A 72,089-nucleotide genomic window follows, 5' to 3' on the forward strand; every position below is an offset into this window, starting at 1 on the left:
TAAAAGTGGGTCGGGGTGGGTTAGTCTGTCTTGACAACTCTACATACATCTCATGCAAATATTTAGATCTACTAACATGCATCTCATACATCATATAAAAATTCAGATATGAAAATCTGATTAATATATTATCAAATAACGTTCAACGATCATTCTAGAACAAACTTCTATCGGAACGACCTGGAACCTTAATAAAAAAATTTTAGATCTATAAATTAGATTATCAGATCTTAAAAATATATGTGAAACGACAACCTATGGCTCTGATACCACTTGAAGGATGTCGCACACCCAGGATATGCATGCAGAAAATCAGAGTATGTAGATTTTTAACTTTTAAAAATCATCAATACAATGAAATAAAAATTTTGATCTAGATTAAATGATTTAACCTATCTAACATGTATGATATAGATCTAATCTACATGCAACAAGATCGATCATATACTTTTAAGATGCTAAAAATTATATTTAAATAAAATAAAAAATCAAAGATTTGATCTCCATACTTTCGTGCGGATTAATGATCTCTATGGCTGATGATCATGGTAATCTGATGAGGTCCTCGACGAGCAGCATATGTGTCCGACCTCTATGGATATCCATATGAAGTCTTCGATCCGATCAAAGATCCGTTGCTTTATCGGGGTGCTAGCGTTCTTGTAGAAGCTACCTCTTGATGGTTGATGATGTTGATCTCCATCATGTTTCTAGACTCTCTTAAAGAAAATGGAGTAGAGAAGGAAGAGGAAGAAAATAAGAAATCTTTCTTTATTTTTCTCTCTTCCTAAAACCCACGATTGGAACTGCAGCCCCATCCCATGGAACCCACGCCATAACATGACAAAACCTAGAGATATATCTCCTAGAGGAGATGCCTCTCCTCTATCTCATGCCACAAAAGATCAACACCCCATATAATTTTTTCCATCCGATTTCATGTTGAAATCTGATTTTTTATCCCTTATCACATGCACAAAACCCTCCTTAAGATGGCGTTTAAATAGGGCTAAGGATAAGAGCTTGGATGGCATTGAAAGTTTCCTTTTTAGATAGAGTCTTGGGGGCATCCAACTCTTGGATGCCTCCCTCCTCTTTTTATGTGTGTAATGGAGATAGGGTGGCCTATTTTGTGGGAACTCCTTCACACAAATAAGAGGAGCACGTGTGAGAAGGGTTGGCGTGCATATGGGTGGCGGTTAGGGAGAAAAGGGGTTGTTAATCCAATCTTAACTAATTCTTGGTCTCAATCGTAACTAACTTAGGAATTGATTATAACCAATTAACTAAGTAGATCTAAATCTAATTAGACTCTAATCTATTTAGGAAATTAATTGAATCAAATTTTCATCAAATTAAGGATTGATTTCTTGGATATAAGATTATCTCATAATCAATAGGACTTGATCCAATCAAACTCAAATTAAATCTAATTAAATCTAATTTAATTAGATTTAATTTTAATCCCATTGCTCAATCAAATTGAGATAAATTGTAATCCTATTGTAAATTAATCTCTCTCTTAATTAGGTTATCTCATAACCCAATTTGGGTTTGATCAAATCGAACCCAAACCAGTCCTAATTGAATCCAATTCAACTAAACTTGATCCTAGCCTCAATGCTCAATCAAATTAAGCCAATTAGCAATCCAATTGCTAATTAATCCTCCTACAACCCACTAATTCTTAGTAAATTACTTTATTATAATTCTTACACTAGATTAATCATCCATCACATCGATGATTAGATCCAATAGCAATTCATAATCGCTAATCAACCATCTGATCGGACAAAGATCTCTTTTATATGTGACATAATAGGTTCTATTCTGTCTGATAGTGAAATATATTATGATCTTCATCAGAATATCATCGAAACTTCTTTTAATGGATTGAAATGATTTCAATTCTGTCCATTAAGCATCATTGATCATCAAGATGACGCACGATGAGTCTCACAATCCACTAGTGATATCTAGCAGTATGTAGTGATAATTTAGCAAAATAAAATATTGATCCTCTAGGTACAGTTACTGTGTGATTCAGTTCTTTTATCGTGAGTTTCAATAAAATGAAGATCACAGATAACTCGTCAAATCTCATTGCTTGTCATATGTAATATTCAATCAACTCGAGTTCATAAGTGAAATTCTATGAAAATTTTTTTCCATCATTCACTCTGCCATGACCATGATCTTCTGAACTCAGTCTCATGAATAACATAGGACTGCTCCTTATTTATCAAGATCGATAAATTCTATCTAAGTGCACACCCTACTCCTACAGTGAATCTACTGCAGTCAATGTCCACTATAAAGATCCATATGACTAGGAATCATATTTATATGTTGTCAAACTATAGCAACTCCACTATGAGTAGCCGAGACACCGCAGGTCTGAAGACTACCCACACCACTGCATCATCGAGTATGTCACTGATGAGTGGATAGATATCTATATGACTATTCATGTTGGTCACGCTTGGTACCATTATTCTCTAACAATCATCTATACTGTCACTCCAATATCCCACCACTATAGATTCGAGACTCGTCTATCTAGAGAAAAGCGATCCATGCACCAATCTAATCGGATCAATTACTGTCCTCATGATGATCCATCGATCGAAAGTATTTAGAAATTAATCATCAATGACACATGTCCTAAATTCTCAACTCTTGAGAATATGTGTCATCATCGTATCAATTCTTTGGACAATTTATAGACACATGACTCAATATGAATGAAAATTAATCCGATTTATTTTATTCAATTATAAAACTATACTACTAGAAAGATTACATGTGTTGGCCAACTTGACTTCTAGGACATGCATCTAACAGCATGGCACATGGACCAATTGCATGGTATCTCAACCATCTGTATTTTCATGTAATCACAAGTGATGCGATCTTCTTTAATTCATCTACCATTCTATTCTTTCACCAATTTTTCTTGTTATCAAGATTTTCCAAAACTGCTCACCTATCGATATTTTCCCTCCTCGCATTACTTAGTTTTCCTTTCCATTTATCATTTCTTTATAATTTTTTTATTCAATTCCTTTATCTGAAGTTTATTATTATAGATACTTACAATATCTATCTAGAGACATGTCTCTACCCCAAATACCCCACAAAATTTGCTCTCCTTTTCACTCAAGCTTGTTGTATTACTCGTTTCTCCCTTTGAATTAGCCTTCTAAATTATGCCATATGACAAAGCCAGTGAACAGTGCAAGGATACTTCCGTTAGTTTGCAATTTATTCTTCTTCTAGTTTTGAGTCTGCACGTTGCACGTGGATTTTAGATCATATAATATATTATTTAAAAAAAATATTGATAAATAGAACAATAATATCTATCCAAATTTATGATGTCTATTCATATTCTCAATTACTGAATTTTTATTGTAAGAGGATAATAATATCATGCTTTAAAAATCTCATTTATGTCATATAAGTGGGCTTTAATTCAGTCCTTTAATAACATCATGCTTGAATTCAATGCTTTAAGAATTGTTGGATAGGAGAGTTTAGATAAGTGATATATTGCAGATTGATTTTGATCCAAATGGTATTTATAGATGATAAGGTGCTGCTTATGTGGACAATCTAAATGACTAATCCATTTTCTCTCAGTTTCAGCTTTCATGTATATATATATATATATATTAGATTACATATCCATTTTCACCTCCCACTTGATGGACATTTCATTCAGTTATTCGTTCTTACTCGCACTAGAGGTGACCACAAGCCGTCCGAAACCTTCAGAGACCCGGACAGATATCTTCCTAACTACCCTCATAAAAATATTATACAAATTTCTATCTTCTATGATATTTGCCCATCAGACACATCCTGATCGTTCCTACCACAAAAAAAAAAAAAAACCACATCCTTGTCGCTTCTAAATGATGTCATATATAGGCTCGAACAGGCTGGGTGGGGCTCGAGCAGGCTTTCCAAAATGTCAATTCAATTTTTTTTAGGCCCGACCCATCACGACCTTCAAGCTTGCCTTTTAGACTCAAGCCTAAATTTTACTCGAGGGCTTCGTGACCATTCAATCTATTTACAAAAAAAATACTAAATATAAATAAATTTAAATATTATCAACAATCTATAATATGTCAATTACTCTATTAAATTCATATATCAATAATAACTATTGGTTAAATCTACATATACATTAAATATAAATAAATAATATAAAAAAATAAAATAATCAGTTCAGATGAGATTTTATGTCTAAGTTCAAGTCTAGGCCGATTATTGAATGAGCTTATTTAGCAGACTAGGCCGGTGAGTCTAAGACATTTGGTCGAGTTCCGTTCACTTGACTTCGGCCCGGATCCATCCATGAACTGTGTCCATCCATGGACGAGAATTTTTTTGATAGACTTTGTCTATTATATATATATATATATATATATATATATATATATATATATATATATATATATAAAATTAATAAAAAAATATCATATTAATAGTTTGAGTTTAAAAATTTTAATCTTTACACATGACTGTCTAATCTTGTAACTATCTCAATATAGCATTGTTTAACCATTCAATAGATCGTATATTGTTGTGGCATCCTCTCATTGATTTTGTCCGTATCCAAGAATTTTCTCCCGCGAACAGGTATAGCATCCTTGGAGAATGATTCAAACCTGGAGCCCCGCTTAATTTGCCATGCGCGCGCTATTATCCAGCAGTCTCAAAAAGATATGCCGGCGCCGGATCCAAGCGGACCGGCGCTGTCCGGGAACCGACTTTCCACCCTCGAACCCCACTTGGCTACTCCTATTCGATTCTCCGCGGCTTCAAATTTCAAATCGCCCTTCGTTCCATCCTCTCTCTCTTCGTTCCGCCATGGGCGGTGCTCACAGCCGCGAGGGTTTGGAGCTCTCTGACTCCGAGACCGAGGCTGAGGAGGAAGAAGAAGACGAGCAAGAAGAACAACACCCACCTTCATCGGTGGAGCGGAGCCGCGCAAAACCCTAACACCGACCTCTCTCGACAAGGTTGCCGAGAAGCTCTAATCCCTCGAGCTCAAGTACTCCCAGACCTCTCCCGCTTCTGCCCGGAACCCTGTCTCCGAGCAAGCTGTCAAGTTGTACCTCCACATCGGCGGCAACTCCCCCAACGACCGGTGGATCGCCTCCGAGAAGCTCGCCTCCTTCTCCTTCTTCAAACCCTCCGTCCCCGACGCCGCGGACGACGATATCACGTCGTGCCCCTGGTTCTTGAAGATTGGATCCAAGGTCCGAGCCAAGGTGGGTCCGGAGCTACAGCTCAAGTCGTTCCCCGAACAACGGCGCGTCGATTTCGTTGCCGATGGTGTCTGGGCTCTCAAGTTCTCCACGCCGGAGGGCTACCGGGAATTCCAGAACGAGTACTAGAATTGCCTCTTTGAGAACGCCTATGGCTTTGAGGCGACCGATGAAAACAAGATTAGGGTTTTCGGGAGCGACTTCATGGCGTGGGCACGGCCGGAAGCGGCCGATGACACCATCTGGGAGAATGCGGGGGAGAGCCTCGAGAAGAGCCCGGGCCTGGGCATGCTGGCCCAGGCGAGGCAGAACCTGTTGGAAGAGTTTGAGGAGGAGGCCGGTGATGGTGGGATACAGAGCCTTGCGCTCGGGGGCTCTCGACAACAGCTTCCTGGTCAGCAACTCCGAGATTCAGGTTGTTAGGAATTTTAGCCATGGAGTTCATGGGAAGGGGGTCTCGGTGAAGCTTTTCAATGAGGGGAGCAGGGATGGTGGATATTCTACTCCCAAGAAGGGAGTTTTAATGAGGGTGGAGACCAGTATGCTGTTGATGAGCCCGGGACAGCAAGGGAAGCCCCAAGCTACTGGCGTTCATCAGCTAGATATTGAAACCGGGAAGGTGGTGACAGAGTGGAGATTTGAGAAGGATGGGACTGACATTACCATGAGAGACATTACAAATGATAGCAAGGGATCACAGCTGGACCCTTCAGAGTCGACATTCTAGGGGTTGGATGATAACGGGCTTTGCAGGTGGGATATGAGGGATCAAAGAGGGATGGTCCAGAATCTAGCCAATTCGATGGAGTCGCCGATGCTGCAGTGGACACAGGGGCGCCAGTTCTCTAGGGGTACTAATTTCCGGTGTTTTGCGACGACTGGAGATGGGTCTATTGTGGTGGGGTCTCTTGATGGGAAGATAAGATTGTTCGCAAAGAGGTCAATGAGGATGGCAAAGACTGCATTCCCAGGGCTTGGGTCACCGATCACTCATGTGGATGTTACTTATGATGGGAAGTGGATGCTGGGCACAACTGACACGTATTTGATCCTCATATGCACTTTTTTCAAGGACAAAGATGGGAAGGAGAAGACTGGTTCTAGCGGAAGAATGGGGAACAGGATTGCAGCTCCATGGTTGTGGAAGCTCACTCCATTGGATTTGCATTTGGCTGGCAAGAACAATAAGTTCCATGGGGGACAGATCTCCTGGGTAAGTTTGGACTTCCTTTTCTTCACAAACATAAGGCATATCTAGAAAGCCATTTTTAGTTTTGCTGCTAATTAGCTCTAGTTTTGTTTTTCTTTCTTTCTAAATTAGTACTTCTGTTAGTCAGAATCCCATGCTACTAAAGTACCACATCAGGATGGCTTTCTGCAGGTTGTAGTTTACTTCATTTACTGTTACATTATGGTCATTTGCTGCATGCCTTTACCACATGGTGCAACAGTTTACATTTCAATCTTGACTCTAAAATCATAAATATTGTTGCAGACTCTCAATAGGGAAACTGAATCTGTGTTCGCATGATTATTTAACGAGAGAGAGAGAGATGCATATGTGACTTGACAAAAGTGGATCCAGCTTGGCAGGCTCTGAAATTTATTTCTATAGACAAATAAAAACATTTTGACATTTTGCAGTGATGCCTTGAGGATCTACAAATATAGTTTGACAGAGATCTATAATTTAATATTCTATCTCATAATTATGACATCTACTTTTAAGCCATTTATTACTCATGGTGTGAATGACACATTTGGAAACTACAAAAAAGCTACATTTTCTTTTCATTATGGAGTTTGTTCAATTGTGGAACCAAAGATCTATTTTCGGTCTAGTGTAGTTCAAATTAATACAAGGAGCAGAGTTTTTTCCCTGTTCATGTCAATACTTTTTCTTTCTTTCTTTCTTTCTTTTCCTCTTTTTCTTTTTTTTTTAATTTGTCCTTTTCTTTTCTTTTTTTGTTGACTTCCTAGCTTTTAAGACATTATCTTGCTTAGGAGATTGAAGTTTGTATAGTTTTTGCTGCATCTTATTTTGGAAATATAATTAAATCTAGGTCGCTCCAACTTTTGTATTTTGTTGACATGGTCTTTCCAGGAGATAGATATGGTGCTGTAGTACATGCTTGGTGATTCTGTCTGCATCTTCATCTACATATGTAATTCTGTTTAGAAGTTCTTTTGGTTACTTGTAATATATATATATATTTTAATATATTTTTGGTGACACAGCAAGCATCTCTAGTAAAAAATAGTTATTATTTCAAGCCTATACCAATGCTTGGAACCTGTTAACCAATTTCAAGCCAGTACAGAACAATGCATACTGTCATTATTCCAACCCCATATCCATGTATTGAATGCATCTTTAAACTGCTATTACATATTTTTAAACACATTGTTTGTAATAATCTGCTTGAAATAGTTATTTTGAACTGTGAAATTGTCATTGAATGATTTAACTAGAAAGTTTCTCCTTCATTTTTACTCATACACTGTAAAAGCAACAATCTTCGCTGCATCTGTGCCTACTATTTTTTTGTCATCTTCTTCAAGTTGTGTCTTTGTGTATTTGTGCCCAATTAAACAAGTCCTGGGGAAAATTGGAGGGAGAAATCCTTGAGAATCTGAATATGCTGGACAGAAGGAAAACTGTGTTTTTCAAATTTTCAGATTGGATTTCTCCTAAATGAACTTTATATGAACAAGATCATGGAATAGCTTTTTCCCTTTTTTCATCATTACTTGAAGGGGAAGATGAATATGTGATAAGCATCAAAGGTCATATTAGAAGCAATGCTGGGGAAAAGCAACCGATGACCTAATTTCAATTTATTTTTTCTTGTTTTACATCATTATACATAATGAACTTTATATGAACAAGATCATGGATCATGGAATAGCTTTTTCCCTTTTTTTATCATTACTTGAAGGGGAAGATGAATATGTGATAAGCATCAAAAGTCATTTTAGAAACGATGCTGGGGAAAAGCAACTGATGACCTAATTTCAATTTATTTTTTCTTGTTTTACATCATTATACATATACATCTGTCTATATGTTGATCTATCATCATTTTGATTTCACCAATGTTGTTGTAGGCAATCATTTTTATGAAATTTATTATTGTTATTATTGTTGTTGTTGTTGTTGTTATTGTTTGCAAAGAAATGAAGTTTGGCTAAGGAAAGAAAAAAACAACTCACTAGCAATTAAGGTAGTTGTGATAAATGACCCTGGCTGTTTTAACAGGAAGGTGCTCTTGTACAACATAGCAGACTAGTTGGTTTTCTAGTAGCTTCTCAAACTAAAAAGTTAGTATCTGAGTGATTGCTATTCATATCAAGGCATGAAGCCAAGTAAATACATTTGGAAAGGATCTTTATCCTACTAGCAGGAAGTTTAGTTAATGGTTGCGTATATAGAAGTTCCATGAATAAGGTTACAGACAGAAACCAATGCAGCATACTTAACATATTTGTACAATAAAAGGTATATAACAGTACAAGTTTCTGCATCACCATTTATCACCTCCACCTTTTCCAATTTCATGTGGATCATAAACCAGGACTTTCCATGTAGATGATTGGATTAAAAAGCAAAAGAGATTCTAAAGTGATGAGCTGATATGATGTTTAAGGACATGTTTCATGAATGAGGGGTCATAAAAGCTAAGAAGCATAAAAAAGGGTTGATGAGTAAATATTCTCAAGGTGCAAACTTGATAAAATTATTTAGGAACTGCTGCATGAAGTATGATTGGCTACCTTGTAGGTGACACAGGGTTTCAAAGTCACGTTACTCTAGGTTTGAAGGCAATTGAGATTATCATGAATGACTAAGTGAAGGTATGTAATGGTCGTTTGGATATTATTAATATTAGGGTGCAAATTAATATTATGCAATAAAGGTTTTGATATTGCAAGTTGATGAGGTTGATGAAGTAGGTTGGCTACAAATTGAACTGTATTGAATAAGAGGTGATTTTGCAATAAAAATGGAGCAACAATGCAAAGACATGGACAAAAGGTACAAACTCTCCATAAAGACACAACAAAGATAAGATATGAACACTGAAAGAGGCTAAACATGGTGAAATGAGTACCTTAGTTAAGGATCTCAAAACAATGTTGGAAGAAGTAATATGTCTGAAAGTTGATGCAAAACTGCCAGCCAAGGTTTCCCGTATAGTACTGAACCAAGTGGTATGGAATGTACCATACCATACTATTTGGTACTGGAATGTGACACGGGGGGCATCCTGACACTCAACACGCAGAATTGGCACTGTACCAACACAATAATAGGTTGGGCCTGGTACCAAGACGGCGAATCTTGTAGCCAGCAAATTATGTGTGGTAGTCTTGAAGTTGCATGGAGCAGAAAATTTAAGCTAGAGATTGATGGGTTTATCTAACACCCACAGCAAGTACATTGTGAATGATAAGTACTTCTGGCTACTGAATTTATCAGCCAAACCTAGGTTTGTGAGGATAGCCTGACTGAAGTAGGTTAAGTTGGTATGAAGACCACAAGATCGTCATGCAACTTGGAAAACGACCGATGTATCAAGCAATGAAGAATGGTCTTGATTATTGAACTAGTCAATTGATGAGTGAATTTGACATCTCAAAGACTGCAAATTAGCTGAAAAATTATATCTTCAAGTTTAATATGGCCTAGGATTGTATTCAGCCCAAAAATGTTCTAAAAGTTTTTCTTTGGCCTATCCTGCATGTGTTAGCTTTACTTTCTTGAGTTATCATATGAAATTCTAAGTTTGTTGGTATCATTGGTCTTTCTTAATATTTAATAATTCATTGACACTGTGCTTAGGGTGAGAGTTTGATGATTTAAATTGTATTTATGATAATATAAATGTGCATGCAGAATTTTTTGGCTTTTCAGTAGCAAAAGGCAAAAAGCTGGAGCACTCCTTGTATTATGTTATGGACATAAAAATGCTCAATGATATTCAGGTATGACCTGTAATTTGGCAGTTCGTAGCTGCACTAAGAATGGTAGTGCACGGTCAGATGTCACAGAGTTAGGATTTGGTGTTTTTTTTTTTCTCTCTTAGTGTACTAATATAAGGAACAAAAGTTGACAGTCTAGATGTCTTTCACATTGCCATTGTTTCTAGGGAGCTAGACACTGAAGATATAGATAATTTGAAAGGCAGTATTCATGATCATGTCGAATCTAGACTTTAGAAATGTGTATCTTGAAGCTGGTAAATCATAATAATGGTTCGATATTAAGAAGATGCTAAAGATATTCCAAGGAATTCTATGATGAAGAGGTTATACATGACTATGATCAAGAAATTTTGTAGTTTTCAGTCCCTACTAAAGCGACATGAGAAACAATTAGTGCTATCACTGCTATAAATGACTTTGACTTGAGTTATGGTTTGTAGCAGTTTTAGAAGAATGCTTCACGTGTCATGTGTTTGAGAGACTTGACTTTTATATTCTCCAGATTTTATCACATTATTGTTGAATAGTGGAAAATAGCAGTTTCCAGAATGATAATTTATATTTGTTGGTGGTAGGTCATGATTGAGAAACCTGGACGAGCTTAGAATTATTTGCAGAACTTAGAACTATTTGGTAGTTTGTTTCCTTTCTTGTTGATCTTCTTTGCATTATTGGAGTTAAGAAGGGGTAGTAGATGTAGTAATTAACTTTAGAGGGCTCAGAAAGACTGGAAGAAGCATGTGCCATTCACTTTTCTGTTTGTTGTAATTTACATTGAATTTAATGGATACAATTGTTAAAAGAATTTTTCTTGTGAAAAAAAAAAGAGGGATTTCCATGAGATGAATATTGTTGTTTGGTTGGTTCTTCAGATTTTGAGTTGTTAAGCACTTTTTTGCATGGTGGCGTGATGCATCTTTTGTTATTTTTAACTACTTGATGCATGGAAGTTAACATTAACTTTTATAGTGAGTGTAACCAATTTGTTGGATTTGTTGATTATAATACTTGGAAGGTAGATGAATTGATTCTAGTAGTGCTACAAACCAGTGTGTGCAGCTGGGATGTGCTTTGAAGTTACATGTGATTGTTACATTTCTTTATTTATTTGTGCAGATAGGAAATCTAAAAGGACTACAGGGAGTACTTATAGAGCCCTTACTCCCACATTCTGCAACCACTTAACAGTGGTCCTAAAGACAAGCAACCTTTAATGGCAAAATTATCTAGTTTTACGCTCCATTTGGGACATCTGGCCAACTACACCATTTAGTTCCCCAGGAGCATAATGAAGCAGAAGCTTGGTTGTTGGCTGTGACATGTCGCATCCGATTTATGGGAGGATGCTTGTATGAAAGACTCAAATCAGGTTGCATCCATTAAAACTTAGAGCACATAACTGAATGTACTGCATTCTGAATTAGTTGGCTATTAGAATAGCTCAGTGGAGATTGTTAGCCTCCAGAGCCACCACTATGTAGGACTACTCCTGTATTCAAAATTATCAAAAATTAAATTGCTTCTTCTAGCTAGTGCTGCTATCTAGCTATGAAACACTATTTGGGAAGAAATATAACCCAGTAGAGTGGGTGTTCACAGATGCTAGAATCTTGTTTTCTGGTTCCCTTATGACCAAGTCATTAATTCTGTTCTTAAAAACAAAGTAGTTACAGCTATCGTAGGTGCTGGTTTTAAGCATTCCAATTGTCCTTTTAAAGCCCAATAATTTAGGTGGGCGCTTTATGTGGGCCAACTGCCTAGCAGCTATACCGTACAAGCCCACAGAGGCCAGTGGCCCAGGACTATGTGGTTGGACTATACGTAGGTCAGTGTGCTAGGCATGTTAGGGGTTTGATATATGATCACTCCCCCCTCTTGGTGCCCAAAAAGCTTATACAGAACTTATAAGTTTCCCTAAGTCTTGATTAGTTATTTATTTTTAACTATGTGTTATTAAATGCTCTATTAAATTATCAATTAATAATATTTCATAACTTTAAAATGTTTTTTAGATTTTCTAGTTGACATGTCTTGCTACAATGAAGATTGTTCCTAAAATAAATGTGAAATTGTTTCATTAATTTAGATTTTTCGTCTGTAATTTCTTCTCACTTGTTCTTTAGTTTCGAGTTAAGTATATATATTAATGGTTTATTATTTTTTATGTTACAACCTGCATAGGCAGACACTCATCTTCCTTGTGAGTTTTGTCTGGTCCTCTGGTTGGTCATGTATCATACAAACCTACTGAGAATATTAAAATACTTGCACATTTCCTAATGATTGGGTGTTGTTCCTTTTCTGAACCATTTCATATGCTATGCAGTCCATCATATTTTCTAGATTATTTGTTACTCCAAGCTCTGATCCCAAATTCAGCCAGCACTTGTTTGGTGAATAGATAGTGGAGAAGGATGCATTCATCTTCAGATGACTTCACGTGATTGTAGAGAACAACTCTATGTTAGGCAATCTGCCCAATGTGTCTTTTTAAAGGTGACAGTTTTCTACCAATATGACATTGCAATTTGCGATTATGATCCAGTTTCATTGGCTTACAATATTATACCAACAGGCTTGAAAAGTTTATAGGCTGCTTTGACAGTGAGTTGACAACCTATTATATTCATCCAGCAGCAAAGAGGATATGTACATTCTGAAATGACTACAATGTTGAATCAGTTGTTGTTTGGATTGGAGTTTTTAGCAATAAAGAGGGTGAGACCATGTAAAGTGAGTGTAGTTAAAATGACAATATTAAGATAGATATATGGTAAATTTAGTAGAGGTAGTTCATTACATGTATATATCTTAGGAAGCTTAAGTAGTTGAGTTGAAAGAGGGCAAAACAGTGGAAAACTGTATTAGATCATATTTTTGTTACCAGATTAGATTCCAAAGTGAGGGACTTCTATATGCTTGGAAGGTTTAAGCACTTCCGACCTTACTCCCTAGGAACCCCGAATGTCAGTTTTTGATGAGGTACAATATAAGAGGCTTTGGAGAGAGGGGGGCCTGCATTTGAAGGGAAGTCATGAAAGAGCAACTGAATCCTGAATGGAAATTTTGATTAACGATTTGATCTAAGTTAATCATGATTTAGCATGTGACATATGTCAATGGAAAATAAAGATTTCTAAAGCTGTGCCAAATAGATGGTATATGCTTTGTTGGTTATGATATGAATGTGACTTGTTGAGATTCATAAGCCAATTGTTAGAAAATTTTCAACCTGTTGCTATAATCGTGGTTAATGCCTTGATTGAATATGTAATATCCCGGTCATTTTAGCAGCGGGCCTGGTCCGTTTGACTGGCCCAACAACTTGGATGAAGCTTCAAAGGGAACAACACGATGTTTAAAGCAGCCAAAAAAAATAACTATGAAGAAGACTCCCAACGAGGGTCTTCTTCCTTTGATTTCACTGGAGGGAAGCCGATTCCAGAAAGGATTCAGCCTCCCTTCTGCTCTATTTAAGAACCCCGATCTCTCCTTCCACTCTGTGTTGGAGAATCTGAGGTTCGCCCAAAAAAAACTCTTTCTCTCCTTCTCTCAGGAAGCCCTCACCAAGTTCTTTGAAAATTGGGGCCCAACTACTGTTGAAAAGATATATATGATGTCAAAATCCTTTGATTTACCCTCTTCTCCCTCTTCTTTAGCCATTGGATCGTGCTTTCCGGCCACCCATAATTGGATTTTTTGGACAAGAATATAAGCCCTTTCCCTTATGATTTTCACTATGTTGTTCGATTTTTTGATGCCAATTTTCACAACCGATTGCGTTTGAGATGACCTTCCATTGTGTTGTTGTGACCCGCTTTGCCGCTACTGGCCTTGAGTGCCTCTATTTTGGGGAAAGAAAGGGGAAATGAGTCCTCTATTTTACCCAAATGAATGAGTTGAAGAGAGAGAAAAAGAAAAGAAAAGAAAAGAAGAAAGAAAAGAAAAAAAAAAGGAGAGCCTCTCTGGCTCTCTCTCCCTTCTCTCTCTTTCCTATTTTCTCTCTACTTTCTCTCTCTACAACTTTCTCAAGATTTTTTCTCTCTACATGTTTAGTGGACTAGTGGTGGTCCAAAGATGTTTTGTGGATTTGGGCTGACCATAGAAGGGGTCTCACATCGGTGTCATATGACCATGAGTCCCGGGCTACTGTTGTGCAACCACCTATCTTATTCTTCTATAATTTCCACTATAGACCCTGGATGTTTTCACTTGATTTGATGGTGAGGATGGCTCTATAGGTGAGCAGTTGCTGGGTAGAATGGTGTTGAGCCGAACACTTTATCCTTGAGTTCGTAAATCGAAAGGTTGGTTGGTGTTCGTTGTATTTGAGTTAGTCACCGTAGAGATAATGATTCTTTAGCACAATCATCTACATGATCATAAAAAATTATATTCATAGCTATACCGGCATGATTGTGTTTGTTTTATACATATATACTGGTTCGTGTATTATGTGTTGATGAATTGATGTTGCACGGTTTATGATTAATTGATGTTTAATTATAGACATCATGTTAAATAATGAAAAACATGGTTTAACATAATTAATGGGTTATAAATGGCATTTGGATTAGTCGGTCATGCAAGAAATATGGCATATATGGGGGGTTAGTCTCGGACTGAGGTGCAGCATTATGTTTGGCCTACGGCGGACTGGAGCATGACTGTGACTATTTAATACCAAAAACCGAATTATCACTTAATATAATGGATGGGGTATGGGTGATATTTAGACAGATTGGTCATGCAAGAAACGTCATGTATGTGTTGGATCAGCCTTGAACTTAGATGCAGCATTATGTTTAACCTACCACGGGCAGGAGCATGGTTGTAATTAGTCCAATATCGAAAAAAAAATAAAATATATGCAGAATTTTAAGACTGTGGAAAGGAAAATATGTGCATTAGTCAGCCATATGTGAAATGTGGTATATCAGCCGCAGACTGAGATATGATTTATGATTACCGGCCATAGGCAGAAGCATGGTATGTGTTTGGCCTATCATAGATTGGAGTATGGTTGTGACTAGTCTAATGCTAAAATCAAAATTAATCATGTCTAATCTAAGGGTATCTGGACTACTTAGAACATGTAAAATATGGTATTTATGATATCAACTACGGATTGAGATGTGGTTATTGGCCATGGATGGAAACGTGGTGTGTTTGGCTTGCCATAGATTGGAGCGTGGGTAGGTTTAATCTAGTATCGGAGTGATGATGCAATCACGATCCAACTGTGTAACCAGTTAATGACAAGTAATTACACTGAATTACTATTGAATATAATTACTAATTTATGATATGTGACATGTTAAATAGAACTATGGTGATATTATTCAATTACTAGATTGTTGATGTATGAATCTTACTACTTTTCTATCGGCTATATACATATATTTGCTAAAAGATGTTTTCATATTCATGTTATTGGGCTATAAAGCTCACAATCATTCTTTTCTTTCCTTTTTCAGAGTTGCAGGACATAATTTTGGATCAGTTTGACTTGCAGTTCGAGCAATGGAGTCATCTTACAGGCCTCGCATGAATATGAAAACATCGTTTAGCAAATATATGTATACAGTTGATAGAAAATAGTAAGATTTTACATCAACAATCAAGTAATTGAATAATATCACTTCTGTTAAACATGTCACAACTCACATATCATAAACCAGCAATTCTATTCAATAGTAATTTAGTATAATTATTTATCATTAATTGATCGTGATTGCATCATTATTCTGGTACTGGACTAGACCTATCCATGCTCCAATCCATGGCAGGCCAAATACATCACATTTTCATTCATGGTTGGCGACTACATCTCGGCCCATAGCTGATATTACAAATACAGTTTTTCACACATGTCGGCTAGTCCAGATATCCTTAGATTAGACATGGTTAATTTTGATTTTAGCATTAGACTAGTCACAAAGATTTTTTAGTCTATGGCAGGCCAAATATATACTATGCTTCCACTTATGGTCATGAATTATAAATTATATCTCAGTCTGTGGTTGATATACCACATTTCATAAATGGCCAATTAGTCCACATGCTCTCCTTTCCACACTCATAAAATTATGCATATATTTTATTTATTTTTTCGATATAGGACTAATTATAATCATGCTCCAGCCTGTAGTAGACCAAACATAATACTGCATCCTAGTCCAAGACTGATCCAACACATATACCACGTTTCTTGCATGGCCAGTCTGTCCAAATACTGCTCATGCCCCATCCATTATGTTAAGTAATAATTTGATTTTCGGCATCAAAATAGTCACAGTTATTCTTCATCCCATGGCAGGCCAAACACAATGCTACACTCCATCTGGAATTTGACCCAGCATACACATTATGTTTCTTGCATGATCGACTAATCTAGATGTCACCCACAATCCATTAATTATGTTAATACCATGTTTTTCCCTATTCAACATGATATCTATAATTAAGTACCAATTAATTATGTACCATGCAACATCAATTCATCAACACATAATACACAAACCGGTATATATATAAAACATACACAATCATGCAGGTATAGCTATAAATATAATTTTTCATAGTTATGTAGATGATTGTGTTAAAGAACCCTTATTTATACGGTGACTAACTCAAGTATAACAAATGCCAATCCACTCCTCGATTTATGAACTAAGGTTAAAGTGTTCGACTTAACATCATCTTGTCCAGGCAATTGCTCACTTATGGAGTCATCTTTCCTATCAAATTAATTGAAAATGTCCAAGGTCTATCGTGAAAATTATAGAAGAATAAGATGGATGGTTGCACAACGATAGTTCGGGACTCATGGTCACATGACACGAGTCTGGGACTAGGAGTGGCAAATATCGACCCAACCTGTCAACCCGACTCGCATTCGATCCGCCTTAAATAGGTTTGGGTTTGGATTAAATGGGTTCGGATCGTAAACGGATTGACCTATTTAATCTGTTTAATAATCATGTGGGGTTTAGGTTTCAGACAGCTGATCTATTTAATCCATTTAATAAATGGGTCGGATCGGATTGGGTTGTAACAAATCCGTTTAACCTATGACACTGGAGAGCTTTAAGAGTTTAGGAATTAGGGGTTCGGTCATTCCTTATTCGGTCGGTTCCGCTGTTTTCCATCCCATCCTCCTCTCGACGCTCTAGGGTTTCCCATCCCATCCCATCTCATTCTCGACACCCCTCTTGGTCGAGGGTCCCCCACCATCTTCTCCACCGTTGAGGATCCCCCACCATTGTTTTGATCCATGCAAACCACACCCCCGTGCTCCATCTTTTCCTCTTCTCCTTCCCCTAAAAAGCCCTAGAGCCCTTTGTCCCTTCCATAATCCATCACCACCTCACCCACTCCCTCCACCTCATCCACATCCATTCACCGACGCCACTCTCGCAGAGTGAATCCCTCCTCCCGCATGTGCTCTGGCTCCGGAAGGATGGACCCGTTGGAGATGAAGATCTCGCCGTTCTCCTCATCGTACGCCTTTTTGTTGGAGTCCGGCATCCCGAAGGGAGAGGGCGTTGCGGTGTAGCCCTATTGCAGATCTTTGTGAAAGCTGTAGCCCTCGGGGGAGTTGGGCATGCTGCCACCATGGGTGTGGTGGACGGGGATGTCATCCTCGACAGCTCTGCCGTCGAAGCCTCCGATGTCGTTGGAGGCAGTTGAGAGCACGAGGGTGGAGGTCGGAGAGACGGTTGGGCGGAGATGCAGCGAGGGCGAAGGTGGAGATGGTCGGCCACAGAGATAGAACAATTTTTTTTTTAAATTTTTTTTATAAACGGATCATTAAACGGGTTGAGTTTTATTTTTTTTAAGGGGTTATAAATGGGTTGTAAATAGATCGGATCGGATAACCTATTTATTAAGTGGGTTGGGTTCGGGTTTCAAAATTTGACCTGTTTAAATAAATAGGTCGGGTCCGGGTTCAGAGTTTTTTAACTCGATCCATTTATATCCGACCCGATCCGTTTATATTCGACCCGATCCGACTGCCATCCCTATTTGGGACCCCTCCTATGGTCAATCCAAATCTACAAGACATCTCTGGACCACTATTAGTCCACTAAACAAGTGTGAAAAAAATCTTAAGAGAGAAAGTTGTAGTGAGAGAAAATAGTGGGAGACTTTTTAGAGAGAGAAATATGTAGAGAGAGAAAGTAGAGAGAAAATAGGGAAGAGAGAAATTCTCTCTCCTTTTTTTTCTTTTCTTTTCTTTCTTTTGTTTTCTTCTCTCTATCCATTCGTTTGGGTGAAACTGGGGACTCGTTTCCCCTTTCTTTCCTTGGAATAAAGGAGCTTAAGGCCGGTGGTGGCTTTTTCTGGTGATGCGGATCACGACAATACAGTCAAAGATCATGCCAAAGGCAATCGGCTGTGAAGACTGGCACTAGAAATCAAACAAAATGGTGGAAAGCATAAGGAAAAATAGGGCTAATATTCTCGTGCAAAAATCCGGCTATGACTAGCTGGAAAGCACAACTCAATGGCTTAAGAAGAGGGAGAATAGGGCAAATTAAAGGATTTTGACATCTTATCCATCTTTTCGATGGTGGTTGGGCCCCGATTGTGAACTCAGTGAGGGCTTTTTGAGAGAAGGAGAGAGAGAGTTTTTTTCTAGGCGAACCTCGAATTCTCCAATGCGGAGTGGAAGGGGAGATTAGGGTTCTTAAATAGAGCAGAGAGGAGGCTGAATCCTTTCTAGAATCAGCTTCTTCTCTAGTGAAATCGAAGGAAGAAGACTTCTATTGAGAGTCTTCTTCATCGTTATTATTTTTTTGGTTACTTTAAAAATCATGCTATTCCCTTTTTGGGCTTCATCCAAGTTGCTAGGCCGATCAAATGGACTAGGCCCAATGCTCAAATGACTAGGATATTATAGAATATAACATAGAATAGGATTCATTATTAGTCGAGGCAGATATAGATGAGTCAAGCAGCTGGAGGCTATGTTATCGATGAAATGACTTATATTTCCAGTCCCAATATGCTATATCAAGAGTCCGACACCCAAACGGTTCAAGTTGGAACCAACATAAATGAGAGGTTGGGTAATCAGTTGAGGAGTTTGTTTTTTTATTAGTAATATATGAAATTGGGTTAGCCTAATCAGAAGGAAAACTTAAATTATTTTTTATTTACAACTTTAAACTTTGTTTTAGGGTTTTTAGTTTTTAATTATGTCACAGAAGGAACTATTTTTTTGATTAATTTGATTGAGGAGTCTAGAATTTTTTTTAAATATTTTTCAAAGCAGTCAGTGCTGGGTCTGTTGGATGCACATGCAAAGTGAACCACAATTGTATTTGTTAGGATTTGATGTCTCAAGATTCAGCCCACATTGAGCCTATAGCGAGGTCCGTGGTGAAAAACGGAGTCCAACGAGATCAAGATCACCCCAAACGGAGCTTAGATGGAGGAGATATGAATTTTTGAAGTCGGCACGAGATTCAAGGCAGCGAAAGACCGCCGGTGGTCGGCGGCGGGCCGACAGAGCGCCGGCAGCGCGCGGCCCAGGTAGGGCTAACGCGCTGGACGTGCGACCTAGGTGCGAGGCCCAGGTGGGCGAGCGGCCCAACCCCTATGCGGGCCCACGCGCGCGGGCCGGCCCAGGCCCAGGCACCGTGCCTGGGCCTGTACCCCGATCCACCATGGATCGAGCGGTCCACGGCTGGGCCTATGGACCGCGTGGGCATTTCCCACGTATTTCTCGCGATCCACGACACTATTCCGTGGATCGAAGCGCGATCGAATGGCGTGGGTGGCTCTCGGTCTTGATCCGACGGTTCAAGGGGTTATTTGGCTTTGTTTAGGACTCCTAATCTCTCTCTAATCAGGTTTAAACCCTTTAAATAGGGCTGATCGGTGAAACAGTGGGGTGGCGGCTTGGTTTTACCTCACGGAAATCCGTAAGGGCTGTGTTCGCACAGAAACCAACTTGAGAGAAGAAGAGAGAGGCGCAAGGTCGCTGAGAGAGAAGTAGCAGGAGGCTCCTAGACAGCGGACGCCGGTCGCTTCAGGGGTTCAGGGGGGTTTTTCAAAAGAGAGAGCTTTTGTGAGGGAAACTTCTAGTGAGATCTCCTCTCGTAAAATTTCTTTTTCATAGTGAAGTTTGCATATCCCGTGAAGGCGAGCCCTTTTGTAGCTGATCCACGTATTTTGATTGTTTTTTTTTTATTTTTTTTTTCTGCCGCATCGCGTGGTACTGAAAAGATCCTGGGAGGTGGTGTCCTGGCCAGAAATCCACCCAACAAGTGGTATCAGAGTAAGGCGGTACAAAGACGCAGATTACAGTGATGGTGAGCAAGACTGAAGATGGAGAAGACAGGATCAATCAAGATGGAGATCAACAAGTTTGATGGTAAGAGCAATTTCTCCTTATGGCAAGCAAGGGTGAAGGACGTGCTCATCCAACATGGGTTGATCGATGCTCTCTTGTGCGATGAGAAGCCGACCACCATGGAGGTGCGAGATTGAAAACGGCTATAGATACATGCGGTGAGTACCATCCGCATGTACCTAGTGGATGAGGTGGTGATCCATGTGCTGAGCGAGACTTCTCCGACGGTGCTGTGGTCGAAGCTCGAGGAGTTGTACATGGCGAAGTCTCTCACCAACACTCTTTTTCTCTGGAGGTAGTTTTACCAACTGCGGATGGCCGAGGGACAGTGCGTGCAGGAGCATCTAAGTCACTTTCAGAAGATTCTCACCGACCTCCTCAGCGTTGGCGAGAATGTTAAGGAGAAGACCAGGGCGCTGGTTTTGCTGGCGTCGCTTCCCTCTTCGTATAAGTCCTTGGTGATTGCTCTTCTAGTAGGGAAGAGCACTATCAAGATGGACGAGATCACCGCGGCGATACTCCAGAACGAGGTTCTAAGGAGGGAGAATCCGGCTTCGAGCCCAGGTGATGGTAGCTCAGCTTTGGTGGCTTTTGGAGGAGCAGGAGGCGGTAGACGGAGCGACAGGAGATCGCAACGAGGGCGGTCTAAGTCCAGGAAGGACTTGAGCAAAATCAGGTGTTATCGGTGTGAGGAGTTAGGGCATCTAGCCAGAGATTGTCCTCAACTCAAAAATCGGACGGTGGTTGCTGTAGCGACGGCCGACAGCGATTCAGATGGAGATGTCCTGGAGATATCTGACGAGGTATCTACTTCTTTCCAGCAGTGGATATTAGATTCTGCATACTCCTATCATGTATATTGTACAGAGGAGCAGTTTGACTCCCTGGAGAATAATGAGGGCACTGTATATCTGCCAGATGGATCGAGCTGTGCGATCAGAGGCATTAGAACGGTCAACTGAAGGACACATGACGGTGCAGTGAGGAGATTGGGGGAGGTCCGATACATACCCAATTTCAGGCAGAATCTTATCTCACTTAGTAGATTGGATTCGAGAGGCTATAGGATGGTAGCTGGTGGAGGAATCCTGAAGGTGCTACGCGGCGATAGGATTGTGCTGGAGGGGAAGAAGAGGAGCAGAGGACATTATTACCTGACAGGAAGTCCAGTGCAAGGTGGAGCTTCGGGAGTCAGGTGGAGTCCAGAGCGAGGTGGAGCTCTAGGAGGCGGATCGGGTACGAGACAGGAGACTCGAGAGGACGAGAGGCGACGTCGCAAGGTGATATTTCTATTGCCACAGGATGATGCCTCGAGTGGGTCTCAGATCAGGAGGAGCACAGCATACGACGGAGATGGGATCGAGCAGCCTGGCTCGACTCCCATATTTGTCCATTTATGATCAGCAGGCGATTGTCCCAAGGCATGGGGGCGAAGAGATCCAGAAGCTCTCGGAGTTTGGAGGAAGCCGAATATCGAGTCGAGGTGGAGATTGTTAGGATTTGATGTCTCGAGATTCAGCCCACATTGAGCCCACAGCGAGATCCGTGGTGAAAAACGGAGTCCAACGAGACCAAGATCACTCCAAACGGAGCTCGGATGGAGGAGATACGAGCTTTTGAAGTCAACACGAGACCCGAGACGGTGGAGGACCGCCGGCGGTGGGCCGATGGAGCGGAGGTGGCACGCGGCCCAGGAGGGGCCAACGTACGGGACGCACGACCCAGACGCGTGGCCCAGGCGGGCGCGCGGCCTAGCCCCTGTGCGGGCCGGCCCAGGCCCAAGCGCCATGCCTGGACCTGTACCCCGATCCATCGTGGATCGGGCGGTCCACGGTTGGGCCTGTAGACCGTGTGGGCGTTTCCCATGCATTTCTCGCGGTTCATGGTACTATTCCGTGGACCGGAGCGCGATCGGACGGCGTGGGTGGCTCCCGATCTTGATCCGACGGTCCAGGAGATTATTTGGCTTTGTTTAGAACTTCTAATCCCTCTCTAATCAGGTATAAGCCCTTTAAATAGGACTGATCGGTGAAACAGTGGGGTGACGGCTTGGTTTTATCTCACGAAAATCCGTGGGGGTTGTGTTCGTGCAGAAACCAACCCGAGAGAAGAAGAGAGAGGCGCAAGATCGCTGAGAGAGAAAGAGCAGGAGACTCTTGGACAGCGGACGTCGGTCGCTTCAGGGGTTCAGGAGGGTCTTCCAAGAGAGAGAGCTTTTGTGAGGGAAACTTCTAGTGAGATCTCCTCTTGTAAAATTTCTTTTTCATAGTGAAGTTTGCATGTCCCGTGGAGGCGAGTCCTTTTATAGTTGATCCACGTATTTTAATTGTTTTTGTTTTATTTCTTCTTTCTTCCTACTGCATCGCGTGGTACTGAAAAGGTCCTGGGAGATGGTATCCTGGTCAGACATCCATCCAACGATATTAGTAATACTGGTATCATTTACAAAAATGAGTTAGATGATGGTGAGTTTTGACACAATAGTAAAGTTGCTCCATTTTGACCTAGGTATGGTAGGTTCGAAACATAGAAATAACTCTCTGCACGTGGTGGCATGGCTACTTACATCTATCCTTCCTCTGGCCCTGTAGTGGCAGGAGCCTTGTGCAAGGAGCTGCCACTTTGTATGTGTTGGGGGTGGAGGGATGGGGGTCGGCGTTGCTGGGGCATGACACGTGGATTCAGTCATTTATGCAACTTGAAAATGATTAGATGACTGCCATGGTGTACTTGGCCAGCATCCTTTCTTGATTCTATCTTCTGCTTCTTCTCTTCCTATTCCCATCTGATTGTCGGATGACCTTCGAATGATATCCTTAGTTCTGAAATGTGCATCAGTCATCAAAGGCCTTTAATGTGGTCCAATGCTGTCCTTTGAATGTTGTCACTGAAGAGGATGATGATGTGAAATTTGTAGTTTCTGAGAGTCTCATTAAGGATTTGGAATTCTTAAATCATTTCATGAGAGTACTAACATGATCAGCAAGATTTGATGGTTTTATTAGGTTGTCTGAAGCATTCAGACTTGGTTTTCAACTTCTCATGGTTTTTCAAGCATTGGTAATTGACAGAAACTCTCACAAAGTTACAGAGTTGAAGCTACCAATCATAAGCTTAGATGACTTGCTAACAGTAGAGATTAAATGAAGAAACTGATATAAGAAGAAGTTGATGTGTTTCTAAGGTCTGATTATCATCAGAATCAAGCTTGGATAATGTTTAAATAAGATTCTGATAACATAACTAAACGCCTTTAATATATTAACCTTCTACTTTATGGATGCATTGGATCCTAACTTGATGGTGATTAGGGTTTTTCGGTATGATGTTGGATGAGCTGTTATGGATCAGATCGAACTATGTCGTTGGCTGGTTAAACCAGAAAAGATAGATGGACCATACTGGCAACTACATCAGATCAGTTGATCAAGAGTTAGATGGAATGAAGATTGATAACTTAAGAACCTCTGGTCCAAAGTTATTGATGAAGGAAAATGCTTTTCAATTTGTTGGTGCTCTTGGAAATGGGTAAGTTCGAGTTCTTCAGAATGCTAAATAAAGTTGTTTTGATGAGAGCTTTTGTCCTTCAATTATGTTGCCGGTGGCAGAACATAGTGGTTGTCTTATAATTTGTACCTTGTTTTTTATATTTATATAAAAATACGGGCAGATTGCAGGTATTGTGAAGATTGAGAGTCTAAATTATTTCTATATGCTTGGAGAAAACTAACGATAGAGCACTATGAAAGGTTTTCTGTTAGGCATTAAAGGAAGGAATTGTTCCAGAGGATTACGGTGATCAATCGGTTTCTGTCATATACAGTGATCCTCACTTTAACACTGATGTTGAAATAGAAGGAAAAAGTTGCCCATGTTTTGGTTCTGATTTGGAACTTAATATATTGCATATCTTGACTGTATTGGAAAGATAATAATCTTTGCATATTCTTGATTGCATTGAAAACATAGTAATCTTCTCTCCAGAAAAATGAGGGCATGGTAATTTTATTCAAGTTAGCTGCTTTGGCCTTCTGCCTGGCCTTCATATATTGCTGCAAACTTTTTTAAAGCTTGCATTATGTTGCTGCTGTGGTATTGCACCAATTCTGATATTCTTGAGCTATTAATTTCTATGTTTTTGTTGATATAACAAGTATAAATTCCAAACTCATTCAACCTGGTTTGAAGCAATTTCTTTAATCTGATTTGGTTGATTATCTTTGTTAATTATGTGCAACCTCCCAGGTCACCGAAAATGGTAAGCAGGAAAGGCATCTGGTTGCAACTGTTGGCAAATTCAGTGTCATCTGGAACTTCCATCAAGTGAAGAACAGCAATCACGAGTGTTACCGGAACCAAGAAGGATTGAAAAGCTGCTACTGCTATAAGATTGTCCCCAAAGATGAATCCATCGTGGACAGCCGCTTCATGCATGAGAAGTTCGCATTGAGCGAGTCTCCAGAGGCACCATTGGTGGTCGCAACCCCGATGAAGGTATTCTCCTTCAGTATATCAAGTAAGCGCTAACTTACGCCCATTGATTTCCCTTTTTTCCCCCTTCCCTTTGTCCTGTCTTGTTTGGAATGTACTGGAGTTTGTGCTTGGCTTGGAATCGCTGCAGTTTGAATTCGCTACTGTATATATGGATTGCACCTGTTTCGTTATTCGATTGGAACCAGGCTGTCGAAATTCTAATTAGGGAATATAAGAATTTGTGTGTGTATGTTTCATGGCGAGCTCAGGAGGGGTAGGTGATTCTGTTGATACTTGATGTGAGATGAGAGGGACAAATTGTGGTAGTACAGAAACCGGTAGCGGGTCTTAGTTGCAACTAGAGGTACTCTGGTCTGGGATCATAAATGAGCCAGCCAGGGTTTGGGACCCTCACGCAAGCCTAGGATAGGATAGATCCTCCTATTCTATCCTCCAAATGGAAAATTATCTGGAGCGGGGTGTCGATCCATCGGTTCCAAACTTGTTGGGCGTCGGGCAAGAGTTCGTCGTTTGCTGCGAGGCCTTTGGCAATAGGATCCTATTCTTTCTTTGGAAATATCCATACCCTCGAATCGTTCAATGACCTTTGGTAAGTGTTCTCCAATTTCTTTGGATAACTCCCACACCCTCGAATGATGTAGCCACTGCCCGCTGGATGATGGAATTCCAAGTTGGATTGTGGCATGGGAGCTTGAACAGCTTCCCTTATCATGTGGGATGTTGGAGCTTGCCGACACAATGTACTACCAGGGAAAACACGGTAAGGTTAGACGCTTCTAATAAAGTGCCTCTTCTTCCGGTTTTCATTTGTTCCTTCTTTCTTTATTGGATGCCAGCATACGTACTTATCGCCACCTTCAAACTGGTTGTTGCTTTGGGTCCAAGGCCATGGCTCAGGGTCGGAAGGGAGGAGAAATCCCGGAGTCTCGGACAGGGGCCCCCAACCACGGGATTTGCCACGTTTTCCCTGCCACCACATGGGTCTCTCTGGCAATCGGTTGGTCTGGCCTTCGGCTGGAAAGTGGGAAGAAACGTCTTGTTTGTTGTGTTGGAAGGGTAAAGACCTTGGATATCGGTATGATGGATGGGGAACATCCGATCGCATTCTTTTCATGTTTTTTATTTTTTTGGGAAAAAAAAAGCTCGAATGGATGGCTAAACGAGTGGGGCCTTATCATCTGGCTTTCCTAAGGCTTGTAATTGCTTATTTTCCGGTATAATGGATGCAAAGTGACGAGTGCTTCCGTATATCATGATCTTTTACTTTGGTGGGCAAGTTCTACCAAACCAATATCCATGGCACAATCAAGGCAAAGATCTTGTTAGCTGTTGGCCCACTAATTGACTTGGTTAGTTGATAATGAAATCTATCCACTCTGAGGAATTTTCCCACTCTGTAAGGATCATTATCCTACATCCCCTAGTCTATGGTCAATTAATTTACTTTTTCGATCTTGAAGCAAGTGCGATCTGGTGAATGTTAAATGCATAATGTCAACTAATAAAGTGGATTAAGTTGAAACTGCAGCAACTTGTTCATGTGTGTTAACTGTGCAAAAGTGCTTGTTCTAGGTTTTCTGTCTGGTCTATCACCTTCAGAAAGCACACGAGGCATGGTCGTTAGCATCTCAAATCAGGGGATCATTTGCAGTTCAAGGCAAGCATTCCATGCAATCTCCATGTCGGGAAGTGGCGCTCGCAACCGATGACACATGATTCAACCAATCACCATGATTGTGCACCCATTACTCATTAACCAAATCCATTGGCTAATAATGCTGCTTATAAACTATTACAGAAAATGTGGCACTCTGCCCTTTACCCTCAATGCAAGCTTTCTCCCTATTTCTCACATCCCACTCAATTAAAGCCCCTTCCCACGCATTACACTTAAGAAAGGCGCATTAGCTAGGTATAGAAACAAGTTTGCACAATAAATTAAAATAAAATAAAAAGACCGTGCTTTCTCCTAAAAGCTCCTAATTTTTTATTACTATTTTATATAAGAGAAAGGCAATCATAAGGATTTAAATTAATAGATCCATGTAAACCTTTATCAGTATCCCAGTTGGATGATACCAGCCCCACCTCCATGCTTTTGAAATGCATGCCTGCACTTACTTAAGCTTATCCCTAGTTTTGGGCCTTAATCTCTTTACTTGGATCAGCTGCATGGAGAGAGCATAATACCTACTTTGAACACTCTCCTAACACCCCACATGTACAGGTTGGACAAATAGGATCACACCATTATCTTAATTTATAGGACCACCAATCCATCGATTCCCCTATGAAAAACCCCAATTATTTCCTTTGAATTCCACTTTGAAAAGTATGAAATCAAATCAGACGGCTGCGATTTTCAGGACCACCGTCTTAATGGTGGTCCCGCACAAAGCCTGACCCTTATCCATACCCAACCCTTTTTGAATTATATTAAACGACTTACACCTAAGATTCTACGCCTAATCCTCGTTCCGGAAGGATAGATTGGATTAGATACCTTGCTTGTCCTCTTCAACTCGGCGGAACACCGTTGGATCCTTGTTGCGGTGCAACCGTAGTGTTCATTTTTTTTAATTGTTTTTCTATGGAGAAGGCTAGTAATGCGGATCTCTGGGAGTAGCATATCGCCAGAGTGCTGCGTTGTTCCCATGTTCGGATAAGCCTACGTTCGTAGGGAACGGGGAGGTGGACCCGCGCACGCGATGGGGCGAGGGGTTTGGTTTGGTTTCGGATAACCATCCGCGCGGCCCCACACCGCGCGGCCGAAGCGGTCAAAGGCTACGGTCCGAGTGCCACGTGTGACCCTGACGTCATCCCACGTCACCCTCCAACTTGAGTGTGACGTGTCCTCCGTCGAAATAGGGAGGGGGAATGTCACGGAGTTAGCTAACCCCCAGCAAAACCACTGTGCAGAAATTGTCCGCATAGAACTTTCCATGCGGACGGAGCATCTACCGTGCTTCCAACGTTGGTAGCGGACGAGATGGATTTGTTCGCCTGCTCGTATACGGGTTCGCTGGATAGGGGAATCACGATCGTCGGTCAAAAGCTGGCTCGTCACGCCTCTCGCACGTGCCGGGCGAACCACGGCTTCCGGGAGGATGACGCGGTGGAGTGCCTGTGACACGTGGCGGGATCGTGGAGGTTGGCGAGACGGGTATGGGAGGGGATGTGCCTTCGCCTCGTGGAGTAGTTACTCCGTCCAGCTGGAGCTTATCTTGTGTTACTTGACCGGGAGTACTGCCACCTGTCTGACGGGGGGTGATTCGAGGAAATTTCAAAAGTTTGTATATGACGAAAGTACCCATCGTATCTGGCCAGCGGAGCGCTCCTCCGCTCCCTCTGATTTCCACCTTTTCTGGCATTAATTTGAAGAGCATGGGTATAGTCACCTCCAGTGAAATTATTTGAACCTCTAGTCTTCTACCACTCGCCCCAAGGACTTGCGTTTTTGATGGTTACGAAGAATATCCGTTAGTTTCATCAGAATAAAAAATACTCGGTTTTGCAAATTTTTCCAATGGAGTACCGATAATGGATTTTAAAAAATTACCAAAGATAACGGAAAAAATTCTCAAACAGTGCGTTTCCATGACTCCTTCCATATCCCGGCAACCATTTCCGGTCCACATTTCAGAAGGCGGTGACTACATCTCAGTTTAAATCCGGTGCGTACTTTCCCGCTTGTCCGTCGAACCTATCTTGTTGATCTGCATTCGAGTTTATATGCGGCCGTATGATCCGGTGCTCCAGTATCCCGGCGCCGGTCAAGCGTCGGGCAGGATGCAATTAAAGGATCCGAGCAACCGCTGATCAGATAAGATGACGCATAAATTTTTTATGCGCGAGTCGAATGGAAGATGGAGGAGACCAAATTAAATCAAAAACTGCACGTGATTTGAATGAAACATCCCATCACGGAGTCCGCGCGAACCAACTTCAAACCCGCCAACCGCAAATTTCCCCAATTCCTAAAATATCCCTTTCTCCAGATGGCAATTTCGTCATTTAGGAAATATAAATCTGAAAGCCCACTGCCTACCGCCGGTAGCCACCCCGGTTGCCAACCTCATAGGCTATATACGCCGACGTTATCCTCTTTCCTTCTTCATCCATTGCTGTTATTCTTATCCCCGCTCTCTTCCTCTCCGACGAGGAGCTCGATTACGTCTGGAATACGAAAAAGAAGGAAGAAAGCCGAGAATTCTCCTCCGGTTCTCCTCACCCTCCGGTTCTCCGATCCCCAGACAGAGACAAGTAAAAAGAGACCCAGACCAAGATAAAGAAGACCTCATTTTAAACCCTCACCCGATGAACCCCCCCTCCTTCTTCCTCGTCGTCTGCAACACCCACCAATAGCCAGACCCTCCCCCTGAGTCCTGACTCGAATTCCCAACCCCTAACAACAAGAACAAGAGAGAAGAAGGACGAGGTTAGGAGAGGAGGAGATGCCTTCTCGGTCCTCCGCGAACCTTCTGGACCTGGCCGCTGCCGACTCTGACTTCCCGTCGCCGCCCCGCCACCCAGCCCGCCTCCCACGCGTCATGGCGGACCCGGGCATCCTCGCCACCGCTGGTGCCGCCACCGACGATTCCCCGCCGGCGTCTCCGTCGCCGCGTCCGGGGCGACGGATCATCGTCGCCCACCACCTCCCCCTCCGCGCGACCCCCGACCCTGCCGCCCCTTGCGGCTGGTCCTTCTCCTACGACCCGGACGCCCTGGTCCTCCAGCTCCGCTCCGGCATCCCAGCCGGCGTCGATGTCCTCCACGTCGGCACCCTCCGTGGCCTTCCCGACGGCCTCGACCCCGCTCACCATGACGCCGTCGCCGCCCACCTCCGCCGCGAGTTCCGCTGCGTCCCCGTCCTCATCCCCCCGGACCTCCACGCCCGCTTCTACCACGGCTTCTGCAAGCACTACCTCTGGCCCCTCCTCCACTACCTCCTACCTCTCTCCCCCTCCTCCCTCGGCGGCCTCCGCTTCGATCTATCCCTCTGGCGCTCCTATCTCTCGGCGAACAAGCTCTTCGCCGACTGCCTAACGGAGGTCCTCAACCCCGACGACGACTTCGTCTGGATCCACGACTACCACCTCCTGGCCCTCCCCACCTTCCTCCGCAAGCGCTTCCCCAGGGCAAAGCTTGGATTTTTTCTCCATTCCTCCTTCCCTTCCTCCGAGATCTTCCGCACCATTCCCGTCCGCGACGACCTCCTCCGCGCCCTCCTCAACGCCGACCTAGTCGGCTTCCACACCTTCGACTACGCCCGCCACTTCCTCTCCGCCTGCTCCCGCTCGCTCGGCCTCGATTACCAGTCGAAACGCGGGTACATCGGCATCGAGTACTATGGCCGCACCGTCACCATCAAGATCCTCCCTGTCGGGATCGACATGGGCCAGCTCCGCTCCGTCATGGCGTCGCCGGAGGCGGCCGACAAGGTCCGGGAGCTCACGGAGACGTACAGAGGCAGGACCTTGCTGCTTGGCGTGGACGACGTTGACCTGTTCAAAGGGATCGGGTTGAAGTTTCTGGCGATGGAGCGGCTGCTGGAGGAGCACCAGGAGCTGCGTGGCCGGGTGGTGCTGGTCCAGATCTTCAACCCGGCGAGGAGCCAGGGGAGGGACGTGCAGGAGGTGCAGGACGAGACCCGGTCGATCACGAGAAGGATCAACGACAAGTTTGGCCGCCCTGGCTACGAGCCCATCGTCGTGATCGACCGCCCGGTGCCCACCTACGAGAAGCTTGCCTTCTATGCCGTGTCCGAGTGCTGCGTGGTGAATCCGGTGCGGGATGGGATGAACCTCGTCCCCTACGAGTACACCATTTGCCGGCAGGGGAGCCTGGCATTGGAGGGATCTCCCAGGAAGAGTATGCTCGTGGTGTCGGAGTTCATTGGCTGCTCCCCGTCTCTCAGTGGGGCAATTCGGGTCAACCCATGGAATGTGGATGCCGTGGCAGAGGCCGTGAATTTGGCTATCACGATGCCGGAGGCCGAGAAGCAGCTGCGGCATGAGAAGCACTATAAGTATGTCAGCTCTCATGATGTCGCCTACTGGGCGAGGTCATTCGATCAGGACTTGCAGCGGGCGTGCAAGGATCATTTCCTCAGGAGGTGTTGGGGGATTGGATTTGGGATGAGCTTCCGGGTCGTCGCCCTTGGTCCTAATTTCAGGAGGATTTCGGTGGAGCATATTGTCCCGGCATACAGGAGGACAAATAGCAGGCTGATATTACTTGATTATGATGGGACAATGATGCCACAGTCTTCGATCGACAAAACACCAAGCAGTGAAGTGACTTCGATCTTGAATAGTTTGTGCTCGGATCCAAAGAATGTAGTTTTTGTTGTCAGTGGTAGAGGGAAGGACGAGTTGAGCAAGTGGTTCGCTCCATGCGAGAAGCTAGGAATCTCTGCCGAGCATGGATATTTCACAAGGTAAGAAATTGTGTTCAATCTCTTTGTTTGCGGCATTTGCTTCAATACTTTGTCATATGAGCTTACTTACTGTAGAATACTTGTAACCAAATGAATATGAACTGCTTTAAGACGATTATTCAGACATACCATTTTAGAGCACCTTCACGATATGGGGTAAAATTTGTAAGTACATGCGCATATGTAATTATATGAAGAAAAGCGATGTGACGGTATTGAGCTTTCAGTTTAGGTTTTTTGTGAAGCACAGAGAAAAGATTGAGTGCATCTGAGTTAGGATCTTGCAAACAAAATGCATTTATAAGAAGACGAGAGAGGTAATGTGAATCCTACAGCTAGAGACAGAAGTAGCACAAGTGACATTGAGGGTCACAACAAATCTCATCTTTCTGATAATTGAACTATACAAAGAATGATTTGACATTTTTTTTGAAGTTTTACGAATGCCTAATTGGATCATGGGATGTAATCTTAGTTTGGCATTTTAGTAGTTGTTACACAGCAAATCCAAGCTCGTTGTGGAGCATGGATGAAGTGTATCATACTTTGTGGTTTGTAACTATTTCCAATTAGCAATGTAATCGTCTGCAATCTTATTATATTTGTTGCAATTCATAACCTGTTTGTGTAAATAAGTGATGGCATCTCTATTTGATGTCATTTGAATTGGAGAATTATAGAGTTTGTATGGCCGCCAACTAACAACTAGTTGTCTTGAATTGTTTTCCTTTGCTATAGGTGGAGTCGGGATGCTCCTTGGGAGTCATGCATGTTAACAGCCGACTTTGATTGGAAAAGGATTGCAGAACCTGTAATGAGGCTCTACATGGAGGCAACTGATGGATCTTCCATTGAACAGAAAGAAAGTGCACTAGTCTGGCATCATCAAGAGGCTGATCCTGATTTTGGGTCATGCCAGGCAAAAGAACTCCTTGATCATCTAGAGAATGTGCTTGCCAATGAACCTGTGGTTGTGAAAAGGGGCCAACATATTGTAGAAGTAAACCCTCAGGTAAGAAGAACTGGTGTGGCTTTTTATCCTTTCGCCACCTTTTCTGAATTGTTTAGTTTTAATTCAGACAAAAGAATGATCTTATCTTATATCCATGATCAAATGAGTGTAGCTTTCAAACTAAAGGTGCATTGATTAGGATTGACTTGTAGGGAATCTCTGCCTACCTCATATTTAGCTAACCCTTTCTCTTGACCATGAATAAGAGGTCGTCCCCACATGCTCTGATTTGGATTTCATAAACAAGTCTCAGAATCTGCATGGGCCATGCCTTCAAATTGTCCGACCTGCATTTCCATGGTGTTTTTCGTTTTAAAAGAAAACCTCTCTCTCTCTCTCTCTCTGTGTTTTTCCTTCAGCTATTAAATTAGATTGCAGCAAACTTGTCGGCTTATATACATGGGATCATGTGCAGGGTATAAGCAAAGGTATCGTTGTCGAAAATCTTATGGAGACCATGTTGAGCAGAGGAAAGCCACCAGACTTTGTATTATGCATCGGAGATGATCGGTCTGATGAAGACATGTTTGAGAGCATCATGAGTTCCATGAATAATCCATCACTGCCAACAATTGCTGAAGTCTTTGCATGCACCGTTGGTAAGAAACCAAGCAAGGCTAAATACTATCTTGATGACACAGTCGATGTCGTAAAAATGCTCCAAGGTCTAGCCAATGCATCATCACAGCTACCCAGACCGGTACAACGGCAAGTCTCATTTGAAGGATCTCTCTGAGTGAACCAAGGGTTTCTTCTTGGTCCAGTCCATTAAAACATCTGGTTTTGAGGTCGAATCAAGAAAGTTTCATGGTTGGTCATCACCTGGATCGTGTCTGTTGGAGCACAGGGACAATCATAATTCATGGAGCCGGAAACTATTGAAGTCATTTTATACGATATTGTTGATTTCGTAGCCCGGTGGAGGATTTGTTGGATGAGGAATGCTTTGGAACTACCTGAAGGGACAAAATAAGCTGATTTCTCTCAGATTATTTAGCAAAGCCATTATACTGGAGCCATTGTATATATCACAGAAAAAGTCTCTCTTTCTTCAGCTTTTCTTTGCAGATGCAGACTACAGATATATATGATCTCACTCATCTCATGTTTCTTTCATATCTTGTAAGGCACCGTTCTACATTTATTGCATGTCGATATATGGCCATTGTTTCCTTAATGATAAGTTTACTCTTCTAACTGCTTCTTAGGCAGTCATTAACATGATTTGCATGAAATTTTAATATCTTTGTGGTTACCTTAACATTGTCAAGAAATTTCTCCTATCAATCAATTTCTAGGCACTTTCCATTACTGTGGACCACTTCTTGATGCAAACAGCCTGACGTTAACGTTTATCCAAATGAAACCATAGAGAGGTGGGCCTTACCTTCGGTGTTATGTAGAAGCAATGTTCTGATGTGACAGCAACCTGGGGCAGCCAACTAGAGTTGGACAGGTATGAAGCATGACTGTGCAAGTTGAAGGATGAAATCTTATCGACTGATGTCGAGTTTGAAATGCATTTCTTTAAAAAATAACAAGGAAAATGAGAGACATAGCTGCTTTTTGAGGTACATGTACCAACCGATGCTGGACAGACAAAAGTCTAGACAGGCAGCTTTACTTAACCTTATGTTAATTTTGGGTTATAATGTCAGGTAATGATTATAGGAGATATGTAGCGGTTTTACAGTCTATAAAATAGGAACTATCTTATACTAGTACTTTAAAACATGTATTATCAAAAAAAAGATGGCACTTTTAATTATACAAATGAAAGAATCTCATGGAGCAAAGTTTAGGTTAATCAAAGAGGGAAGCAAAATCTCTCTCTCTCTCACAATCTAATTGCCTAAAACAATATATTTTTTGTGCATTCGATAAATAAAAGCATTCGGGTATAAATACATCCATCCGACCCAGCAAATAAAGCACTTAACACTTGAATAAGAAGATTTGTCATACAAAATAATTGTTACCTAAAATCATGGACGTGCGTCAATCGCCAACGGTTCCGTATAAGAGGATGAAATCTAGCATCAGCAAACGGTAGGTCTGAAAATTATCTAATAATTGTATTAAAATAATACCGTACGGCAGTCAGGCCTCATAGCAACATATCTTTGAACTGGATAAAATCTTGTACAGATGTCACGATTCCAGCATTACACCCAGTCAAATACGTAACACCCAACCCCGTCCACGCGGATGAGAGCAGGTGACTCCCGCCGGGAAACCCGGACGCGGACGTTTACGTGCCGTGTGTCCCAGCGCTGGGCACAGCTGCGTGGCTGCAATTTTTTTTTTTTTTAATTAAAATTGCTTCTTATCTTCTTCGTTCAAAGTCAAAATAGTTCCAACGCGGGCGGTCGTGTTGGCTTTGCTTTTAGACAGAAGGTGCTGGTCTCGTCCACTGGATTGGTCATGAGAGTAGTCAAATTCTACACGTTGGCGTCCGGTACAGCTGCTGCCTTTATGGGCTTGGAATGAGCCTCATATTAGCACTACTTAAGCATGCTTTATTTTCTTATTGGATGATTGGATAAACGTGAGGAACTAAGACTCTTTTATTCCTCCTCTTTTAGACCTTTCTGCGGCCTGGGACCGCTGTCTTGGTGAGAAGGGAGGATTAGACTGGAGCCTGAGGTTGGGGAAGGGAATCGTATTGGACCAGGCTGCTGGTTGCTAGTAAACAAAAATTGATTTGGGCGACAAAAGGAGTTTCCGATGAGGGGTGATGAGACAATCAGGAAATGATATGCATCTGACTGGAAGCGCATTCTATTATAGTGGGGAATAGCTGCAGAGTAAGTGGGTCTTTTTTTTTTATTTTTTTTGGTTGTTAGGTGAATTGGCCATCGATGACCAGTATACTGCCGACATGCGATGGTTTCTATCATCCCACAGAATCTTTCTGGGAATATCTGTAGGAAATTTAAGTTATAAAGGGTGAGAAGATCAGAGGAAATTAGAAGTAGGCCAACAAGTTTGCTTGTTTTGATAAAACTTTTCTTTTTTTTTTTTTTTTAGCATATTGGAGCCAAAATTTTGCCAATATTGTATATGACACTTTTTTTTCTATATCTATTTCTCCTACAAATTAAAGAATTAGAGATAAATCTCCAGCTTTACTTTCAACTTAAAAGCAGCTCCCCAAATGATTTTTATGTAAAAATACCTATCTATTCCAAATATAAGTTAAAAGTAACTATCTATTTTGACTAAAATTATCCTTATACCCTTAAAATACCGCAGTATTACATTATCATAATACAGTATTCCTTTACAACAAGGTAGTATTATATTATATTAGTGAGTATTCCTTTATAATAATGCAGTGTTGCTTTATTGTATTATATTAGTGTAGTATTCTTTTATAATAAGATAATATTATATTATATTAGTATAGTATTTCTTTATAATAATATAGTGTTGCTTTATTATATTATATTAGTGTAGTATTCTTTTACAATAAGATAGTATTACATTATCATAGTGTAGTATTTCTTTATTGTAGTATTACTTTACAACAATATAGTATTGCTTTATAATAATATAGTATTACTTTATAATAATATAGTGTTATTTTTATTATAGTGCAGTATTGTCTTATAATAGTATATTATTACTTTATAATAGTGCAGTCTTACTTTATAATTGTAAGAACAATTGGATCATTTCATCTAATTTGGATGATTGCTTTTAAATTATATTTCAATAGGAAGAATTTTTTATTTGAAACTTAAGTGGATAATTATTTTTAAATTTAAATTCAATTAGATATTTCTTATTAATTTTTTCTTTACAAATTGATTCAAATAAAATTATTTTTATTATCAAGATGGCCCTTCTATTTGCCCTCCATCACTTGCACCAACTAAGGATCCTGATTATGTTAACAAGCAATAGAAATATGATTACCTTAACCTTGGTACCTAGAACCAGGGGCCTGTCATGGACTTGCCTTATTTGCTCCCTTCGCCTCTTGTATGGTCCTCATGGCAATGGTTGTGGAGAAAAAAAGTGACAAAGCATTGGATGAGAGATTATTGCATGCCCAATCATGTTGATGCATGCCACTAGCCATGTTGATGCATGCCACCAATCATCAATATGCATTAGTATAGAGTTAATTTATTCTATGCTTGTCATAGTGATTGACCTACAGCAATACACCATGATGATTGGTGGCATAGACTAGCATGGTTATACACACAATGAATGGAATAATTTTTCATTGGACAAGGAGAGTAAAGGATCAAGATCTCAATGACGAGGTCTTTTTTCCTATTGACTGACAAAATACTACCAATCTTCCTCAATGACAAGAGCGAGCTGGTGGAGGTCATGTTGAAGCAGGATATAAGGAGTTGATGGTGGTCTCGAGCATCACACCAATATATAAAGATGGCAATGTTGTGGCTAATTTGGACCCAAAGGAGAGCCCAAGCTGGACTCGATTGTTGCCATGGTTGCTGCGATCATTATTGTTAGTACCATGACGGGGTCCACTGGAGATGGCCTTAATGGTAAGGGACATGTGGCAAAGATAGACATTGCTAGATTGGATAAAGTTTGGGCATAGCTATTGCTGAACTTGTTCATCGCATTACAAAAGCCACTACTCATCATAGTAGGGAGAGGAGTCCATTGCAACCCTTGTTGGGCCTTAGCATCAAACTCTGTTTAAACTTTAAGCATATTGGTGGAGCGTATCGATGGGGGTCAAGAATAAAAACAAGTGAGACGTGGCGTTTGGGGTGTTCTCATTTCTGAGACGTGGAATCGCACCACTCTTTTTGGATGGAGAAAGAAACCTTTTCTTGCTTGAAGAGCCAGGAAAAATGCAAATGATGATTGCCGGTCGACTCCTCAACGTTTGGTTTTGGATTCCACGCGGCAGGTCACATTCGATGCCGAATTCAAGCGATTAATATCTTGCCGGTTCACCCACCAAGCATAATGTCCTTTTGCATATGTCTTGATTCCAAAAAGCTCGCTGAGATGGCCAATGATTTTGTTACGTGACTTATCGGCATAAGACACCGATCCGATCATTTTAAATAAAATGATGCAAAATTTCTGCCATTCCATATTTTGGCAAAAGCCCCCAAAAGGGTAGAGAAACCGAAACCGGGTGCAATTACTCAACTCTGGCCAAGTTTGCTGCAACGTTAGAACATTGTAATCGTCTTTGACAAAATATCGGTATACAAACATAATTATTGCGTAATAAAAATCATTTTATTTCACATTTGATGAAAACATTATATATTTCAATATTGAAAAATCAAATCTCTCCTTCAGTTGAAAAATTAATATTTTATTTATCTCAATTGAGGCTAACCTCACTATTTTGCCGTTATTTTCCATTATAATGACCTTTCTGTGCTGGAAGCGGGGGGCGAACACGGTCGATCACCGTCACGGGTACCTCCTTCAGTCTGATATTTTAAGCCGGGGTCATCCTAATCTTCTTTTCAACAATTTCTTAAAATTCAGGCGCATCAGATTAAAGCTAAAGTGCATTATTATCTCAGGTTAGATGCACCCACCAAGCTTTAACACTTTTTTTCTTTCTGGACTGCCTCAAGGATGATCGACAAGACCCGATCTTGAAGAAAAAGCGCAAAAACAGTCGTTGATGCTGACAAAGTGTGTCATCAGTCGGGATGTCTGCTTTCAATAATCGGCGACGGGGAGATGCCTGCCTCTTTACCGAGGAATTGTTAACATTTTAACACTGCTTGAAGGCAGACTAAATTCAATTAAACAGAGTTCACCAAAAAATTGTCGTATGTGGTAAGCTCATATTTAAAAAAAAAAAAAAAAAAGTAATTCTTTAAGAAAGTGCCCCCAAAAAACCAATCTGCTTGGCCTAAGTGTGTAAAAATTGTTCTTCCTAGAGTCGAAAGAAACTGGAGCTTATATATTGATGTGTCGTTTCTCCATGATCTCTTCTTGGAACAACTCGAACCCTGCAAGCAAAAGCACACATGGCAGAGTTAGATGAACATGCATATCGTAAAGCTGTGCAACACACGGACGTGAATATGATGCAATGCAAAGATCTTAACCACATGATACTGACGGAATGTGGATGGAAAAACTACATAATTTATATCGCAGCGCTAAAATGATCAAACCATGAATTTTAAATGAATACTAGAATAAAGTAATCAATGTCATGTTAAAAAAAGCAATGCAGTGAGAAACCCCGAGTCACACAAAGATGTGAAAAATAAATGAGAATGCATATAGATGAAGAAAATTATGTCTCAGATGCAGAGATACTAAGTAGTTGGCAAGAAATATATTACGACTGAATTGTTAAGGATCAATGACAATCCCAAAAGTCAACCTGCATTTTCCATTATGGATGAGAGTGCCTGGGAGCCTGAAGGTCGACTGAGACCCCTAAAAAACTGCTGCAGCTAAAGCCATTAAAATGAGAATATTCCCCACCTCACTAATAATCCCAGAAGAACCAAAGTTTCCAATCAAATTAAAGATGTTCCAATTCCTTGAATCATGATCTGTCATTTCCATCTAAATAACATTCTTCCACTACCACATAAAAGTTCAACATCTTTGCCTCCTCTATAAACAAGTACGAAACAACATATTTCCTCAAACGACCGACCACTCGTTTTCCCAAGTCACCAAACATGACATCAAGTTCGAGAACCTTCAACTAATACTTGTTGCGTCCCACATAATTGAAGAAAGCATCCCTAAAATGTACGAAAACACTAACGCAAGTTTATCAACCCTAATGAGAAGAGTAGAAAACATGTTCTACTCATTACACAGTGAATAAAGCAAGTGGTGATCTCACCAACCATGCAGTATATAATGCAAATAATGGACTGGCAAACTTCTGAAGGTAATATTTTTAGCGAGTGTTAGTCATATGTCAGGATTGATGTTATCATGCCAACCATCAAAAGAAATCACTCATCATGAAGCATATGCATTGATGCTTGAAGCAGAGCTAGAGGACTCTTTGAAGTTTATCCCCCAACCTTTTAGACTTGGAAGAGAAAACGGTCCAGCAAATCCTGGACCATATCCTACCTAAATCAACAAATATAAATTTCCTTTAATTACCATGGACCAATCAAGTGAATAACTTTTTCCTACTTGACTCTTCCATGGCAGGTCCTCAGATGAAACATTGGTGAGTTTCTCATGAGAGTTCATAGGGACTACATAAACTACATAACCATGGAATCCTCCAAAGTTTGCACAAGCCTCTTTTAAAAGGTAGCATGCATTCAAAATCTCAATTTTCCCCTTTCAAAAATGAAGCCTGCCCTCCTATGTCCTCCCATGTGCACGCTTCAGTCTGATCAGCATCACCATAAAGCAGATTGAAGATATTTCTTGCTAACAAGATTTGCCTAACTATATGGCAAATGTAGCACTCCGGGCCCAAAATTGTCATATTCATCAGAAACAAGAGCCAAAATTTAAATTTAGTGACCTTTCCAGATGAGCACAAAGAAAATCTCTGCATCAACTAATACCTTCTTTTGGTCATCATGCACAGAGCGAGTTATCTTATAACCTCTCTACATCTGCAAAATTACCTAGGAGCATTTGGAGAAAAAGAAGAGAGTAAAATAATAAGGACTAGAAGATTACAAGCTCACTTCCTCCTCTTAATGAGAAAAGCAACTTCCTTTCCCAAGAGGCAAGCACGATGATGAAAACATGGAAACCGAGAATTGAGAGAGTTTAAGAAAAATTGCTGTGGAACAGAGGGACTTATTACAGCATGTGAAACAGAAGGGCTTAGCATGAACAGTTGACGCCCTTGAGAAGATGTTCTGATGAAAAATGAACAGAATTTAGTAAAGGAAAAAAGAAATAAGGGAATGGAGTTTTGTTTACTCGGAAAAACATGATAGACAAATACAAAGAGATCAAGGGATAGAGATAAATGTCAATTTGTGAGGAAAGGAACTGGTAGCAAACTTGAAACAAGCATAGAATATGCAGGAACCAGAGGAAAGGGGAGGCATTAATAAGGCTTATCATGAGAAAGATTGTTCACCAGAAAACTCAAAATAATGATTGTTCAAAAGAAACTTCAAAACAAAAGCATTCTATACTTCCAACATAAAACCTATGCATAAACAAGAAAATCATTAGCATCTGAATATTATACACAAAAATTCAATTACAGACTTGTTCAAGCTTTACGGCAAGCACATCATCAATATGGGACATTGTACATGGCAATATCAATGATGCCTCACATGGACAAGACGCCTGAAAGCCCTCCTATATTTAACTTAGCAGCTAGAATCTTCCAGTTAAGATGTTGTACTTCCTCCAAAATCTTGCCCTCATTCCCATAGGATCTGCTCAACACTAATATTTTTGTTGCCGGTATTTTTGATAAAGTTAATTCCAGCATAGTACCAATCCCATCGTCTACCAATAATAAGAATCTTTATATCACGAATTTCTTAGAAAAAACATCAAACTGAATATTTATGTATCATTTTGTAAGATTTTGCATTTTTTTTACATGAATACTTCTAAGCATTTCCACATCCTCCACATCCTGAGTATTTTGAGAGCTCCACATTGATTCCACAAATGAATGTGTTCCGACACCTAATCAAGGCTCAAACAACCAGAAATTCCATATTAGTCCATGTTGTAGTCATTCTGCTGGAGCACAAGGATGAGTTACACTAATCAATAATTCAAGCTATTGCTAGAAAGTTTCTCATTGCTACAGACATATTTGGGTATGGTCACAACTGAAATTGCTGAATCGCCCACTTGAAAAATACGCACTTAATGCAAGAACTTTTTTTTTTTTTTGTTGACCAAAAAGTAGCCTCGGTCTCCATCTATAGTTGTAGCTCTAGTGTCTGTCCAAGTAATGCAAAATCCTTCCTCCAGAAGTAGCCTCCCTTAACATTTTACGACATTCAAAAGGCGGAGGGGGGATTAAATAAATACAGGAAGTCAACTGATTTACCTTCTACCCAAGAAACAATACAAAACTACCATGAAGTCTTAACTTCTTGCTGTAACACTTACCATGCTTGTGAGAGAGAGAGAGAGAGAGATTCAACCAGCCTAAAAATGCATGGCCTTATTTCTTTCCAAGAAGTGGAAGCTTGTGTATTGGCATAATTTTTAAGCAAACTGTATTGACAATTTCCCAATCCCAATCATTATTCGATCCCTTTATTTTCACCATGCCATGATAATTTTTTTCCCAGAGACTAATACTATATAGCACCTGTGAGATCGTCCGCCTGTTGCTCGTCTGACACGAAACAAGGGGATGGCAGCCTTTTTCTAGGGTAATAGTTCCCACTATAGAATGGGAATGGGTAATCTTGCAACTGCTCAATTGCCTTTTCCTTTCAAAAACAACAAAGTTTACCGAACAGCAAAATTCATCTGTACTCTGGATTCAGCCAAGCTGATCTCCAAAGGGCAGGCGACTCCTTCATTTGATAAATTACGTAATTTATGTAAGAAAATTAACTTTCTACAATGTCCATAACTGATAGCTCCTTGTCCACATGGAAAAGGATGTAATATGTGATGTGTTTGATCTGCCATTTTCAATGTAAATCAACCCTTCTGTGTAACTAAGTTTGCACAAGGTGCCAAGACCAGATATCAACTTAGTCAATGACTCCTTTCTCTTATTTGTATCACAAGTTGAACATGTAAAACACATATAAACGTACCAACAAGCAATAATCATGTTTCATGTCAATGGTGTAGAAATCCTATAAGCTCTGAAAAGACATCAAATATTTGACCAGCTGCAAAAATTGTTTATTAAATCTACAGGAACCAAAGCAATAGCAATTATTTACTTATCTAAAGGGCACAAGTTTTGGACAAAATTTCATGTCAATGGTGTAGAAATCCTATAAGCTCTGAAAAGACATCAAATATTTGACCAGCAGCAAAAATTGTTAACTAAATCTAAGGATGAATAAGCAATAGCAATTATTTTTCATACCTAAACGGCATAAGTTTAGCATGAAATCTCATGTCAATGGTGTAAAAATCCTATAAGCTCTAAAAAGACATCAAATATTGACGAGCTGCAAAATTTGTTAACTAAATCTACAGGAACCAAAGCAATAGCAATTATTTTTCAACAGGGTATAAGATGATACCAAGCAAAAAGAAAGAAAATCTTGACTTTTTCAGCGAAACATTACCGCGATTTAACAGCCAGCATACTGACTATAGAAGACGGACGAAAAAATTATGATCGTAATAACCGATATTTCAACAAAACCAAATTTTTCTATGAAGACTTACCATAGTTGGAAATTGTTTACGGTATAACTAAATCTTAGGGGTCTTGCTCGCGTACGGAGCGCATTACCTAACCGGATCCGACGATGATGTTGTTGATCGGGATAAAGATCAGCTTCACGAAGAACCCCACGAATCCCATCACCACGAATCCGATCGCCGTGCGTACCGCCACCTTCGTGAATTCTACAGGCCCGATCCATTAGAAATCCAGCAAGATCCAAAGGAAAAAATCAAAAATCCGACAGAAGACAGATTCTAGGCGATATAACGCATCAAATCGCGCAGATCGTTCAAATTGTAACAGGAGATCCGGAATCGAGACCTACCCTTGCGATCGGGCTTGTGGCATCTTTTGACGAGACGGACGCTGTCCTTGGCGAACTCTCTCAAGGGATCGACGACGGAATCTAGGGCATCCATCAATCAAGAAAAACTAGAAAGCGATCCGAATTCGAAAACGTAGGATCGAAATCTAGGGGGGGAAAAAACGAACATGACCTCCACCCTTCTTAAGGATGCCGGCCTACCTGACACGCGCTTGTATTTGACGCGGTGCGTATGTCTCGAATATCCGACGGGCGCTATATTTGATCAGGACTGGCTCGGAATGTGACGATGTGGTCGTAAGGATCAACGCATGGATGCTCATATGCGGTCCCTATTTATGAGGAAGAAAGCGGCCCCATTTGCTTTGCGGAGCAACTTGGCGACCAGCTCTCTCTTTTTTTTTCTCTTCCGGTACAAGAGAAAGGGCAAAGCCATGCTGAAACCTGTAATGGGTTACACCGCACATTTCAGCAAGCAAAATGTAAGCAAACTCGATGAAACCATGGCTAGCCATATTTGCCGTGCATGAAACCTGCAGACGGCACACCTTGTACCAGGTTGTTACTCATTATTTTTCCTTTCCTTGGTAAATAGAGTAGCCATAAGATATATTATCTTTGATCATTTATTTTCAACTATTGGGATCCAAATAATTAAAGGATATATTTGCTTGACGACCGAAACCAAAATCAAACTGGATTGTAATAAAAATTGAAATGATTATATTTTTCACGTTGGATTCATAATTGAAATTAAAATTAAAATAAAATTTTAAATATTTTTAAATAAATTTTTAATTAATCAATAAAATAAAAAAATTATTTTTGAAAAATTATTTTTTAAAATTTTAATAAAAAATTTTGAATGAAAATCACTTATTTCTATGATCATTTTACAGCTCAACTCTCTCCCCAAGATGAAATTTGAACTCACGAATTTTCTCCTGCAAATTATCACCTAAATTGTCCTGCTCTTACATGACGCTTTATTTGGTGGCATCGGCTACACATTTAAGCTGCTATCTCTCACCTGAATTACATCTGACCCATGTCAGCCATCGGATTGGCTCTAATTGCATGACATCTATACACAATCTTATTGCAGGCTCTAGCCTCACCGATGCATGAAAAATTGAGCAGAATACAAACCTCCTCAAATTTATAATTTTTTTCTCCTCCAAATCAAATGGATTTGGAAAGAAAGATATTGCGGCCAATTTTTTATCGTCTATTGTCGGTAAAGAACACCTGCAAGATAAAGTCCTCACAGATCAGAGTTGTGTCCGATGAAGACCCTCTGATGCTTAAGTCAGAGAGGGAGTGGATGAACAGCTAATAAGAATATTGAAAGTGGTAGAATTTTGATCCAGAATTATCTTACTTGTACTGCTCACTTACCTCCTCTTTTATAGATAATTCTAATATAACCGTCGAGCACATGGTCCCACTTTTATGCCTCTAAATTATCGGACTATAATTGTAGAGTTAGTGGATCGTTTACTCCCACTAAGGACTATGACATGTAGTTGATAACCGTTCATAATGGTTAAGGTACTATGAAAAGATAGACCAACTATACGTCGGTAATAATGATAAGTTGGTAGTCTCGGAGATCCGAATGAGCATCGGTCGGTAACTCGGATATGCCGATGGTCTTCGATCGGAGGTTGATCAAGTCGTTTATTGTTGATCGATAATAGCCGACTGTCGGTCGGTCAATCGATTATGAGTCGGAGTAGTATGTTCATTCGACCGATGTAGAGTCAAAATCGGAGGTCGATTGATTTGCCCCAACAAAAAGAATTGAGAGTTTAATAAAATTTTTATAATTTCTATCTTATCTCTCTAATATTGAAGAATAAAATTAATATTATATTTTAATCTTAGGATTTATTTCAAATCTCCCATCCAATCGAGACTCTTGCAGATGGAAAAAAAAAAAAAGGAAAGCCGCTTAAAACCTCCCACCTGATTGAGACTTCTATGGAGGAGAAAAAATCAACAAAAACAAAAAAAAAGATGGAAAAATTAAAAGGTAAGATCTTTCCCACTTAGATTGTTTTTTTTTTAATTTTTACTTTTCTTTTTTGGGGATCTGTGGGGAAGGAGAGCACTTGAGGGAGATAGAGGGATTTTTTGATTTTGGAGGATGAAAAATAGAGAAAAAATTAGTAGAAAATACAGAAAAATCAAAGAAAATAAAAGAAAGAAAGAAAAAATCAAAGAAAACAAAAAAAAGATAGAAAAAATTAAAAGTTGAGATCTTTTCCTACTTAGATTGTTTTTTTCTTTTCACTTCTCTTTTTTTAAAGATTTGTGGGGAAGGAGAGCACTTGAGGGAGACGGAGGGGTTTCTTAGATTTTTTTTTTTGGATTTTTTTTTTTAAAGTTGTGGCGGTGTGAGTTGTCCTTGGAGGTTTTGAGAGCTTAATTTTGGTAGAAACTATTTTGAGGATTTTGGGAATATGAATATGATACCAAATCCATGATTTACTTGCTATCCATAAGCTTTTTTTTCTCTTCATTTTATTATCATTTCAATAATTATTATTATCTATTTATCATATAACATAATATATTTATTTTATTTAAATTAAAATTAAAATATGTGATAGATAGATAGATAGATAAGAAAATGAAGAAATTGATAAGTTTCTTTTACGGGAGAGAAGTTATCGACTAGTTGCAGCTGAAGTTATTTGTCGTACTATAAATTTTATGATGTCATGATTAGTCATCATTTTCATAGAGTACTAAGAGCAATAATATCTTTAGAAGATTGATTTTTAGTTCAATCCATAGAAAAATAAGTTTCCTCAGAAATACTTAACACTAGTAGGTTTCATCCATATTTTAAGTTTTCAGATTTTATTTAATTTATTTTTAATTTTGTAAACATGTATTTAAATGAATATTTATATAAAATTTATATATTAGAATTTTGTGGGAGCTATTAATGGAACACATCTTCGTATAAAAGTATCTTGATCTGATGGCCCAGGATATTATAGTAAGAAGAATTATGCAACAAATGTGTTGGCTGTATGCTTATTTAATTTAAAATTTTCATATCTTATCTGGCTAACGACATCTGACTTAACAATAATTAAAAATGCACTAAGGAGAAAATATAAGCTGAGATTCCTAAAGGTAATCATTAGTAATTAATAAATTTTATATTCTTTTGTAATACAATACAATTATTACTTACTTTTTAATTTTTATTAGGTAAATATTATCTTCTTAATGTGGGATATATGCTAAGAAGTAGACTTATCATATCTTATAGAGGAGTATGCTATCACTTGAAAGAATATTCTACTCGAGTATCAGAAAATCTTTAAGAGTTATTTAAGCAACAAATGTGTTGGCTGTATGCTTATTTAATTTAAAATTTTCATATCTTATCTGGCTAACGACATCTGACTTAACAATAATTAAAAATGCACTAAGGAGAAAATATAAGCTGAGATTCCTAAAGGTAATCATTAGTAATTAATAAATTTTATATTCTTTTGTAATACAATACAATTATTACTTACTTTTTAATTTTTATTAGGTAAATATTATCTTCTTAATGTGGGATATATGCTAAGAAGTAGACTTATCATATCTTATAGAGGAGTATGCTATCACTTGAAAGAATATTCTACTCGAGTATCAGAAAATCTTTAAGAGTTATTTAACTTTCGACATGCATCATTACATAATACAATAAAAAGAGCATTTGATGTATTAAAAAAATATTTTTTTATTATTGAAAGTAGAACAGAGTCTAATTACTAGTTCAGCACATAATTAGAGATTATTTTTGTAAGTTGCATTTTGCATAATTATTTAATAAAGGTAGAACATGATGAAAAATTTATTAATCAAGTAGATCGAGAGATTTTAAACCAATCTTCACCTCAAGAAGAGGTTCCTACTCTAATAGATGATGATAAAAATACTATGTGAGAAGAATTTTTAAGAAATCATATAGCACTTGATATGTGAAATAATTATATAGTGAATGACATCCTATAGAAATTACTATATTATTTGTTTGTTTATTTCATTATGTCTTGGGCTTATTCCAATTGATTGTACTTAAAATTTTTTAAAATATTTATGGTTAAAATTTTTATGCTAGTATTTAATTTATATTTTTTATATATTTTTATGATATAGATATTATCAATAAGTGGCATAAAAAGGATCAAGTGAAGAAAAAAAAAATATTTGAGTTAGACAGTATGTATGAATGACATGCTCATTAAAACAATGGTTTACCAATAGTGAGCAGAAAATAGATCTGATGAAAGTTTTACATCCGCTGCTTATGCTCAAATGATTAAAAAAGTGAATAAAAAATTTGGCATAGATTTGAACAAGGCTCATTTAAAGAACCACTTAAAGTCTCTTAATGTGGATTTTAATTAATGAGTGGTTTGAATTGTTTAGAAATAGATTAAATGTTTTTGCTTTTTGTATTTAGATGCATCCTAATGCAGAAAAATAGAGGACTAAACATGTTCATAACTATAAAAATTTAATGAAAGTATTTGCAAAAGATAGGATAACAGATGAAGGTGTCGAAATTGTAAAGGAGAAATGGTGAAGATAAGTTAGCTCAAGTGGGAGTCACACGTATACTATTCATGATACTGATTAACTGATATTCCAAAATAAAGTTCTGTTGGAGGGCTTTGATGATGTGAATGATGAAATTAATATGCCATCCTCCAGACTACAAGTTTAAGTTTAGATTAAAGTACAATAAGTTCAAAAGGTAAAAAAAAGTCTTCAACTGATATTGATCAAGAGATTGAAGTTTTAAAGTCAACAATTGACCATGTTGCTGGTGTAATTAGAGAGAAAAATTTTATTATCTAAAAAAGTCAGCTATGTGTCTATACAGAAGAAGAAATTTTCAATGAATGGGTGGCTATTAGAATGGAGTCTCACTTAATGATTCCTATCTTTTTCTCATCCAAAATCCAAAAAAAGCAAGGCCATTTTTGGTTGTCCAATTGAGAAGCGTAAAAATATATTGAAAAAATAATGCATGATACCAAAGTAGATTCTTGATGGAACATAGTAATTGATGTTTTTGATTGTCTGATTGGTTTTGGAACTCTTACTAAATTATTGGAGCGTAGAACTCTTGCTAGCTGACTGGTAAATTTTGATTAAAATTTTTAGTAGTTGAATAAAAAAATGATACATGACTGGTATATTTTGATTATCTTTGATAGAATTATTGAGTTATTAACTCCAATTTAAATATCAAAGCTTTTTTTGCCAAGATAGAGATCTTATACCATATTTCTAACTAAATAAGGATTGCAATATTTTCTATTTAGTTAAAGATTTTATATTTTGTTGTTATCCAAAAAGATAGCAATCTAAAAGGAGGAGAAGGTAAATTAGGTTTGTTTAAAAATTTTAACTAAATCTGAAATTTAAAATAATTTATGCTTTATATTAACTTATCAAAAGTACTTATGAAGTGCTTAATATATGTAGTAGTAGAATCAAGATATAAAAAAAATTATGCAAGTATTAAAATAATATAAAACATAAATTAAAAGCAAGTAAAGCAAATATGAAAGGGCACAACATAAATACAGAAATTTATAGTGGTTCGGTGTAACTCCGCACCTACGTCCACTCTTTAAGCTCTTCTAGAAAATTTCACTATAATCTTTTCGATTACAGTATATTTATTTTATCCAGGCTCACAAACAAATCCAATTGATTTTTCGAGATCATTAACCAATATTTTATACTGATTATTTTTCGGACTCACAATCAATCCAGTTGATTTTATGGGCTTACCAATCAAAATCGCATATCGATTATTTTTTGAATTCACAATCAACCCAGTTGATTTTATGGGATCACCAATCAAAACCTAACAAGTCTAATTTCGAGCTTAGACGAGCTTAATCTCCAAGTTTCTTTCTCCAAAGAAACTTATAAAAAAAATAAAATACAATGAATAGAATTTCAGTACAAATAAAAATAAAAAATTAGAACTCTTTAAAGTCTGAAGAAGTTGCTATTGGATTGCTCAAATGATGCTTCAATTTTTCTTCTAGATGTTTGAGAAGATATGAAAGATAATGGAGATACTTGCTCTTGAAAATCCTCTAAATTCTATGCTCAAATTTTTCTCTTTTCTTCTTTTCTAAAGATATTTAATGACCCTCACTTATTTTGATAAAATTTTCTTTTCAATCCTTTTGGCTACCTTTTCAATTAATTCTCTAGCTTTTAATATACTTGAAATTAGTTGAAGAAGGAGTTTTATCGTTGGAAGGGTTGAACTAGCCGTTAGAGAAAAAAACTAGCTATTAAAAATAAATCTGTATTGTTCTAAAAAATTTGCAGAACTAACTGTTAGACTTTGAGTCGACTCGAATATGATTCGAGTTGACTCGAGCAGTCTGCAAGTCTACTCGAGCTTTTCTATCTTTTTTGAGAATTTCAACTCAGATATTCGAGTTAACTCGAGCTGTCATTCAGATTTTTGTGAGCCTACTCAAATTTTTTAATTTTGAAAAACTGTTTTCTATTCTTTTTTCTTTGAATCGACTCGATACTGTACCAACTGAAATTTTGACGTGTCAGAATCTTTTTTTCTTCTATTTTTCAACTTGAGTCGACTCGGATGACAACCAACTGAAAAATATTGAATATTTTTCTACATGAGTGGCTTTTTAACTTTAACTTTTAAGAGCTTCTTCCACTTTGATTTTTATGACCTTTCCCACCATGAAGGCTTCTAAAAACTTCTTGTTTGAATTTTATTTGAGTATTTAAAATTATTCTTTTTCTTAACTTAATTTTTTTTTAAGAGATCTTTTTCATGAATAAATTCTTCAATTTAAGCACTTAAAAAATCCTACATTCATCTTTGAAATATATAATTAGTATCATTTATACTCAATATTTTGAAATCATCAAAATCAATCATTTACAATATTTTCTATTTAGTTGAAGATCTTATACCTCTATAAATACAAGGATAAGGTTATTGATTTATGCGGTGCATGATATGCATGGGAGATTGTGAGAAAAGGGTGTAAAGGGATTAGAGTTTAAGAGTTTTTTCTTTGTATTCCAATCTTGAAATAGTGCATCTCCATTCCATTGTTTGTAGACATAGACTTCGACTGAACTATGTAAGTTTCTGTATTCTTTTTGTATTTTTAATTTTGTGTGTCTATTTGCTTGATCTATCTATCTCCAAAAATCTCCAAGAATTGGTATCAGAGGATTATTGGATTTTTTTTCTTCTTTTGGGATAAGATTGATCGAAGTTCATGCACATAGTGGGTGATTTTTGGATGCGTATAAGGGCTACTAGTACTATTTCATGTATATTGAGGTCTCAAACCAAAAAACTGACCAGACAACTATGTTTCCAACATCAAAAAATGATGAGAGGTGAAATTTTGCATCAATTAGAAGTCGATAAGCCTTCTAATGCATTGCTCAAAATTTTAAGATTTTAATCAATGCTTCCAACCACGTCATCAGTCCACCCTATCAGAACTTGCCATGTGTCGCAACAGATCTTTGCCATGACAATGCACACATCAGCGGCCCCCTTTAAGCTGCATCATAGCCATATGTCTGCCATATCAGCAACTGCCATGTTAGCATCTGTCGTGTTATTGGCCACCTCAATTACCACATCAGCATCTGCCACGTTAGCCTCTGCTGCCACGTTGGTGTCACGCCAACAACTACTACCACATCATCAGCCTTTTGACCAAAGTTTGACCTACTGATTTACACATTTCTAGATCAATTTTTTAAGTTTTAATATTAGTTTTTAAGATTTTTTGACGTGCTAAATCCATATTTGGAGTTATTTTTGCGAGATTCAGACTCTAAGACATCTTTATTTCAATTTCAAGATGTCTGAAAAGCTTAAAATTGAGAAATTTGATGGGTCTGGTAACTTTACCTCTGACAGATTTAGATGGAGGATATTTTGATTCAGAATAAGCTTGATTCAGCTCTTTTGGAAAAGAAAAATATGTCCTTGATACTGAAGGAAGAGCAGATTAATAAGCAGCTAGGTAGAGGTGAAAATGGCAACAACAACTATATATTAGCAGTTTGAGAAAATAAAAATAAAGTAATTTACTGCTATTATTACAAGAAAAGAGGCATGTCAAGGTAGATTGTTTGAAATTAAAGGCTCAATGTGAAAAATATTCAGAGGACAGCCAAAATTATAAGAAAAAGGGGATACAATTAGGAATGGCATCAGGCTGAGTTCGAGATAGATTTTTAACTACCCAAATGCAAACCCAAATATTGGGACTAGATTTTTTTTTACCAAAATCAATCTTAATCGGATATCGAATAATTCAGATTTATCTGACTCAAACCAAATTAAGTCACGTTGAGCATTTTTTTGTATTTTTATCAACTCTAAAATCATACTACCATTTCAAAAATTATACTTGCCTTAAACAAATAAAATTCAATGACACTTAGATCCATGTCAAAATTAAAATAAAATTCAAACTACCTTAGTAAAATATATTTAATGTAATATATATCTATATGTTTTAAAATATTAAAATAGTTCGGATCAGGTTCGAGTTAGATATCGGGTCGGGTGCATAACTATCTGTTCTCGATCCGAATCCAAAGTTAAGCATTTGGATTTTACCCAAATATGGTCCAATCTAGTCAACACATTGACTACCTGATCCAATTAGGTCAGGTCCGGTCGGGTACCCATGGGTTTAGATTTTCTTGCCATCCTAAGATGTAATGATTATTAGTGACTTTGATGATGGGGATATCTATGTAGTAACCAACAATGTTGATGTTGATGTTGAGCATGACGATTGGGTTATTGATTCTATCAATTCCTACCACATCACTCATAACAGGGATTGCTTCTCCACTTATAAATTTATGAGTGGTACAGTGCATCTAGCAGATAACACTGAATGTCGGGATATTGGTATAGAAATGGTTCGGATAAAATCGTTTGATGGTTCAGTTGCGACACTTCAAGATGTACGTCATGTCTCTAATTTGAAGAAAAATTTGATTTCATTGGGCTGCCTATTGTCGAAGGAGCATAGAGTATGCACGCGAGGTGAAGGAATTGTGCAAATTTTGGAAGGCAAAGTTGTCACTTGATTTTAATCTATACAACCTACAGGGAGCCACAGTTTGGATGAATAAACACGATAGAGGTAGGATCGTGTATATTGAGGAAAAGAGCGATCTACATTATATTATGATTGGTTTTATCAGTATTTTTGTATAGTCCATTCAGGAGTTTTGGAGATGGTGTTCTACATGCTTTAAATTGAAATCAAGATAGAGATTGTTGAGTTATTGACTCCTATTCGAATGTCCAAATCTCTTTTATCAATGTAGAGATCTTATACCATGTATTTCCTAACTGAATAAGGGTTCAATATTTTTTATGTAGTTAGAAATTTTATATCTTATATTTTCTAACTAAATAAGGATTACAGTATTTTTTTTATTTAGTTGGAGATCTTATACCTCTATAAATAGGGGGGTAAGGGTATGGGTTTATTCCGTGCATGGTATATATGGGAGATCGTAAGAAAAGAGTGTAAAAGAATTAGGGTTTGAGAATTTTTTCTCTTTATATTCTAATTCTGAAATAGTGTATCTCCATTCTATCATTTATGGACATAGGCTTCGGCCGAACCACATAAGTTTCTGTATTTTCTTTGTGTTCTTATTTTTATATGCCTATTTACTTGATCTACTTGTCTCCAAAAATCTCTAACAAGAACTCGTGCTAGATTGGTTTTGGAACTCTTACTAGCTGGTTTATATTATATTAATTGAGTGAATTCTGAACTTCAATTATCAAATGCAATGTTAAAATAGTAAATTCTTGATTTTGGTTATCTCCAAAGATACACTAAAAACAAATCCAATTATTGTTAATTTTTTATATATTTTTTTAAAAAAAATCTGACTATATTCAAAATATAACCAAAAAAGTATGACTTCCTTTTCTGATTTCACACTTACATGGATGATCTAATCATTTCATTTTTTTTCTATTTTATTTTATTTTCTTTCATGATTTAACACTCCTAAGCATATCACAGTTTACATATTCAAATTAAGCATATTATGGTTCAATAGTAGTTAGTATATATTTATATTTTTTTTTATAAATTGATACTTTATATATTATATTCAAAAATTTAATAATAAAAAAATTATAATATTTTTTTCTCTTTTTTACGTCTTTTTTTTTTTTTTCTCTTTAAACTTCCGAGAGGAAAGAAATTTTTTTTTTTCTTCCCTCTCTTTATTAGCCCTTTCTTTTCTCTTTTTTTTTTTCTTTCCCAAACTCCCAACGGTGTAAAAGTGACCCATTCTTGGTCAGAGGCGACGCCACCCAGAGCGCTGCTACTTTCGGAAGGAGCAGATCAGATCTTGAAGCCCTCGCCAGGAGTTGGAGCGATCCCAAAACTTTCGATCTCAGTCTCCTCCTCGCGAGTAAGCAACCATCTCTTCCCTCTCCTCTCTCTATCTCTTCTATCGATCTCAGTCTCTTCTCTCGGCTTCGGGGTTCGGCGTGTCGAACCCTAGAATAATTTTGATCGATCCTCCAGGAAATCTTCCCGGCGCGCATGAGGCGGGTATTCGCGCGATCTCAGCGCGCTTTCCGTATCTGTTAAATTTTAGATATCATTTTAATTTTTTATTAGAGAGAAACATACTTGATGGATTGATCAATAGATATTATTGTTTACTCTTTAGACTTTTGTGAAAAGGGGAAAGGCAATCGGGAACTTATCGTTCTTGGTATTTTATCGCAATCTGATAGAAATTCTTTACCGGATTGGATTCAGCGATCTGAGGCTTCTTCCGTAAATCTTTACCGTCTTTCTTACCTATCTTTTCTTTGGGGTATCTTGGATGAAACTTCGTGTCCATGTATGGACAACTGCCGAATCTGGGTAGTCGATCCTTTTTCCCTAGATCCTGTTGCAAGAATTAGAGGATATGGCTGCTTATACATTATTTTGACTGATGCTAGTATACGTATCCTTTCCCAGAATGGCTCGTGTTTATGTCGGCAATTTGGATCCGCGAGCTACTGCCCGGGAACTTGAAGACGAATTTCGGGTATTTGGGGTTTTACGAAGGTAATTTGCTCATGGGTCAAGATGGATTTGTTTATATTGCAGAACTAAACAGGGCTGTTATATTTTCCAGTTTTAGTAGTTTTATGCTTGGAGGTTTAAATTCCCTTGTTTGTTTAGATGCTAATTTTGTATCTTACCGAACATGAGTATTAGCTGATGATCACCCTTTTAGAGCTTACACGTGCTTAAAGTTGTTTAAGTACTAGATCTGTTTCATTTATGATCAATCTATATGAATGAACTTGAATGACTTTTGTTTCTTGAATTGTGTTTTAATATTTGTGTTATGTGATGCCTTATAACCTTAACCTAACATGTGGAGGGTTGGACAGCCAGGGGAAGGAGGGATGTAGGGATATAGAATTCCAGTTTATGTTTTCTAACCCACACCTGCCTCTAAAGTCATGCCCACATCATGGATTTGCTAAGAGCTTTGGCCGAAGAAATGCCCTTTTAATGCCCAAGGTTGGTGAAACCCAGCAAAAACTAAAGTTCAGTGGATAAAAAAAATCCCAAAAAAGAAAATATAAATCCCATCAAGAGAACAGAGAAGGAAACAAGAGAAGACTGGAGATAGATTGACCTCCTTTCCATCAACTGGTGACCCGTTTCTAGGTAATGTGCTGGGGTGCTGGAAGAAAGTTTCAGATTGGCCTCATGCAATTTGTCCATGTCAATATTTAAATTGGGAACTATCAGATGCATGCTTAAAAGTTTGAGATATACTTAGGCCCCTTAGAAATTTTTGAATCATGTGATGGTCTCTTGATCAAGGAGTCCACTGTCCTTAGGTCTTGTAACAAAAATAGAACTCTTTTTGTCTTTTTAGTTCTATTAGAGGTAAACATCTCATGGAAAATTGCGACAATCTTGCATTTTTCACTACATACACTTATTCAATATCACTAGTGGAAGAATGACGATAATATTTTATCATCCTCCTTTTGTTTACATAATCTTTAATGTTTCTTCTAGCTCTATGATGTTATTGTTTTCATAAGCCTATGGATCATTTATCAGTGATATTCGATCAATGGTATACACCTTGGAACTTTCTTCAATAGGAATTCTTGTTGGTTGGTTGTTTGTAAAGATTAACATTCTTATAAGAAAAACAGATGGTAATGGATAATGATTGTTCTATACCAACAAGAGGATTATGGGTTTTAGCACACATGTCATGTTTACATTGTATTGATCTATGACTATGGAAAACATAGTCTATTTAGACAACTATAAGAGATATTCAACAGCAAGGAGAATGCTGGTTGGCAGATGCATGATAAGGTATCTTTGGCAGTAGAGCATGCCTATATGGAAAGGCTAAATTTTGATCCTTCTACCACGTAGACTGCTTGTGCATGCATAGGAAAAACATATTTTCTTTTTTTCACCCTAACAAGTTGAGTTTTCTTCTTCTTCTTCTTCTTCTTGTTAAAAAAAATAAATAAATTAAATGATAAAACATCTTCTGTCTTTTAGCTTTTTATGTGATACCAATTATCCTGTGTCAATGAAAGATGCTCCATTAACATATCGAACAGGATCCCATATTTTTTATATCTGAGACAATCCCAGAAAAATATTTACCGTACATGTTTAACTGAAACATTTGCAAAAGGGGAAGAATGTATCTAGAGAAGTAAACAGTCTCTAAAAAGATGCTTGGTTGAGACATTACTTGCTTCACATGGTGTTGGTAGCATTTTCCCCTGTTTTGTAATGCCCTTCCTGTAACCTAGTGTAAGAGCACATTATATGCACATGGTATTCAACCCCTTAGAATCTGTATTGTTCAAATAACCTTTTTCCCCCCTTTGATGCAGTGTGTGGGTTGCCAGGAAACCACCGGGTTTTGCTTTCATTGACTTTGATGACCGCAGGGATGCTCAGGATGCAATTCGTGAATTGGATGGTATGTTAATAAATTATATTTTATTGACATGTATTTGAAACTTGGACAAGATTTTTGATTGTAATGAATTTGTTCATTGTTTTAGAAGCTTACCTAACTGTATCCTTCTGAAATATTTATCTAGACAGGCTGTTTTTGATAGGTCATTGATCTTCATTCTTGTTAGCTATTGGCTAAAACATACATATTTGGTGGACAAATCAAATATATCTTGAAGGGTTAGCATGGAATGACTTTTTGAAATTAGAGACACTGGACAACTAAAGCAGCCCAGAAAAATGGAACCAGGCAAACCTAATCTCAGAGAATAACAGAGGTACAATGGATCACATAGTCACCCCAGTCCTGGATTGGTTCCAGGGAACCCTCTTTCCGAGTCAAACACATCGAAAATACCACTCCAACACTTCTCCAACGCTGTGCTTCTACAAGAATTAAAGCACTACCTCACTTTTTCCCCATGTATGATTTTTGTATGTATGCAGATCATGATACATTTTTATGTTATTCTGTATAGCCAACAATTGTATGTCAACAGAGTGTGGTAATGTTATACCTCTTATATGCTCCGCTTGCTTTAACTTCATTTGCAATGGTTAGTATTTTGATATTACATTGTCTTGAAACTTACGAGATATAGAAGCACTTTATGCGGTTGAAATTCTGGGATTGTATTTCAAATTTACTCTTGTGCTCATAGTATTATTTCTCTTGCATGGTTACTTTTTGAAACATAAGGTTGAAGCAGTCAATCATAAATCTTTGCTGGTGAGTCATGTGTTTATTTTTCCTTGTGACTATGAATTTTTGCTTGTTCTACATTATAAAATGCACTACTATTCTGAATTTTAAAACCCATACAACTCCCTGACTAAATGAGCATCACAATATCTGCATTCCTTTTTATTTTTCTCATTTTTATCCCCCGTTCTATCAGTTCTGCTGCTCCTTGAAGGTCAACTTCCCTGTTTATACCATCCTCATGTTCAAGTGCTACAATTGTTGCACGTGCTGATGTGATGCTAGTGATGCATAGAGGCCCTTATTTGTAAGGCCATTACCCTATTATGGTCCCAGCAGTCCGGGGCCCTAGGAGGGGCAGACTGGGGATAGACCTAAACGATGGCCTTTTTTGCATGAAGTGGCTGTTTCAGCACTTGAACCCACGTTGTTGCACTTGTCAGCTCAAGCTGTGTACCAGTGCACCAAGCAGTGCCCCCATTATGTTACATTTTTCATGGTATATTGTATGAGTTTTTCTGCCTGAAGTGTCTGTTCTTCTGTTTCCTTTGTTCTTCAGACCTTCTATGCCCCTTCTTTTTCTATTAGCCGCGAAAGGTAATCATAATTCAGAAAAACTCTTAACTGTTTTCTCTGGTTGATTACTGAATGCATTAAATAGGTAGTTGACCATTAAAATTCATCATATTCTCTCTACAATACATATTCAGGTTATAAATGTGAAAGCATCAACCCTTAGTTTTCTGTTTAGTCTTTGGAATATTTGATTGGTCTTACTTATAAATAAAGACACCAGAGCCTATGTGATTTTGGTTTTAGATGTTTTGGATGTTGATCGCATCCTTTGTTGCCCAATCTTTTCTGCTTGGGTAGTCTAAGTTTGCAGTCTGCCAAGCTTCTTGTTTCATGCATGGCAGAACATTTTGGTTGAAGCAATCTTGTTTCCAGTTGATTGCTGCTTGTTAGAAGCATTCTTCTGCTCAAGGTTTGTAGATGGTCAGGTGGAAGGTTGTATGCCTACTAACCATATTGAAGGGGGTTACAGCCATTGGCTTAATGGGACCATTAAAGGTCACCTAAGATAAGTGGAAACAGTTTTGTTCCCATGTATGTATAATCCACTAACTTTTCTGTTTGCGGTGAGTGGCAATGTAAAATGTACACACTTTTGCAATGATGTCCCAAAGGAGTAAGTGAGGAGCTGTGATATCATTGGATATCGTGTAGGAAGTTCTATATGCAAATGCCTTAATGCAAAGTTTCAGGCTTCTGATATAATATATGCATTTTTAGTCAGTTAGCTTGGATTGATATCTTATAATATTTATGAGCATATGAATTGTAGTTATTTGTTTCTGTAATGTTAAGCTTTGATTTGTTTCAACTTAGACAAATATCTTGCAAACTTTGCTTTATGTAGCAATAATGTTATGCTATGTGTGACTGAAGTTTACTTGATATTGTCAGAGCATGTTATGCAAACATCATCTTATGCTTAAAAATCATACTCTGGCTCCTTCTATAATAGGTAAGAATGGATGGAGAGTTGAATTGTCCCATAACTCAAGCGGTGGCAGCCGTGGTCGTGACCGTTATGGAGGTTCTGATATGAAGTGTTATGAGTGTGGAGAGCCTGGTCACTTTGCTCGTGAATGCCGTTTGCGAATTGGTCCTGGAGGATTGGGCAGTGGAAGGCATTGTAGCCGAAGTCCTAGATATCGTAGGAGCCCAAGCTATGGTAGAAGGTAAGAAAGAACAAAACCAGTGTCAGACATTTAGCTGCCGTTTGGAGCAACAATGGCACAATTCACGATGCACCCATATTCATTATTTAGAAGTCTCGTCTATAATTGCAATCTCAGTAACCTTTGTTGTTCATGTGATGAGGGGCAATAGAGTTCATGCTTGGTGGCAATTGTTATCAGCTGATGGCTGTCTGACAATCAACCTTCCACATACCACACACTTGTCTGTGATAAATGTAAATTGCATGCTAATGTTCTCTGCATCATGCAAGCTGTGAATTGCATAAGTCATTTCAATTGATAAGATTTGGAATAAAAGATGGCAGAAAAGGTGTTACAAACATGTAGCCTGTTTGCCCGGTCCTTTTGTTAACTGGGACAGTTCTTTTAGATCTTTCTGAAAGTATTTTCCGTCTACTTAGGTAATTTTTTTTCCAACAAAATCCTGCTTCTGATTTTGAAAAATTATACGATTCTCCCAAGTCATGAATGAATATTTTTTAAATGAAATATTTGTATAGCAAGAGATATCCATCAGTTCACTAGGTAGTGCATGTATGAAGTTTACTTATTTTTCAATCTCATCACTCGATATTGCCCAATGTCATCTTGATTTACTCTTGTCACAAGTCCTGACCTTGTTACATTAAATCATGATACCATCTCTTTCTGGTGGGAGGGGCTCATGAGGTAAGCTTGCTGCCTGGTGGAACACTTCACAAAGAATGATTAAAATACCTTGCAGCATATTCTATGATTGAAAAGTGCTCCTTGCATATTGGTAGGTTTACCAGAGATCGGAGTTTAGTTATTGATGGGTTTGGAACTCTCTTATTTGCATAATATCCTCAACTAGTAGTTATAAGAACTGTTCAATCTGTTGGAGGGGCTTGGTTTATTTATATGTAGGATGAGGGGAAGTAATATGTTTATATTTGGAGACTTCGATATTGCAGACTTGGAGAAGTAAAAACAGCAGCAGGCAATTCAATCTATCTTCTAAAGTTTGCTTGCTGTATATGTGAGATACCAGACTCATAATTGGAATAATACTTTTGAGTTAACCTACCAGATGTTAGGTAAAAACATGAAATGCATGCTCTGGTTTTTCTGTATATACCACTTTGTGAACCTAGTTTTTTTTTGTCACGGGTCATGATTAATGCTTTAATGGCTAACTCAGAGGATCAACCTTTACTATTCATTTTCAGTGTACTATGGGATAGCATATGTAATTCAAATATAACTATTCTTATGGACATCACTTGGCAGATGGTCAGTATAATGTATTTAATGCTAATAATTAGCTGGACTTGACCAGGAGCTACAGTCCCCGTGACCGCTCTCCTAGGCATCGCAGTGTGTCACCTCGTGGGCGCAGTTACAGCGGGTCACCACCATATCGGCATGGCCGTGATGAATCACCCTATGCTAATGGGTAAGCTTAATTCTGTTGTGCCTGCTTACTGTTGATTTATGATAGACAATTGTTGGTATAGGCATTTCATGTGCCATATGAAGCGACTTATGACTGGTGATTTGTGCAGAAATTCTGCTGCCAGATACAGGCACCGTAGTAGGAGCTGAGAATTACTTCCATGGTTAGATACTTCATCTGTTTCAACAATAGCTCCTTGGGCTTTGTTGGCTGTGAACTGTGTTCTATTTGAGCTACACAACAACGACTGCTTGAATTTGGATAAGTTACTTTTAACTTTAATTACCTTTCGATATCTCTCTCCTCTCAGATGCTAAATAGTTTTGGTTTTTTGTAGTGTTTAGGAGTATATATATTTATAATAGGTATGATGCAATGCAACTGGCAACTGAGATCCATATATTCTTTTGTGTTGAGGAGGTGTGGTCCTGCTTAACGACTCGCCTGACTTCGGCACCCATTGCGTTTGTGGTTCTACTCCACGTGGTTTTGTTCTTCGCTTGCACTGACCTGCTACCTTCATCTTCCTTGCTTCTTGCTCTAGATGCTTGTCCGTGCTTGATACTCTTCGGCTGTGATGCTGCTCCTGTCAAAACTTGTAACGACCCTCTCTTCCCTAACATTAAGGTTTGAGGAGTTACTAAACCAATATGTTTTCTGAAAAAAGTTGGGCAGTTCTGATTCTTACTTCCTAGACCTACAGGTCTGCTGGGTTGTTGCTCACTCGCAATTTCAAAGGTGAGAAAACCTAGAACTGCATCCTGTGTGTCGGAGGGTCAATCTAGCTTCTTCCTCTTCGGCTGCAAAATGTAGTTGAACATTTGGGAAGGAAAGGCCATACCTGGTTATGGGGCGTATTGTCTTGAGTTTTCATTTTTGGGTCATTAATTATTAATAATCAAGAAGGATTTTATCACTTAGCAAAAATAGCTGCCACCTTTGATGCACTTTTAGAAGGTAATTTCTTTTGCATTCCAATTCACCATTACGCTGCTTTGTCTGCGTAAACCACCATTTGTATCTCGGACATGTTAACCGCTTGAACTAACGCACCATGGTGGAGCTTTGGGTGCTTCAATAGACTCTAATTCATGGTGATTGGAACATCTGAATTAGAGGGGCATTATGTAAATTCTACTTTTTTAAGAAGTTATATGCCAATCTATGCTTTCCGCCAACTTCAACGTTCATGACCAATTTACCTGGTTCTGTGCATGTTTGATTGCTTTTAACGCTTTGTGGAATAAATTCGCTCTTCTGATTGTGGTTATGGTTTTCCTAGCAAATACTGTTCAAATATTAAAGCAAACAATCAACTCATTTTGAATCGGAAAATTAGTACCCTGCAGCCGGTCTACCAGCTTGGCTATAGATAAAGCCTACGGCGGCTCGCCAAGGTCTCCTGTCCGCCACCCACCCCCGCTCCCCACCGTGCCGCCATGACTATAGAGCATCCCAAACTTCCCTTGCCATGAGATCGCCTTCGGTGCTGATGGTTGCGGAGATCTCGAGCTCTGCCACCATGATAGATGGCACCCACGGTGCAGAGACCATTTTCTGCATAAAGCTGACCTCGGAGGCTTGTGTTGTGGAGGCAACCTTCCGGTAGGAGATTGAAGAGAAGCTTCAGTAGCTTGCTAGCAAGAGCTATCATGACCCTATCAAGTCCTTTGACTCTATTTCCCTTACGAAGTCTTGCGACTGCTGTGTCCTCCACCCTCTCTGCCGTTAATGTAGCCCTCTGCTTTTCCCCTCAAGTTGGCCCTCCACATAGCTTCCGCGTATGCCCACATCATTGCCAGCCGCATTAAGTAACTGATCAACACCCCTGAGAGCGGTTGGGGTTATCGAAGATCAGGGGTATAATCATATCGAGTAGTTAGAAGCTTAAATTTGATTCAATTCAAAATACTTAAATTTGAATTTAACTTAAGATTGATTGAGTTGTAATATCTCAAGTTCGAGTTCAATTCAATTAAAAAAAAAAATAATACTTAAGATCGACTCGATTTGAATATTTATTGAGCTATACTCGAGTTTGAGTTCGAGCTCAAATTCGAGTTTTAATCTAGTAAGAATATATATATTAATATATATTATAAATAAAAATAATATTATTAAATATATATATAAATTTAAATAATTTTGTGAGCTTTCGGACTAAGTATTTTGTTACTCGAGGTCAACTCAAAAATTATTCAAATTACTTGAGTTCGATCTGAATTTGAATCGAATCGAGCATGGACTTAAGTCGAGCACAAATAACTTTTTTGCACCCTTAGCCAAGACTATCCACGGCCTCCTCACTGCCACCAACAGCATCGTCGATCCTAATGCCCTTTTCAAGTTCGCTCTACCAGTGGCAGATCATCAAGAGCTCCAAAGTCTGGATTTCCCAATGGAGTTGCCGGTGCTTGATGGACCAAGGGGGCTAGGGCTTAGTTTATTTTCCCTATTATTTTTATTTTTTCTTTTTAAGTTGTGGTGGAAAGCCATATTCATATGGTGGGCTGTTATGTGCCTCGTCTACTATCAAGGTGGTAGACTAAGTAGGGGTGGCAATTGAATCAGATCGGCTCGAATACAGATCGGATCAGAAAATTATCAATCCAAATCCGATCTGTTTATTAAATATATCAAAAATTCAAATATGAATTCGATCTATTTATTAATAGGTAATCTGATCCGATCTATTTAACTCATTTATTAAATAAATCAAATGAGATTAAATTGATTAAACAGATTAAATGGATTAAATATGTTAAATATATCAGGTTAAATGGATCAAAAACAGATTAAACAGGTTTTAAATAGATTAAACAGGTCGGGTTAAATAGGTGAGAAATAGGATAAGTAAATTTTAAATATGTCTTAAATGAGTTAAATAGGTTAAATAGGCTAAACAAGTTATCCGACTCAATCCAATCTAAATATTAAACAGATTAAATATCTGAAATCTAAATATTAAACAGATCAAATATCTGAAATCTAAATTCAATCCAAATATTAAACAGATTAAACAGATCAATTTGTTTATAACCCAAATTCGTTTATCTAAATCTAAATTTATTTATGATAGGTCCAACATGGGTCGGATTGGTGGCTTGGATCTGCGGCCCTAATTAGCCAAGTATTGAGTACCATTTCCCCTGATGGATGTCTTTGAATTTGGTGCCGCGTTTGAATGCCTGGTAACCTTCTTATTCCGTGGCATACTGATCCATAGGGCAGCAAGTTTGTTCTTTTATAGCGCTTTATATGAAATTACTTTTATTATTCTTTTACAAGGCAATGGTGAATTCTGCTAGTTAAGGCTTTGCAGTATCAAACTCTATATTTCTGATGTTCTAGCAAAAAAAAACTCTATTTTTCTGATGTAGTCTTTAAAAAAAACTTCATTCTATATTGGGCTGAATAACAGATGTTCTTGTGGGTCTGAAAGCATAATATTTTGGTGAAACCTGCTGATTATTGCAGACTGTTTGTTGAGGCAGAACGTGGAAGCTGCTTTCCATGTTCACCATAGCTAATTTTCCAAGTAATTTAATCTTAGATTTTGGTCCTAAAACGCGATTTTCTTTTAGAGATTCCTTTCATGTCCCCTCTCTGGAAAGCTGCTACTTGTTGATGATGGTTTGCCGAGGCTGAGTAATGGAGCTGGTTATACAACTGTTCATCAAAGTTGATTGCTACTTGTTGAAGTCTTTTTTACTGCAGGAATTGCGTCCGTGGGATCCCCGATCGCAGGCAGGGTTTTTTGATGCTAATATCTTCTTGTGTTTAAGTCATTTAAAGATTATTTTGTGGTTTGCTAATATTGCCAAACATGGGAGACTGCAGGAAATTGTTGAGTCTAAGAATCTGGGCACGCATTGCACGCTCCATGCACCCATTTATTCAACATTATCTGGTATGTGATGTGTTGGTTTCAACCTTATTGGTGACACCAAGGCTCCATATGCTCTCCTCGTAATCGGCACTGAATGCAGGACCGTCCTGATCGGTTGGGCACTGCTAACATAGTCGTCCCTCCGCTGTGACGGGCAAATCGTTGCCCTCATTTGACCCTCCTGTTAGGCTGGGGCTCGGATTGGATCTTGTTACGGTGTAGAATGAGAGCCATCATTAGTCCCTCGTTGATTATGAGATAAAGAATACTACGAAAAGATCATTCTTTTCGTATAAGATATTTTTTTAAAAATAAAATCATGAATCTTATGGATCAAAATAGATAATACCTCACGTATCGAGTCATGAGCTCTTGATCGCAATATTGATACCTACAATAGGGCCGATGCATCTCCTTCAAATTGTAAGATTTTTTCCACCCACATACCAATCTGTGGTAAAAATAAGGAGGAAGACACCTTCCGCCCGTATAAATAATTAGTTGTAAGTCAAAGGATTAAAAATAATTAGTTGTAAGTCAAAAAGGACTCTTACTTATATAGGAGGAGACCATCCTTTTCATATGAGACATCTTTTAAAAGGCAAAACCGTAAAGTCCATAGATCAGAGCTGGACCGATGCACCTCCTTCGGATTGTGGGGCTCCTCCTATTCGTATACAGTCTGTGGTAAAATTAAGGAGGGCACCTCCCGTCCGTATACAGACTCTTCCAAAGGGACTGTGGTAAAAATAAGGAGGAGGACATTTTCTGTCCGTGCATACTCCCTCAGGGGCACTTTCCGTTCGTATATAGGCTTCTTCAGGAGCTGTGATAAAAATAAGGAGGACACCTCCCGTCCGTATATAGGCTTTCATTTGATTGGGGGACTATATTGTGATATAGAGTGGGGGGCTTCATTAGTTTCACATTGATTGTGAGTCAAGGAGGACTCTAACTTATATAGGAGGAGATTATTCTTCTCACTTGAGGTGTCTTTTAAAAGACAAAATAGTGAGGTTCATGAATCAGAATGGACAATATCTTACGTACCGAATCATAAATTTTTTATATAAAAAAAAAATTATTATTTATTTTATTATTATTATTTTTTTTACGATATACATTGTTAGCCGTGCCTTGCATAGCTCTCAAAATATTTTGAACGCTCCTTGACATTTGCCGTCTTATAGCAGCTGTTATATAATGCATCGATATATATGCAATGAAACAAGAAAAATCATTCTTTCAAGATACAATCCAAGTCCGTTAGGCTGTCCTCCTGTTCCAATTGCTGCTTTATCTCATATTGTCAGCTTCACCGGCGAAGAATCGAGTAAACCATCTATATAATTAATAGAAGATTGGAAAGGACAATCAAGCCCATCAGCCGTTCGACCCTTAAACATCGGCATTGATCATGCTCTTAGATTCATCCAAAGTGTCATGTCTCATCTCTTTCTCTGGTGAGTCTGAAGGTGAACTCATGGTTCTGTTCCGCCAATCACGGTCGAATCGGATCCATGTTGCATGTGGTACAGCTTTGCTGCAATACACGGGAGTTCGAACGATATGTACGGTCAGCATTGTAAACCCTTACATCACGTGGCTGGGCCGCTGTGATTTTATCCCGCACCGTTGAGCGGAACTGTAACTCTTCTCCAGTTCACATTACAAGTCGGAGATTCCTACATCAGTCAATTCCGTTATATTGGTGGGTCCGGTCTCTACGATCACAGCGACACCCAAAAAGCGGGGATGACATCAACGTCCAAAAGAACCGGTGATGAGTACTGCTGACAGCACGATGTACCGCGACACCCGATGGTCCCCTGGCATTATAAAATGAAAGAATCTAATGGTCCCACCACATCAAAAGGTCGACGAAAAGGATGGTGAACCATAATTTGGTTTGACGGTTTTTTCTTTTTCTTGTAATTTTTGTGTATACGCTTAGATTTTGTTATTCCGGATCTGAAGATTTGAAAAGTACCCTTTTTTTTTTGGCAAGTTTGAAAAGTACCCATTTGAACGGAACAAAGAAAAAGTTGTGTGACCTGTGTCCACTGATAAGACTAAAAAAATTTGAAAAACGATGGGGAAGAATAAAATCTCAATAACGAATAAATTTTTTTTTTTAAATATTTGCTACATCAAACGTATTTTTTTAGACTTTTGAAACTTTAATCAGATAGAAAATAATCTCTTGATCATCCTTCCATTTATATAAATTTGTTCAACTAAAATAATTTTTTTTTCTTCAATACTATTATAATTCTAATTATGTGAAGGATACTAATAATCTCACATCGATCATGAGTCAGAGAGAACTCGTGTTTATAAGCAGAAATTTTTTTTTTCCATGTGAGATATTTTTTAAAGAACAAAACTGTGAGTTCTATGAGTTAGAGTGGATAATATCTGACGTGACGGATCGAGTTCCGATTTCTTGAGATTGAGGCCCACTTCGACTAGTTGTGGAGTTTCTCGGACTGTACATATCGGAGTCCCTCTTGATTGGAGGGCTCTGTTGTGGTTCTAATAATATGGAGGATACTAATAGTTCCACATCGATTGTGAGTCAAAGAGACTTATGTTTATAAGGAAAAATTTTTTTTTTCCACGTAAGGCATCTTTTAAAGAATAAAATTGTGAGATCCATGAATCACAACGGATAATACTTCACGTGATGGATCGAGTTTTTGTTAGCAACAAATATCATATGTCTTTTCATGATTGATGGATTAGATTTGGACGATATCATACTCTTGTAATTTAGAGTATCGTGTAGATTAAGTTTGATTGATGAAATTAAATTGGATGATATTTTTTAATTTTATTTTTTTTTATTTTCAATCGATCAAATAATATGTAATATTATTTATCTTCAAACTAAATGGTATTTCAGAAAATCAATGAAACAACTCGTTCCTTTTTATCCCGATTTAACCACTCTTTTATATATGATAGATTAATTTATTCTGAATTAAAGAGTTATGAATAAATTTATCTATCTATTTATTGTGGACTTTCTCTATCAGCATTAAGAATCTATGCATTTATCTCAGCACAAGCTGGGATTTGGGAAATGGAAGTAAGATATCACGTAAAATAGATAAGTAAATATGCATTTGTTTGAAAACAGAAAATAACTTGAAATCCTAAAAATAAGAGTGGATGAGGAATTTATTTGTGTTAGAAAAAATTGTAATTGGAAAGATTAAGAAGCTATGGAATATGCTATATACCTGGCAAAATGGTAAGCTAAGGGGACAAAAAGATCTCGACCAAGGATCATGCAAGCCATGCTTTCGATTCTGATTCTTTATTTGGCTCTATTTTGAATTTTTCTTTTCATGTTCATGCAAAAAAATCTACAGTTCCTTAGGGTCACTTGTTTTTTGCATGAAAAAAAAAATGATTAACAAAAAAATAAAAAAAATATTTTATGATTGGTTAAATTAAAAAAAAAAAGATGAAAAAGAAATATTTTGTTAAGAATAAGATTTTTATATCTCATAAAAATAAAAATTCATATAGAATATAAAAATTAAGATAATTATTTTTTAAATATATATTTTTTTAGAAGAATAAAATAAAATCTTTTCTTCTTTAGAAACATAATAGATATTTTACATATTTTTTAAATAAATATTTACTGAAATATAAATTATTATTATTATTTTGATCAATTAAGTATATAAAAATTATTTTTTTCAAACATCATATATATTTAGATATTAATTTTTTATTTTTTTTCCGCTAACCAAATGAGCCCTTACTCCCTGCTGTTTCTTTTTTTGACGCTTTTCTTCCTGCTTCTCTGTTCCTCCGTGACTGCACCTTTCGGAGGTCTGTTAAAAAAAGGTTTATCAACTGCCTGCATGGATTTGGAAAAAAAACAAAAATTAAAAAAAGGTCCGCCCCGTCTTGTTCGCTCGGTTGCCGTTGGCCGACAGAAACTTTCCTTCCTCTTTGGACCCACTCCCATCTGAGAAAAGGATCCGTTCTCGGTGGTGTGGCAGCCGGGAGGTCCACTGTAGCAAAAGGAGTAATCTCTGCTCTCTTTTCCGATCGGCATCCTAGTGCCCCTTGTTGAAATCAATGACCAGGGTTTCAGGGGTTCTTCAACAGTTCGCTCGATGTCGAGGTCGTCTGTAGATCCTCCGTGACGTCGAGCGGATACGACGCGATGTTTGGATCGAAGAAAGTTGACGATGAGATGGAGCTCAAGAAGGAGAGAACCGTAAGGTGAGTAACCCAACCATCTTTATTATTGTTCTTTTTGAGCAAAACCTAGTTTAGAAAAAAAGAAAAAAAAAAAAAAATCCAATCTTCATGTGGTTCTCAGCTGAGGCATTGAAGCCCCCTATACAACCCGTCAGTTATTTCTTTCTTTTCGCATCCAGAAATGAACAAAACCTGCAGTTTACTTGTCTTGGATTTATGCTTTTATGAACTGAGAGAGATTTGCAAGATCACAGTAGACAAACTCCTGTTGCTTTCCTTTTCTTGGAGAAGACACGGTTAGAAAGATTTGATTTTGTTGTGGTCGTGATGTTGGGATTTAAACCCCAACCAACAAAACTTGTCTGGATTATCTTAGTGCTATAGGCTTTGTTAGAGTTTCTTGACTTTGTTTTACAGGATGAACTGAAAATTTGAAGAAAAAACCTTTATTAAACTGCGAAAAGTTTTATGGGTTCAACTCGGATATCTGATGTTCTTCCTGCTTCAAATAAAGAATGAAGCAAAAACCACCATTGTTATATCTAACTCATTGCCAGAATTGAAGAACTCCTCCTCCCCCTCTCTTCTTAACAAGTCCATTTAATATGATTTTTTGAATTATCTGATGAGGTTCCGGGAGGAAGCAAGGCCCAGGAGCATTAACTGTTAAAAGTTTTCTCATGGTTTTGATGTGCCTCGTTGTTATGTAGGTTCAATCCTGATGAGATGCAAAACCCAGTCAAACCCACCTATCGGGTGGCAAAACCTGGAGGACTTGTAACGAGCAAAATTAGTAGTGTGAGTTCTGGAAAGTCCAAGGTTTTTGCCGAGGATCATGAGCCATGGAGGAAGCGGATGCTTGATCCAGGAAGTGACCTTGTTTTAAAATGGAACCGGGTTTTCCTCATCTCATGCTTGGTCGCTCTTTTTATAGATCCTCTGTATTTCTATTTGCCTTCCATCAGTAAGGGCGATAAAACTTCATGTATTAGGATGGACCATCATCTGAGCATCATTGTTACCTTTTTCCGGACACTTGCTGATTTATTCTATGTACTGCACATGGCTATAAAGTTTCGTACTGCTTACGTAGCCCCAAGCTCCAGGGTGTTTGGGCGGGGAGAGCTTGTCATGAATCCTAAGAAGATTGCCAGGAGATATTTGAGATCTGATTTTTTTGTAGACCTGGCAGCTGCATTGCCTCTACCGCAGGTATCTTCTTCTCTTTCGAAGTTGATCTTTAGAAGATTATTGAATTGTTGATGATTTCATTGTTGCAAATGTTATCGCTCAGCTAAGCTATATGTGAAATGAAGGAAGTACACTGATATGGACATACCTTCTTTTTAATAAAATAAAAGTAGATAAGTAGATATGACTTAATCAAATTTTATGAAGTTTATAATATTGTTTAAAAAAAATCTAAAGATTCACTGTTAAGTTCAATATTTATATTCTTAAATATCCCACATATACGTAGAAATGCTTGCTTCTTTGCTCAATTTCTCCTTAGCAACTCATCCTGCCACTACATAATAACCATAAATTGACATTCCCACAGCTTTTTAAGAAAAGAATTACCTTCTGATTTTAGTCAAGATTGAGCAAATCACAGGAAGGGGAAAAGGGAGTGTCTGAGATGTTGGAGTAAACTTCTTGAGATGAAGTCTTCTCTGTTTTGGAGCTTCATTGAACCTGTTATGTATAAAAAATGCCAAAAGCACCAAAGGATCCACTTGACTCTAAAAGACTAAAATTTCAACCTATACTAAAACCAGAATTAAGAAAACAATCTTCCTTATTGAATCATTTTTATGTTGAATCCATTTAGTTATAACACACTTTTCTGATGAAGCAAAATCAAAGTTTTCCTGTTGGGGTTCATGCCAAATGTAACATTTTAGTAATCATTGACTGATTAGTTGTTTCCTATTACTCACAGACTATGATGGTACTGTGAATGACATACTGCAACTACTTATTATTTGAAAGCTAGACAGTTATTCATGGTTTCAAAAATCGCTGAAACGGAATGATACGACTGGTGACCATACTGTTCTGACATGAAATCGGCACTAATCTGGGTGCTGAGATGCTGAAATGGTTGTATCCATACATACAGGCCATACTAGTCTGAACCATTTTGTAATGATACATACTGGGGGTATCTGTCAGTATATATATACAGTGCTTTTTTAAGCTATGGAATATGTCAATTTCAGTACGTGACATCAGTTCTGATACCATACCATTCCAATGGAAAAATGGTATAGGGCCTGGTACCGGTATTTAAAACTTTGCAGCTATTCTTATCAAGTGAATAAGAAGAATAAGGATGAAAGGGAAACTACATGCATCTCCAAATCATAAGTTACATATGAGTTCTTCACAAGCCTTCAAGTCATATATAATGTGTCAATGATTGAAAACTAAATTACATGATTTTACATTCTGTTTCTTTATTTTGCTTGTTTTGGCATTTCCTCATCTAGATTCTTCAAATCTGATCAACTGAAGCTGATTCTTAGACATCTATAGAAAAGATGAAAAGGGGAATGAATTAGGACTCAATGGGAAGAGTAAAGAAGTGAATTATGAAGTTGGTACTGTTGGGCAGTTGCTTAAAGATATTGCAGAAATGTGGAATCTTTGACTGCCACTGCTCCAAACCTCTGCAAGATGTATGAACTTTTTGTGTGCAATTGCACAAAACTCTAGACTTCCTTTTGCTGAAGTATGTTGAAAAGTTGGAAGAGCCAGTAAATGCTGACATCACACATTTTCATGTATTGATATCTGATATCACAAGAAATATGTAATCTTTGACTGCCACTGCTCCAAACCTCTGCAAGAGATATGAACTTTTTCGTCTGCAATTGCACATAAACTCTATGCTTCCTTTTGCTGAACCATGTGGAAAAGTTGGAAGAGCCACTAAATGCTGACAGCACACATTTTCATTTATCGATATCTGACAAAAACTGCTGTTCTTGTGGATGCATTGGCTAGTCATTTACAATTTGCCAGTAATATGGGCCATAGCTACAGGATGAATTTCTGATAGGTCAATTTTCTATTTGTGCATGGCAATCTTGCACATCTGAACCACTATTTCTATGAACAAAGGGATTGAAAATAGACACAGGGAAGAAAACATAGTTTTAACTGTAAGTTATTTCTCATTATAATGGCAAAGAACGGACCCTGTAACTATCATTATGTTAATCCCAAATACTCTTGATCTAGAGAGATTTGGGTAAATAAGGGCCATTGTATCCACTACAAGTTATAACAGTTTCTGTGAGGGTGTATTATAATGAGATAACTGCACAAGTACTAAAACCTTATTTGTTGGTGAACCTCAAGCTGACCCTTGGTGGAACATAAAAATTTATTCGGAAGAGAATTTCTACTCTTATGAATATTCATGAGTTACAAAAGTTGTAAACACAGGTAGGTGTTCTCATCAGGTTGTCTTTTCTGTTTTGACATCTAACAGTTGCCCTGACACTACTTTTTATTTTCTTTTTTGCAGATTGTTATTTGGCTAGTGATACCAGCAATTAGAAACTCAAGGGCTGATCATAATAATAATGCTCTTGCTCTGATTGTTCTGATTCAATATATTCCAAGATTATATCTCATATTTCCTCTAAGCTACCAAATTATTAAGGCAACTGGAGTTGTTACAAAGACCGCCTGGGCAGGAGCTGCTTACAATCTACTACTTTACATGATAGCTAGCCA

General features: G+C 38.4%; 4 protein-coding genes and 1 pseudogene across 5 annotated transcripts in view; 4 read left to right on the forward strand and 1 right to left on the reverse strand.

Moving 5' to 3' along the window:
- Nucleotides 1-4,625: 4,625 nt before the first annotated feature.
- On the forward strand, nt 4,626-26,742 carry LOC105039583 (protein CYPRO4-like; annotated as a pseudogene).
- A 2,532-nt stretch (nt 26,743-29,274) lies between these two features.
- Nucleotides 29,275-33,795, forward strand: LOC105039584 (probable alpha,alpha-trehalose-phosphate synthase [UDP-forming] 9). The gene is made up of 3 exons (XM_010915776.4): nt 29,275-31,564; nt 32,303-32,576; nt 32,992-33,795. The coding sequence occupies exons 1-3, from the start codon at nt 29,580-29,582 to the stop codon at nt 33,310-33,312; spliced, it is 2,580 nt and encodes an 859-aa protein (XP_010914078.1). The 5' UTR covers nt 29,275-29,579; the 3' UTR covers nt 33,313-33,795.
- A 4,439-nt stretch (nt 33,796-38,234) lies between these two features.
- On the reverse strand, nt 38,235-43,421 carry LOC105039585 (protein transport protein Sec61 subunit gamma). The gene is made up of 3 exons (XM_019848043.3): nt 43,220-43,421; nt 42,961-43,076; nt 38,235-38,554 (listed from the first exon to the last, which is right to left on the reverse strand). Exons 1-2 carry the CDS (start codon nt 43,311-43,313, stop codon nt 42,961-42,963), a joined length of 210 nt encoding a protein of 69 aa, XP_019703602.1. The 5' UTR covers nt 43,314-43,421; the 3' UTR covers nt 38,235-38,554.
- A 10,142-nt stretch (nt 43,422-53,563) lies between these two features.
- Nucleotides 53,564-60,521, forward strand: LOC105039586 (serine/arginine-rich splicing factor RSZ21). Of its 2 annotated transcripts, none has more exons than XM_010915778.4 (6): nt 53,564-53,734; nt 54,298-54,387; nt 56,214-56,302; nt 58,572-58,788; nt 60,110-60,226; nt 60,336-60,521. In XM_010915778.4, the coding sequence occupies exons 2-6, from the start codon at nt 54,299-54,301 to the stop codon at nt 60,373-60,375; spliced, it is 552 nt and encodes a 183-aa protein (XP_010914080.1). In that variant the 5' UTR covers nt 53,564-53,734; nt 54,298; the 3' UTR covers nt 60,376-60,521. The 2 variants fall into 2 exon arrangements, with proteins under 2 accessions (XP_010914080.1, XP_029118696.1); XM_029262863.2 differs by lacking the exon at nt 53,564-53,734 and adding an exon at nt 53,832-54,198.
- Nucleotides 60,522-67,982: 7,461 nt separating this feature from the next.
- Nucleotides 67,983-72,089, forward strand: part of LOC105039587 (probable cyclic nucleotide-gated ion channel 14) — a 10,386-nt gene continuing 6,279 nt past the window's right edge. The window contains exons 1-3 of the mRNA XM_010915779.4: nt 67,983-68,363; nt 69,053-69,554; nt 71,878-72,089. The exon at nt 71,878-72,089 is cut by the window's right edge and continues 1 nt beyond it. Coding sequence (XP_010914081.1) covers nt 68,305-68,363; nt 69,053-69,554; nt 71,878-72,089 — 773 coding nt within the window. The 5' untranslated portion in view covers nt 67,983-68,304. The remainder of the gene's footprint in view (nt 68,364-69,052; nt 69,555-71,877) is intronic.

The sequence above is a fragment of the Elaeis guineensis genome, chromosome 1, assembly GCF_000442705.2.
Source record: "Elaeis guineensis isolate ETL-2024a chromosome 1, EG11, whole genome shotgun sequence".
In the NCBI taxonomy this organism is placed as follows: domain Eukaryota; kingdom Viridiplantae; phylum Streptophyta; class Magnoliopsida; order Arecales; family Arecaceae; genus Elaeis; species Elaeis guineensis.

Bases quoted from the DNA above. Each gene is read 5' to 3' on its own strand.
- LOC105039584 (XM_010915776.4), top strand. From the start codon at position 29,580: ATGCCTTCTCGGTCCTCCGCGAACCTTCTGGACCTGGCCGCTGCCGAC. The intron at 31,565-32,302 runs GTAAGAAATTGT...CCTTTGCTATAG, and splicing joins GAGCATGGATATTTCACAAG to GTGGAGTCGGGATGCTCCTT. The intron at 32,577-32,991 runs GTAAGAAGAACT...GATCATGTGCAG, and splicing joins TTGTAGAAGTAAACCCTCAG to GGTATAAGCAAAGGTATCGT.
- LOC105039585 (XM_019848043.3), bottom strand. From the start codon at position 43,313: ATGGATGCCCTAGATTCCGTCGTCGATCCCTTGAGAGAGTTCGCCAAG. The intron at 43,077-43,219 runs GTAGGTCTCGAT...TCGGGCCTGTAG, and splicing joins CCACAAGCCCGATCGCAAGG to AATTCACGAAGGTGGCGGTA.
- LOC105039586 (XM_029262863.2), top strand. From the start codon at position 54,158: ATGAAACTTCGTGTCCATGTATGGACAACTGCCGAATCTGG. The intron at 54,199-54,297 runs GTAGTCGATCCT...ATCCTTTCCCAG, and splicing joins TGGACAACTGCCGAATCTGG to AATGGCTCGTGTTTATGTCG. The intron at 58,789-60,109 runs GTAAGAAAGAAC...GGACTTGACCAG, and splicing joins AGCCCAAGCTATGGTAGAAG to GAGCTACAGTCCCCGTGACC.